The 70,611-nt window shown below is 37.9% G+C and overlaps 6 protein-coding genes across 12 annotated transcripts; 3 read left to right on the top strand and 3 right to left on the bottom strand.

Moving 5' to 3' along the window:
- Positions 1-11,654: 11,654 nt before the first annotated feature.
- LOC103703216 (zinc-finger homeodomain protein 9) lies at positions 11,655-12,909 on the bottom strand. The gene has a single exon (XM_008786001.4). It carries the CDS (start codon positions 12,776-12,778, stop codon positions 11,855-11,857), a length of 924 nt encoding a protein of 307 aa, XP_008784223.2. The 5' UTR covers positions 12,779-12,909; the 3' UTR covers positions 11,655-11,854.
- Positions 12,910-25,507: 12,598 nt separating this feature from the next.
- Positions 25,508-26,839, top strand: LOC120107340 (gibberellin-regulated protein 6-like). Its single transcript, XM_039120577.1, has 4 exons — positions 25,508-25,649; positions 25,816-25,866; positions 25,977-26,010; positions 26,444-26,839. Exons 1-4 carry the CDS (start codon positions 25,575-25,577, stop codon positions 26,623-26,625), a joined length of 342 nt encoding a protein of 113 aa, XP_038976505.1. The 5' UTR covers positions 25,508-25,574; the 3' UTR covers positions 26,626-26,839.
- Positions 26,840-26,999: 160 nt separating this feature from the next.
- Positions 27,000-30,520, bottom strand: LOC120107339 (pentatricopeptide repeat-containing protein At3g26782, mitochondrial-like). The gene is made up of 2 exons (XM_039120576.1): positions 27,763-30,520; positions 27,000-27,641 (listed from the first exon to the last, which is right to left on the bottom strand). The coding sequence occupies exon 1, from the start codon at positions 30,487-30,489 to the stop codon at positions 28,360-28,362; it is 2,130 nt and encodes a 709-aa protein (XP_038976504.1). The 5' UTR covers positions 30,490-30,520; the 3' UTR covers positions 27,000-27,641; positions 27,763-28,359.
- Positions 30,521-35,757: 5,237 nt separating this feature from the next.
- Positions 35,758-38,470, top strand: LOC103703235 (probable arabinosyltransferase ARAD1). 2 transcript variants are annotated; one of them, XM_026803172.2, is made up of 3 exons: positions 35,758-35,962; positions 36,459-37,441; positions 37,753-38,470. In XM_026803172.2, the coding sequence occupies exons 2-3, from the start codon at positions 36,473-36,475 to the stop codon at positions 38,263-38,265; spliced, it is 1,482 nt and encodes a 493-aa protein (XP_026658973.2). In that variant the 5' UTR covers positions 35,758-35,962; positions 36,459-36,472; the 3' UTR covers positions 38,266-38,470. The 2 variants fall into 2 exon arrangements, with proteins under 2 accessions (XP_026658973.2, XP_008784241.2); XM_008786019.4 differs by having other exon boundaries at positions 35,758-37,441.
- Positions 38,471-41,545: 3,075 nt separating this feature from the next.
- LOC120107341 (protease Do-like 8, chloroplastic) lies at positions 41,546-58,887 on the bottom strand. Of its 3 annotated transcripts, XM_039120579.1 has the most exons (15): positions 58,553-58,887; positions 57,525-57,652; positions 56,706-56,788; positions 56,498-56,596; positions 56,201-56,267; positions 55,862-55,937; positions 55,714-55,780; positions 52,806-53,023; positions 51,104-51,171; positions 49,682-49,761; positions 47,017-47,103; positions 46,749-46,856; positions 46,435-46,623; positions 41,928-42,478; positions 41,546-41,834 (listed from the first exon to the last, which is right to left on the bottom strand). In XM_039120579.1, exons 1-13 carry the CDS (start codon positions 58,723-58,725, stop codon positions 46,492-46,494), a joined length of 1,386 nt encoding a protein of 461 aa, XP_038976507.1. In that variant the 5' UTR covers positions 58,726-58,887; the 3' UTR covers positions 41,546-41,834; positions 41,928-42,478; positions 46,435-46,491. The 3 variants fall into 3 exon arrangements, with proteins under 3 accessions (XP_038976507.1, XP_038976506.1, XP_038976508.1); XM_039120578.1 differs by lacking the exon at positions 41,928-42,478 and having other exon boundaries at positions 58,553-58,886; XM_039120580.1 differs by lacking the exon at positions 41,928-42,478 and having other exon boundaries at positions 57,525-57,647; positions 58,553-58,886.
- A 3,561-nt stretch (positions 58,888-62,448) lies between these two features.
- On the top strand, positions 62,449-68,996 carry LOC120107347 (probable methyltransferase PMT2). 4 transcript variants are annotated; one of them, XM_039120588.1, is made up of 7 exons: positions 62,449-62,619; positions 63,483-64,168; positions 64,368-64,578; positions 64,703-64,997; positions 66,433-66,822; positions 68,120-68,197; positions 68,382-68,996. In XM_039120588.1, the coding sequence occupies exons 2-7, from the start codon at positions 63,527-63,529 to the stop codon at positions 68,614-68,616; spliced, it is 1,851 nt and encodes a 616-aa protein (XP_038976516.1). In that variant the 5' UTR covers positions 62,449-62,619; positions 63,483-63,526; the 3' UTR covers positions 68,617-68,996. The 4 variants fall into 4 exon arrangements, with proteins under 4 accessions (XP_038976516.1, XP_038976514.1, XP_038976515.1 ...); XM_039120586.1 differs by having other exon boundaries at positions 62,450-62,619; positions 63,521-64,168; XM_039120587.1 differs by lacking the exon at positions 62,449-62,619 and having other exon boundaries at positions 63,475-64,168.
- The last annotated feature ends 1,615 nt before the right edge of the window (positions 68,997-70,611 follow it).

The following is a 70,611-nucleotide window of genomic DNA, read 5'->3' as shown; positions in this document are numbered from 1 at the left end:
CTTAGGACAGTAATTGGTCGGCGATAAGTTGGCAAAAAGAAATGCCATCAAATTGAAGATTTGACAAGCAAAGTTGCCATGGTAGAGGCACATCCTAATCAGGATACACAAAAGTGTTAGCTCTTTTTGTTAATAATGAAAAGGTTATCGAGAAGGGCATGAATGTTTAAAAAAGTCTTCCTTATTATGTAAATCGAAAGAAAAGCCCTCCTACCTTCGTCAAAGGCTCGAACCATCTTCTTGAACATAATAAAAGAAGGATAATCTCCACCTTTTTCCGCTCGAACTTAATCAGTCTGTAGAAAAACACATGCAAAGAGGATTAAAACACTACCACTTGGTAAGTACCCTCCGTGCAGCGAAGATACTGCAATCAAAATGAGTTGAATCAGAGTGTCAAACCTGCGGCGTGCAAGGCCAAGCAATAGCAAATGCTATTCTCAATGTGATGTTCTGATTACAACAATAGCAAGGCCGAGCACTGTTTGGTGCAACACAAAATTCAGGATGAATTGGCTTCCAATGAGGGCCGATGGTAATTGGATCCTTTTCTTCGTTCGAGAATCTCCTCCCTTCTTCCACTCCATCCTGAAGAGTAACAATTCAGTCACGTTTTCATGTTCCAATTGATCACTGGAATATTCTGAACCATTCATGAACATTACAGCAAATATGATTAAGACATTTATGGCTCCAACATAAATAAGGAGCTGCGCGGCAGCTACAAAATAGGAATTCGATAGAATATAGAATAAGGATATACAAACAAGAACCAATCCCAACGAAAAGGCAGAAAAATTGAAATTCTTTTCAAATCCATTTTTTTATTTTATTTCAAAATTACTTAAATATAATTTAATTGACCTCCCCTACAGTATCGTCACCGTAGTAGAGTTTAACCACCAAGTTCGGAATGGATTGGTGTGGTTCCTTTACGCCTAAAACACCAGAATATCAAACCATAAATGAAGAAACGTATGAGAGAAAAGCATATTGGCTAGTGATTGTGGGGCCCCAATTCTTGACTGGAAGGGACACCAAAGGCCTCTGCCCTTCCATCCCTTGGATAGATAAAGGGGGAGGGCAGAGCTTTTGGTTTTTTCATGTTGAAGAATTTTTGGAATGATGCTATCTTGTTTCTGGATTGGAATTGAAACAACATATATTGCACGTTTGGTTGCACTGAATTTTATTTGACCATACTTTATGAAAGGCAAGAATAGAAGGAATGATGGGCCTAATGGGCCTACGGCAGAGGTTGAGGATGAGATATCCTAATTCTATGATTGATTGATTTTCTTATAAGACCACAACATAAAACTTATACAGATCAGCGCGAGGACGACATTGACATAATGTTTTGTTATTAATTTATCAATTTCTTAATTTTAAGCATCGCGCATGGTCGTTAAACCTGTGGTTGGAGTAAATGATGATGTCCAGTGTTCCAATTGAAGAAGACTAATTAGTAGATTCCTTGGTGTCAAGACCATAGAACATTAAGTTGCAGGAAAAATTAGGGAGACCAAAGTTTATCTTATAGTTGGTTGTTTTCTTGTAACACCATGCCATGAAATTTATATAGACCAGTGGGAGGGTGACATTAACTTATTATATTTATTGTTCATTTTCTCAAGAACTTTTAGGCACCGCAATGGTCATTAAACTTGTTGTTGGAGTAAATGATGATGTCCCATGTTCTAGTTGAAGAATACTAAATAGATTTCTTGGTGTTAAGATCATGCGTGGAACATAAAATTATGGGGAAAGTTAGGGAGACTGAAATTTATCTTATAGTTGATTGCTTTCCTAGTGGGAGGGTGACATTAACTTATTACATTTATTGTTCATTTTCTCAAGGACTTTTAAGCACCGCAATGGTCATCAAACTTCTTGTTGGAGTAAATGATGATGTCCCATGTTCTAGTTGAAGAATACTAAATAGATTCCTTAATGTTAAGCTTGTGAAACATTAAATTATGGGGAAAGTTAGGGAGACTGAAATTTATCCAAGTATCACAGTGATCAAATCAAGGCAATCGAATTAAGGTCGTTGTTTAGTTGTGAATTAGGCCTTTTACTCAACAGAAATGACCTAGGGCTACTCAATGTAGTATGGTAACCAACAAAACATCATAGAATCCAATCCAGGAATTTCTTGTTCATCAACTTGCATGGGAAATAGATCTAGACACATGATGTAAAAATTTGTGAACTGAGCTATAATCCAAATGAGCGAAAAATGGACAGGACAAGCTACAGGTCCAGGCATGAAGTGACGTTAGGAGAGGCCTTAACCTAACCCTCTCAAGTCCCCACAGTTCTAACGGGCTTAACATTTAACTTAAGCAACAGGCTTAATGCACTAAAACTTTGAAGGTTTGCCAAACTTTAGAGTTCTCTAAGGTACAAAATACACGTCGATTTCAGAGCTTTCATGATTTCGATATTATCTTGACAAATGATCCATTGTGATATTTTCTTGGCATATCTGCAATCCTTGATAGCATGACCTATTAGGTTGCCGACAGAAACAGTGGGTAGCCGAAAAAATGGGCTTTATAGCCTTCAAAGAAAGATCTACTATGCCAGACAACTGTGGGTAAGTTCACAAACTATTAATTAATGCAATGACATGAATGAGATCTGTTGTTGTTAAGCATTAGATGTTGGAATTGACAGTGCTTCCTCCTAAAACTAAGAAATTTCAAGATATATGCTGCAAAGTGTTACAAGCAACCACTATTAGTTTCTTTAAGCTTACAAATCAAAATTTGATGTCTTCATATATACCAAAATTTGATCATTATATTAGTTCTTCAAAGCCAATATATTAACATCGGATTAGTTACACCCCAAAACTAACGTGTTGCAACTTCGAATTTTTGATGTCTTCGTAGGTACTAAAACTAGGCAGCTTCCTGAGGTCCATAGAACTATGAAGAAAATAGGATCTTATGATTGTTTCGTATGCTGAAGGATGAAAAGAAATAGATGAAAGCGAAGCAATCCGATCAACAATTGTGATTCCCTACCAATCATGCCATTAGCCGATGATGTCAAAACAGTAGGATGGAATTCCATTGCAGCCAACTGACAGTGACAAAGAAGAGATCGTGTCCAAATTATCAATCCAGCATTGTCATCTTATGACCGATCTCTCTAAGGGATAAGGAGGAAAGGGATAGAAAGGTAAGTGCACAACCACTTTCGGCATACTTTGATTGGTTTAGGATAAGATCCTCTCACCTCTGCCAATCCTCAGCTCCAATCTCAACAGTCCTCACCATCCACCCTATAAGGAATCTTTGTGAAGAGTGTCGTTGCTTTAGGACAATGGGCATGAGTGCCACCAATCCATGACTGGAGGCATCAACAAGGAAGTGCACCACTTGGGTGGAATAGACTGTTTGAGATGGTTGTTTACTTGGTTTGATAGGCTGGCCACGGTATCATTGCCTTTCTCCTTCACAAAGTGGTACTGTACCCCCATGTGTATGAACACTAAAAATATTCTCTCAGACACTTGAAAGAATTCTCACATTATTCACGATTTTTCGCTTAACCAAATGACTCGAGGAATTAATTAATCATGCGGTTATCGATGAACCAAGAATTTCTAATGATTTATGAGCTTTACAGCATTTGTAAACTTATCATGATTTATATTAAAGACACTCATGGATTGCTTTCTTTTTTTTTTTCTCATTTCTTCTGAAAAAAGAGTATGTTGGCAGCCTCACATTCTTTAATTTGTTAGATATTTTCTCTAATTTTTAGCTCGATCCAACTTATTTCTGAAGTTGTACTTAGAGGGTTCTCCAAATTTCTGAACACCGAAATTGTGACTATGGTTATGAGGAGGAGCAGAAAAGGAGAGTGATAGATGTGATTACAAAGTATCAAACACAGATATTCTTTCTCAATGCCATGCGCGCGACAACCCTCTACCTTTTAGCGGTTCTCCTTGATTGACCATTTATAGCCTAATAATTGGACCATGTCTTTTTAACACTAAGCAAGGGAGCTTTTCATAGTTCACCAGGATGGAGATCTTCTTCGAAATGGAGGTCCACTACTTTTCTATTGCACCGCCGATGTTGATATGAATAAACACCGAACCTGGTAGCATTTAGTTCATTGCTTCTACACCAAATTTATTATGTTCGAACTTTCATCATCTGAGGATATGTCCTCACTTGTTACTGTTTGTTTGCATTGGATCCTTTTCCCATACAATGCTTTAAATTGGATTGTCACCGACCTAAACGCATCATTAAGTAGTAGAACAGTATACCATCTACACCACTTGTGAGGACCCGTGCGGGCGTGTATTTAGTCCCACATCGGTTATTCGCTGGGTAGATCTTGGGTACTTATACAGGATCAAGGAACCCAAATAATACCTTCCGGCTAGCCATTTTGGATGAAGTTCTGGATTGTTACAAATGGTATCAGAGTGGACCTGGCCCATAATCTATGTGAACTAGGGGACACTGCAACACGGATCCATTGGGGCTAACCATGAGCCGATCGTGGTGTTTGTGATTAGATTTGAATGGATTTGAACCTTTAGCCTGACGAGGACGTCAGGGCTTGAACGGGGGAGTATCTGAGGACCCGTGCGGGCGTGTGTTTAGTCCCACATCGGTTATTCGCTGGGTAGATCTTGGGTATTTATACAGGATCAAGGAACCCAAATAGTACCTTCCGGCTAGCCATTTTGGGTGAGGTCCTGGGTTGTTACACCACTCTCACGAGGAATGAGGACAATGTTAATCATAATAAAGTTAGAGCAATGAGAAACATAGACTAGGATATATGTTTGCTATCTATAATTTTCTATGGTTGGATAGAGACACATAAACTAGGACATATGTTTGCTTTGTATTGTGCAAAGAGAATAGATCTACAGATAGCAAAGCAAACAAAAAGAGAGGGAGAACACATGGATGATACAACAAAGCTTCGCTAATAATAGAGAAGGTATAAACAAGAGAGATGAAAACCCCCAACCAAAACTTCCAGGCACCTGAAAAGCCCTAAAATACAGGTGTAATCCAAGGATAGGCGAATCTTATTTGGGTATAGGCATCTCGAATATTCGGCCTGCTCCAACTCCCCCAAAACCCCTCCACAAGCCCTTAAGGGAAATAAATTAGCCGCTGCAAATACCAATCAAGTCGAAGCAATGCTTACACTTAGCTATAAAGACAAGCTTAATCATCATATCTTCCATATTCTCTACTTTAGAAATTTTCTTAACTGTTACATATCCATCTTATCTAGCATCAATATGCTTGGTTCTCTTATGATACATCTGATTTTTATAACTACATATTGTAACGACACCTTCTAACTGATAACAGAACCTAAGAGAGTGAAAAGATAGCCTGTTAAGGATATGCTATCAAGATCACAGAAAAATTTAAGCCTAAAAACCCATAACTGCATGACTACTATCATTGTTCCTAACATGTATCAAACATACATCTACAGGCCTATCGAATAGCAAAGACTATTCTTCAATGCATGCTAATGTGCCTTTTAGAGATGTTTCTTGTATCTACTAACTGCAATGACCACATGTAAATTGTTTGCACGTTGTAGCATACATAATGCTTCCAATTGCACTAGCAACCTATGGGTACGGAAATCTCTCCCTTCAACTGTTTAAAATTTAGGCTCGAATCGAGATCTCTGTAGATGATGAGGCTGTTGATGCGAAAAAGTAAGAAGACTCGCTAAACTAGTTAGAGACATACTCTATTATCTGTGGAGACTCAAGTGTCCAGAAGGTAGCTTTTAACTGTCTCAAACTTTCTAGTAATGCTCTTACCAGGTGGAATTTATACATGAGGAACAACGATATTTCAAATTTGACATGGAACAAATTCAAGAGCTTAATTAAGAAGCAGTTATACTCAATTGGCCACGAGAAGGATCGATGGATCAAGTAGCAGACTAGCAGTACTTATAGTGGAAATATAATCAATCTGTTCAGGACTATATCACCAAGTTCCACAAGCATGAAATCTCACTCAGAATCTTTATCGATAATCATGCAATTTTTATAAAGTATGTTGGACTTCTCCATAAGAGAACCCGAAAGAAGCTGAAACTCTTCAAAGTTGAAGGCATTAACAAAGCAAACGTGAAGGGCATGGGGATTGAGAGAAGAATCAGCCTGAGGAAGATAAAAAGGGCGACAAGTTTAAGAAAGGCAGTAGAAAATCAAGTCAGAAAAAGAAACAGGGCAAGAAGCAAGCTAACACGACTTAGAGAAATTATTGCAATCATTGTAACTTTTGTGGACACACTTAGGAGAAGTGTTGGAAACTTCACCTTGAGTTGTGACCGAAGAGGAAGACGTAGAAGGATGAGGATTCCAAAAAAAAGAAAAAAGTGATTCTCAATGCTGTAAAAGTTGACGAGCTGGCTGAGCTTGGGAGTCCATTCCTTTGGGTTCGTGATGCAAGTAACACTGACTTTGCAACTGCTTTCTAAGCAAAGCGACTTGTTAATGCATGCAATAAGTTTGTGATGATGGTATGAGAACCCGATACCACTTATGAGAGGCAAAGCTCTCATCTCTTGGTTCCACTGACCAATCTTCCAAGATTAAGACGAGGATCATCATAGTCATCATCAACGAGGAAAGATGCCAAGAAACGTTTCTACTACGAAATCCAGATGCAGAAGCAGAATAAGTGGTTCGCTAAGACTCGAGAGCAAAGAAGAGCCAGCCTAGAAACTATCTCCAAAAAGCTAGGTGGTTCAGCCATGAGACGGGGAAGCAGACATTTTTTCACCCTCAGTTCTAATTCAGTAGGAGCTAAATCTCCTAAACAGGAGGAGCCCTAATCTAGAAAGATCCTCAAACTTAATGTAGAACACTTTTAACACTTCAAGTATTCAGGAGGATCACTAGACTCAATATGAAATATTTTGGCCACTACGAGTATTTAGGAGGATCACTAGACTTGATGTGAAATACTTTGGCCACTACGAGTAGCGCTGGTCAAGGTCCAGGAGCAAGATCCACTACATTAGAAAGCCGAGTTGTATGCCAAACTTCTGAAGGCTATAACTTGGTCATATGATGCCCAATTGAGGCGATATTATTTTTGAGATCTACAACTAGAAGGTTAAATTGGGACAAAATTCCACCGTAAAATTTTAGTCAAACCGAAAATTTTCTTTTTTGGTAAAACTTTAATCGGGTGTACCTCTCTATCCGAAGAAATTAGGTAGAGTGACAGAAGGTGGAGTTGATGTAAAAGTCGAGATCTACCTCTTAAAAAATTTTAGTTTTTCCTAGAATATTTCTAAATTTTAGCTTTTTTAAAAATATTTTTATTAGTTATAATTGTTTTAGGATACCTAGTCCTATTCAAACTAAGAGAGGAGCCAATCCAAATTGTGAAAGTGAGGGCTTTGTTAGTATTATAAATAGGGGTCATGCACCTCAGTTTAAGAGATGTGGAGAATCATCAATGAAGGAAAAGAGGACTTAAACCCTACTTTCGCAATTCTTCCATTTTTCTTTTGAGAAATTCGAGTTGAAGAAAATTTTTCTTCTCTTCGATTGAATTAAATTCCGCATTATTGAACATGATCAATGGTTCCATTATCCCGCAACATTATGATATTTTGTGTTGGAAAATACATAAAAAGCCCTAAAATCAAGTTTTGTCGACCTTCAACCAATGTTGTGCGTTTGAACTACCAGGCTAAGGCCTAAGGGCTCGATTGAAGAGATTTTTTAAGTAGTCTATTGTCCCAAAACAAGATACCATAACACTTTACTTAGAAAAAGGATTATCAAACACTTCACACTGTTTGCAATCCGACAGGCTTTTGGTTCCTTCGATCTCAACTTGCAATCTTTTTGTTGAAACAAGATTCAGGAGCACCCGTGCTCTTAAAACACAACATAAACGTCAGGAATTAAAAAAAAAATGCTTGAGGTACATGATAAAACTTGAAATAATTGAGCCAAGTAAATGTCCGGTATCGGTAATAAGGGTAACAGTAGTCATATTATCACAACCTAGGACCTTGCCCAAAAAACTAGCTGAAAGTTATTATTTGGGTTCCTTGCCCCTATATAAGTACCCAAGATGTACTTAGTGCATAACCAATGTAAGACTAAATACATGCCCGCACATATCCTCATACACTCCCTCCGTTTAAGCCCCGTCGTCTTCACTAAGCTAAATGTTCAAATTTATTCAAATTTAATCACAAGTACCACAGTCGACCTGTGGTCCACCTCAATGGGTTTGTGCTGCAGTATCCCTTAGTCCACACAGGCCATATACCGAGTTTGCTTTGATACCATTTGCCACTTCTAGGATCTCGCTTAAAAAGGCTAACTGAAAGGTATTATTTAGGATCCTTAATCTGTATAAGTACCTAAGATCTATCCATTGTATAGCTAATATGGACTAAACATACGCCCACAAGGATCCTCACACATATGCATCCTTACCCATTATCCGACATGGTCTCTCAAACTACTGTGTTAGATTCTTTAATTAGGAACCTATGAGGACATGAACAAGTTTTACAAGGTGCCCTGATATATCAATTGACACCAACCCCCATGAAGTGTGCAAGAAGAGTGCAATTTATTCAAATAAATTTGAAAAAAAAAATGAAAAGAAATTCCACTTTATAAAATGTTTACCTTATTCCAATTAATCCACTTAACCAGAGTGAAGAATTTTTGCTTATAATCTGGAGTACTTCAACAGAAAAAAACACATGGAAAATAATCAAAAGAATTATGCAACCTGCACCCAGAAAAAACTAAAAAAACATTTTGGGACATGCAATAATGCATATAATAACAATTACATATCCAACCAAAAAGAAAAGAAAACAATTTCATATATTATGTTTTCCATCATGCCATTTTCCAAAAAAATAAAAACGATTCATGGTCCCATGTCCCTTATGTTTCACACATCGATTACTGCCATACTAATTAAGCAGGATCACAAACACCAGGAACTTAATTGGATGGAGAAGCTGATGCTCAAACCCAAGAGCAAGAATGATATGGTTTGAGTCCAGAGTAGCTTCCTCCATCTAATCGTTTTATTTATTTTGCTTATTGGGCGTGGAGGGTTAAGACTTATGTTTTATTTTAGCTTTTTGCAAAGCGAATTGAGTACGTAGTAGATTGGCTTCATGAAGGTTTCCAACTAAGGCCATCATGTGTTGGTGCAAAATGCAACAATTGAAGCAAAAATACAATAGAAAATAAGAATTTTTCTTTCAGGTGGCAATACTAATCAAGTTGAGGTGCAGAAATCTTGCTTTTTTACACAAAATTCAAGTCCTCAACGGTTGGTAAAACCTACGAACCGATGTGGTAGACCTCTTTGGCTTGTCCCCTCCAAGATATAACAGCCCAACTACATTGTTGTATGTCTCAAGACGGACTCTGTAAAAAAGATTGAGCCCAAAGCTTTGGCAAAGCACAGCCCTAAGAGGATGATGAGCCAAATAAAACATTTTTCTTGCCTTCAGTTAGGCTACTAAAACTGTGCATGGCTATCACCATAACTAAACTCATCTTCTTCAAATATAGCCAAATTAGCTTGTTGTGGACTCCAAGCTTCGTATGTCATCTCCTACGTAAGATAGTTAAGGTAGTGCGTAACAACAAAGAATTCATGCACACAAATCCAGTTCCTCCCACTTTAAGGGAAAGGGTTTGGCATCATATAGGGATTGACATCACCTGCCAACCTCCTCATCCGAAACCCAAAGAAGATAAACTCAGAAACACCACCAGCAGTACAAAATAAGGATGGAGCTAGCAAAAAGGAACTTAAAGCCAAATGCCTTAAACAAACCCTGACCAAAGCAACCCAAACAGGTGGTCAAGGAAAAGAAGAGAAAAAAAGGGCAAGTAAATCAAGTTTTTTATTGATTTATCTGACAATCACTGGATAACCTTTCTAATTATAGAAAGTTCCTAAATAATACTTTATTCTTGTTGGTTTGTTGATTTGAGAAAGTGGCAAGATAAGCATCTATCTTTTCGAGGCTCTAATTAATAAACTTATCATGAGAGGAGATGTAATGAGAAAGGAGCAATTTTGAGGGTTAAGATATCACATGATCCCCACCAGCCCGACACAAAAATCTTAAAGATATATTTTTCCCACACACTATTGTGTACCAAAGAAATTAGGAGGACGGGAAGCAGCACAGTGAATGATGAAGCTCTAATAGGGAGCCAAAAGTAGCAGCTGAGCAAGGGGGCAGAAGGCATCATCACCAACACCTACGGAGGAAACAATGGAAAGCAATAAGCATGGTTTTTAACTCAATTAGCTTACTAGATTAAAAATTGAGCCACCATGACAAATGATATGTCATATCTCACAACCTCACCCAAAATGGGTGTATGGGTTCCTCCTATACTCTCTCCGTTTAACTTGTCAGATTAAAAATTCAAATTCATTCAAATCTAATCACAAACACCACGATCGATTCGTGGTCAACCCCAATAAATCAATACTGCAATGTCCCATATCCACATAAGTTATGAATCGAATCCGCTCTGTTACTATTTGTAACAATTTAAGATGTCAATCGAAAGATATTATTTGGATTTCTCCATCCAAAAAAGTATCCAAAATCTATCTATCAAATAATTGATATAGAGCTAAACGCAAGATTAGAAAGCCAGAACCACACAAAAGCATAAGGGATCAGAATTGCACGGCAGCATTGGCAAATAATTCAGGAAGGAACCACACATGCTGCTGCTGCCGCGTCACAACAATCCCAATATCAAAAGCTTCAGCGCATGATTCCAGAAATGTCTAGAATAAAGCAAAACCTGCATGAACTCACATGAGCTGCTCTGCCCTTTCAACATCATTTCAGGGATCCAAGGCAAAAAATACCCTGCCAAACTCTCCCCACAATCCAAACCCGAGACGCAAGACCCCAACCACATGCCTTCAGCATTATCAAAAAGTAAAAAAAAGGAAGAGAGAGAAAATCTAAGAAGGAATAAATAGCCCATAGAGTTCGCATTTTCTTTACTTCTTGCCTTCAGAACGTCTAAAACCACAAAGCCAAAATTCCGGTTCTGTAGCTTATTAGGTTCCATTCTAAGAAGTTTAAGCAAAATACCTATCAACAATAGTAATTATGCTGAATTAATTGATTGAGATGTCAAAAAAACGAAGAAAAAAAAGGGGCCGAAATATATAAAACCCAGTACCCCAAGAACTTAAAGCACCACAAAACTGGTGTCATTACAATAATTACGTACAATACCAAACGGCAAACAGATAACTTGATCATACTTAATTACTCGATGGATCGTTAAATATTCCAGAGACGACAAGCACTCCAAATTATGACTACATGTTTAAACTCGAAAGCCCCTCCGTGTCTACATATGTATATATCTCTATAAAGCTTTATTGGCAACGCAGCGTTGGTGTGTGCATGTGTGGTGACCTTAGGGTGTAAGCGAACTGCTCAAACTACAGTGCATCTATAGTAGCATTAGACTCGGCAAAGACTCATTAAAAGACCTTCGAAACTTTCGTGTCTAATCTCCGGATACTACGTCGCAATGGAACCATACTTTGGATTATGATCATAATCCAACCATATGCCAAAAACCAAGAATATTTTTTTAAGTCTCCTCCTAGGAAGTTCCCTTCCAGTTTCCATTGTTAAAAAAGCAGCAGCTTAAATCTAGTGGGTGCATTCATCTCCATCAGGATCAGGAGTTTAAGACCAAAAACACCAGATTAACCATCAACACCAACTGAGACAACTAACAACAACAAAGTAATTCTCCTCGACCTTCTCAAGGGGAAGGAGGAGGAGAACCATTCACCACTTGGTCGTTGCCAGCGCCGCCGCTGCCAGCGCTGCCATTGCCGGCCGCCTCAATCCCACCACCATCTCCACCACCGCCACTGCCATCGCCGCCGCCGCCGCCGCTTCCATTCCTAATTTCCGCCTGTCCTCTCCTTGCTGAACCCAAGAAGGTGTGCTTGTTGTTGTGCATCCACACCTTGAACACACCCTTTCCGACACCAATCTCCTTGCACCGTTCCTCCACCAAGCCTTCGTCCCTCTTCTGCATCCTCCACCCCAATCTCTCCGAGAGCTCGTGCATCCGCTTCTTCTGCTCCGGGCTGAACTTTGTCCGGAACCTCTTCCTTGGCAACACCGCCGCCGCCTGCGGCGCCGCCGCTGGCCTCCCCGGAGAGGGCGCCCCAGGGAGCCCGGAGCTGAGGGCGAGCAGCATGTGGGGGGCGGGGGAGAAGTAAGGCGGGGGAGAGGCGGAGCTCCGGCGGCGCCGATGGTAATCCGCGTTGCCGTTCTCCTCATCATCCCGGCCGTCGTTGTCCTCATCGCGGCTGCCGGCCATGTCGTCCTCGCCCTCCTGGCGGCCGGCGCCGTCGTCGAAGTGGTGGTGGAGGAGGAGGGGCTCCGGCAGGCGGCGGTGGAAGTTGCGGTGGCAGCCACAGGCGGCGCACTTGAGGGAGGTGGGGTCGGCCGGGTTAGCGGCCTGCGAGGGCATGAACTCCCCGCAACCGTCGAGGGCGTGGCCGCCGAGGCTGGCGGCGTGGTTCTTGAGGCATTCCCGGTACAGAAAGTCCGCCGCGTCGGCGGCCTCCGCCAGCGACGACAGCCCGCGGTGGTGGCGCTTCAGAGAGCCGTTGTGGAAGGAGAAGGGCTTGGGCTTGGCGTCCGGGTCTAAGATTTTTGTGGCGGGGTCCATTCTTTAGAGGGCCAGGGGAAGCGCTCTTAGGTTAAGGGTTTTGAGTTAGATTGAACCATAGAGAGAAGAGCAGTGGAGGGAGAGAGGGCTAGAAAAAAAAGAAGAGGTGGGCAAGTGAACAGGAGTGATGTTGGAGATAATAAGAGGGGGATAAAAATTAGAGAGAGAGAGAGGGTGGGGATTGGAATGACGGAATGATAAAAGCGAAAGGGCAAAGACGGTAAGGGAGTACAAGTGTCAAGGGCCCCAAACCACCCGTTTTGAACCAGGGGTTGGGTAATAGTTAGGGTTAGGGTTTGGGAGGAAAGATTAGAAAGAAAAGTGCAATAAATATTATCCGGTGCTCGTTACTGTGGCGAGCATGCGGTTGTTGGAGGGTAATTATTGGAGAGGGGAGGGTGGGAGGAAGCACACCAAAGCCAAAGCACAGTGGCTTCACTTGTAGCTTGGAAGAGAATTTCTATAGTAGTGACATTCCGAACTAGTCAATAATGCATGAAGGAGAATGGCATATTCGGCGGTCATCGTCGATGGATAGATGGGTATCAAATATACTCTGCAATGCAAATAGTGCATTGTAGAGAATTCTAGATGTAGAACCACAACTATTTTTGTTTTACTTTCTTTGCATGCAAACGGGGAAACTAATCTAACATTGCCATGTCACGGACGCTGCTGAAGTCGTCGTACCATGTCTGTTCGTGCTCGATTGGCAAACACCTGTTTACCATCGCTGCCATCCATATTTGATACGATCGTTATGATCGAGCTGATCCGCTATAGCACATGAATGGCAAATCGTGTACACATCGCTTATTCTCAATTATTACACCAAACAAAGATGATCGTGATTGATTAACTAGCTTTCTTTGTTCCCAATTTCAAAGACGGCCTTCACATGGTAACACCAAGGTAGCAAGATAACCATAAGGTTTGAAATAAAATTGTCATAAAACAACACTCTGATCTCACTCTCTCGATATTTTTAAGCTATGCTTAGAAATAGAACTGACTGTAAATAAAGGAAATAAAGTACTTCAACGGCAGCTGTTGAGAGCTTTGGTAATAAAGCAATATTATAGCATCAATCCTATCCGGCTAGTGCAAGTATTCAAATTTAAGAAGAGATTCATTTACAAGAAAGGATAATAAATCAGATATATGTGAGCACTAGCAAGCATAAGCAAACATTTACGTATAGTTATAGTCAGCTGGTACATATAAATTGGATACATAGAAACAAATGAGAATAACATACCTCTGATTGGGTGTTCAGGCATGGCATATGTTACAACTTAAGATGTAGAGGATGCATGCTATGAAAAAAAAAAGAGGATGCCATATGCAACCACACATTGCATTAACTTATTTTATTGTTTAACAAAGTGTCAAAAAAAAGGAAAAAAAAAAATCGGTTTCCTCCTTATGAAACATTCATAAAGTGACTTCATTGACACATTATAAAAATCATGCTTTATTTTCTACAATTCTTCTCCTCCTCTTTTTAAAAATATTTGCTCCAGATTCTCTCTTTTCAGGTTACATCAACTAAAGAATCTCTTTCCCCTTTCTCCTATTTCATATAGTTAACTGCAACTGTTCCCAAAACTTGAAACTTAGCTACTGCTAAGCTACAAGAATTGAGTTGGAGTGAATGAGTATTTCTTGAAGCCAAGTATAATTAAAGAACTTTTAATTCTGTAGCAAACTTAAAGCCAGGTACACCATATAATCTTTTCTCCATCATCTTGTGAGTCTTCATGATGTTTTTGCCTTCACAATCTTATGTATAACTTTTTCCTTTGCAAGTTCTACTAAAGAAATATATCAAAATATTAAAATTTACAATACTAAATGAAAAGTTTGGACTACAATGTCTAGCTCTTGATATTTTATTATGTGCTAATAGAATCGATTCAAGAAATATAAGGAACTATAAAATTATGGTTAAGCCATCCACTTATTCTTGTTCCGCCAAACAAATATTTTATAGAGTACTTTTGAAAATATCGTTAGCACAATTATACTTCAAGAACCTATCTATATTATTTATATAAAGATAATTAATTATAGAGAATATATAGTCGAAATATCTAGAAGACACTAACAGCTACCTTCTTGTATTAACATCCAAAGGAACATAAAATTATTACCTATGGACTTAGAGAAAAATGATGAGATTAAATATAGTTCTTGGGGATATTGCGAGTAAAGGATGCATATAAATAATCTACAAAAAATATGAAAATTGCTAATAAATGGCATGCATATATTACAAATAATGTTAAAAAATACTCCATGGGTGTTCTTAAAAAAATATATAATTATGGGACACTTTACGTATGCTAGGATACATCTCGATTACATACCAAGTCCACACTTATTATTTTATCATGACACAAAAGTTCTATGCACTTAACTTCTCAATCTTTTGGGTGATAGCCTACAGTTTTCGCTCTCATGACATATGCCCTAACCTACTGCTTCCAAGCATACACAAGAAGGCAGAAGCAAGAGACACTAGGGTGATCTTTTCTCCATCTTGTTAGTCTTCATGATCTTTTTACCTTTACAATCTTTTGTATAACTTTTTTCCTTACAAGTTCTACTAAAGAAATATATCAAAATATTAAAATTTACAATACTAAATGAAAAATTTGGAGTACAATGTGTAGCTCCAGATATTTTATTATGTAATAATAGAATCGATTCAAGAAATATAAGGAACTATATTATTATGGTTAGGCCATCCACTTATTCTTGTTCCACCAACCAAAAATTTTATAGAGTACTTTTAGAAATATTGTTAGCACAATTATACTTCAAGGACCTATCTGTATTATTTATATAAAGATAATTTAATTATAGAGAATATATAGTCGAAATATCTATGGAAGATACTAACAGCTATCTTCTTGTGTTAACATCCAACGGAACATAAAATTATTACCTATGGACTTAGAGAAAAATGATGAGATTAAATATAGTTCTTAGGGATATTGCAAGTAAAGGATGCATATAAAGAATCTACAAAAAATAAGAAAATTGCTAATAAATGGCATGCATATATTACAAATAATGTTAAAAAATACTCCATGGGTGTTCTTGAAAAAAAAATATAATTATGGGACACTTTACAAATGCTAGGATACATCTAGATTACATACCAAGTCCACACTTAATATTTTATCATGACACAAAAGTTCTATGTACTTAACTTCTCAATCTTTTGAGTGATAGCCTATAGTTTTCACTCTCATAAGAGATGCCCCAACCTACCGCTTCCAAGCATACACAAGAAGGTAGAGGCAAGGGACAGCAGGGGTATTCTCCTAACGTTACTATAATTAGTCCATTTCTTTCCTTCCCTTATGGCAAAGTGCTTTCTCTATCTACTAAAGCAATAAGCGCAGACCTATCTTAAGCTAGCGTAGGCTTTTGCTTTCGTAATAAGGGCAAGTCAGGACTAAGAGCCCCCATTCATGCAATCCGAACATTTGAGGATGTGTGCAGACTTATTCATCATCAAGTAGTTCTGTAGTTGCACCCAGCAGATCATCCGCTGTGCTTGATTTACTAACGCTATTAATTTAACTCAGTGCTATTAATTTCAACTTTTTATATAAAGTAAACAGTTTTACTAACGCTATTAATTTAACTCAGTGCAAGTGTAGATTTTACAAATTATTAAATATAAGTATAATAAATATAAATTTCAGAGAAAATTTATAATTAAACCTTGTCCAGATTTGACTTGGCCTATTTACACCTGATTTTTTCAATTACATATATCTATGAATAAAAATCCATACCATTGATTTTGATTCATAATCTATGAATAAGTATACCTGTTAAATTTAAGTATATTATGATGTCAGATTTTGTTTATATTTATTAAATGTCTATTGGTAGTTCTATGCGAGAAATGAAGATAGACTCATGCACTCTAAATTACTCAAGGCCAAAACACTTGAGAGGCACCAACAAAGACTGGTGCTAAAAAAATCTTCTGTTTGTAAGGGGAGTGCAAAACTAGCCGACTTCACCACTTTTGGAGATAAATTGATATGTATTTATCAAGATATAGAAGATAGATGACATAACACATTTTTTTAAGAGAGCTAGAACTGAACTACACGAGGTAATTTTCTACTATTTACGAATTAATTTAATATATATATATATATATAATTCCTTTCTTTTGAATTTTTAATTTACTTAGGGGTGCACCATGAGTCTAGTTAATTCAAGTTCCAGGTCAATCCAAAATCAAACTAATATCGGAGTTAGTTGTTAACTTTCGAATCCATCCCAAACTTATTAAGGTTAGAAGTGAAGTAAACCAAAGCAACTAAGACATGTTGGTTCAAGTTGACTCTTAGATTACCTAGAAATTCTTTTTTTTAAAAAAAAATTCAATATAACAATTTATTGATTTTATCCAAGAAAATATATTTAAAATAAATAATATAAAAACATAGATCAATAAATAAACTCTCGTGTAATATTTTAAAATAACAAATTCAGAAAATAAAATACAAATTTATTCATATCATGTCACAACAAGAAAAAATCCAACATTTTATATAACAAAGTAGAAGTTAAAATAGACTATTACTCTATGATAAAATAGCTGATATATACACTGTTTTATTGATCCATCTACAAGACTAAATAATATGCATTGGTTAGATTTAGTTTGAATTACCTAGTTCTTGATCTGCAAGCAAACTAATCAAAATTGGGTTTCTGAAGGGCCAAACCAATCAAAACAAATGAGGCTAATTTGGTTTAGTTTCAGGTTGACTTGAAATCATGTGTACCCCTAATACAACAATTCGTGATCGATCCATTTAAAACTCAAAGGTAATTAGAAAATATTGGCTCATAAAGTAGCTATATTATCCTGCATACAGATGGGACATGTGTGGATCTAACATATCCAAAAGCTGGGTACCTCAACACCCTAATAAGACCATAGAAACTTTATGCCTTCTTCATTGCTTTAAGATATTCCAATTCCACTTTTCAAGGGACACGTCGCAATTCCTCTAATGGCTTGAGATAAGAAAAATCACGGTATATAAAGCTCATGCCACTTTTGAGTCAGAGAAGGAACAAATGTACTAGCTTTCCTCCACATCCAAGAGATTGTTCCTATATTTTGAATCTATAGATTTTGATGGCTTACATATCTAAATTTCCAACTGATGGAAAAGTAGTTTTTTCAGATTCCTCATAGATTTTTTTTATAAAATATGAAAATCTTATTTTATGAAAATGCTACTCCCTTTTTTTTTTGTGAAAAACTCCAGCGAAATAAGAGGTCTTTCTTCCATTTTTTTTATTAACTATACTTTTCTCTCCTCTCTTCCAGCGAATCAAATGAGTCCTAAATGAATTTAATCTTCTTTTTTTTTTTTACAAAGAAGAGTATGAATATGTTACAGAGTCGGATAAATTCTTATTGATCGTGATTCTAGCCGACATCCAATTTACTAGGACAGAGTGGTTCTATGTGGAAAGCTAATCTCGTTTTTAGCCTTTCTTGGACTATAGAAAATCCCTTTTTCAGAAAAAGAGAAAAAAAGAAAAAAGCATGGTCCCTGTGATTTCTTTCTAAACTATACTCCCTAAATAATTATTACAGAGTATATAACTAATATGAAAAGCATATCTATTAAATCTTTGCAACCTAGGAGCATATCCATTGATCAAATGCCCCTTCATAATAAATAAGCCACATGATTCATGCTCGCCAAGAACTAGTAAAAGTGAAAGCTTATCCCAAACTTTTTTGAGTGGGCTGTACGAGATGCTTGTTCGTTGAACCTACCTCCTTTAGAATCTAGCAATATGATTTCAATGTATTCCCATCCATCACCATTAGCTTCCCAGTACAGCCACAATGTGGCAAACAGGTCAGGTTAGGCTGGATTGGATACGAGTTCAGTCGGATGCTGGTCAAATCAGAAAAAAATCTAACAACTCAAAGATCCACTTAATCCTTTCAAAACTCATTTAACCTATTGGAAATCTGCTTAACCTATTTAATACATCTAATCTAACTTGATCATTTTATCAAATAGGTTATAGAAATTGGGTCAGATTACTTATTTAATAAAAAGTTCGTGTTCGAGTCTAGATTTTTGACATGTTTAATAAATGAAGATCTAAACTTGTATCGGAATTTTTTAACAAAAAAGTTTTGGTAAGTCACCTCATTTATGCCTAACATGAACTTATTTAAAACTAGTCAGTTGTAGGTTGGGTTGGCAGGTTGCTAAGCCTGTACAATAAATTGCCACCCTTATATGGCACCCAAAGTAAAAAATTTTGAATCTCTCATCATTAATTCATGCATACACCACATGTTTCTTTTGTAAAGCCAATCAAATTCTTTGGGTGATTTTGAAGTTCAAGTTGTATAAAAACACCCATACTTCGATGTTTTACATCTTCAAATTCATCCTCTATTTCATGTTTAAATAAAAAATTTCAACAAAAACAACTACTAAAGTGCAGGTTGTTATTGGATAGAACCATTGGCCAGGAAACCAATAGTTGGATTCATAAAAAGATTGACTAATTATAATACAATCTTAAACTAAGTATCTCGTCTTAGTGGTAATTAAGAATAGTGTAATATATATATATATATATATATATATATATATATATATATATATATATATATATATATATATATGTTGCTCTTCCAACATAGTTGTTGATTTCAATGTCTCTTTTTAAATAATTAATTTTAGCTTATCCAAACTATAAGCATATCAGCTCTTATCATTGTTATAAGATGCAATCTTGTGATATCTAACAAAAAATTTCGAAAACATACAAAATATCTTGAATTATTGTTCACAAAGATGTTCCAAATAATAAGTTGTTTCGATGAAGCAATGAGGGTGTTGTGTTGCCCTAGTTATTATGGCTGGCATGAATTGTTTGAGGTCATAGGTTGACATGGAAGAGCTGGATATTATATATATCCGGTTGTGATTAGTGCTAATTGATACAATTCATACTAAATGCTTTGGCCTGCTTCTATATAAAGCCAATGGTGAAGGGAGGTTGCTTTGATGAACTCATGAAGAATTCTCAACCAAGTGTGGCTTACAAGCAAGCGAGGTGTCTTCCTGCTTCTCCTTCATCCCTCAATTTTATTTTTCTCCAACTAGACCCAAATCTAATCCAATCCATAACCAATCCAAGCCCAACCCATAACCAATTCATGTCCGGCCCATATAAGCAACTCAACCCATCAACCCCACCTAGCCCAATATAAAGCTCGATTAGATTTAGTATGATTTATTCTACGTCAATTGGCTCTTAGAAGAATAAACTAAACTACCCCAACCATTAGCCACACAAACCTATTTCATTTTTACTCATTTCTCTTCTTTGCAAACGACTCCCATAGTTTCAAGCTCATGCTAGCTCTCTAGATTAAATAGATTAAAATTTATTTGGGACCTTAATGGCCATTAGCTCATGCGAAGCCGAATTTGTGTAAAATAATCTCCATGTGTTAATCTCATGCTTCTGTTCAATTGTTTGAACTTACTAGGGGAATTAACAAACTCCCATTACCTCTTTTCCTTGGCCATTTCAATGAATTCTAGCCATTTGTCCCATTCCCTCCAATCCAATCTTGCCACTTGGAAAACACAAGCAATGCTTACCAAATCACACATGCTTTTCATGTAGTGAGATAAAATCTTAACCATGTATCCTGATCCTCATAACTAAGCCTTCACATAAGTGCTGACTCAATTATATATAAATCCCCCTATTCATGAAAAGAGCACCAAGCAAGAAAGCCACCAATTCAAGTCTTAACTCTTTCTCTTAGCCTCCTTCCTTTGTAGTTTTTAAAACCCTAAACTTTGTTCTCCAAAAAAATCTTAGCCTTAAACTAATCATCTAAATCTTAGAGTCTTCATATGCCCAACTTCTCCATCACCTCTTACAAACTAAAAGATCCCAATGCATCCGGAAAGCATCTGTGAAGGAGAAAGACGCGGTCCACCTATTAAAGTCTGGCATGCAGAAGGCTTTTAGCCTTAAGGCTTGGGCTTCCTTCCAAGCCTAAGAGGGATCCTACTTGCACACCATAAACAACAAGGAAAGAACAAGAACTCCAGCATCTCTTCCCTCTCTCTTCTCTGTTTCTCTTCTTTTTTCTCATTTACCCTTTCCTTTTACTTGCTTGCTTACTAACCTTGCCAACTAATTAACTCACTCACTTTTATTTACTTGTTGTTTTACTTCTTTATATTATTTTTATCTCATCACTTTATTTATTTGCTTGCTTTCGTTTTGTTTTTACTATTTGGCATCTCAGAAGAGTTAGCATCATGTATATCTATATATATTTTTAGTTTTATGTCTTTTACAAATAACTCTCATTGCTATGTTGGTAAATTTTAACATGTTAATATGCTTAGAAGTGACTCTAGTGATTGCAGAATTAATGAAGGACATGATCGCAGAATTAATGAAGCCACTATCGTGGCATCTCTAGATGAATATGAAGTTATAGCAGTCAAGATATAAGAGATAGGTGCTGTACATGTATAAAGAATTAAATGCTGAGGTGAATGGGTATAAATATCTTCTATTATTGATGTTTATACTAACAGATCTGGACATGTGTATGATGACAAGTTGTCCGAATGGTGAAGGAAGACTTTCTTCAGTAGGGTTTGATGGGGTATTAGAAGAACTTCAACTAAGCATGGCTGATGAGAGAGAAGCCCATCAAACCAGCAATGGGGAAGCTTGAAGGAAGCTCGTGCACCGACTTTTCCAATCCAATGTTTAAAAATTGTTGTTGAAACAGTTGAATGCAATGAAGCAGTACGTACAAGACCTAAATGGCTTTACCATTTTTTTATGATTGAAGAAAAGATTATTGCGAGTGTTTAATACACTTACAAGGGAAACAAGGATTGAAAGAAAAATGTCTCTAGTTACTATGCAAATTACAGTTTGTAAATATATAACATGTTATATGGTTAGCTTATTAATTAGTTAGCTTGCGGTAGTCGACTTCTATTAAATATTTTTACCATTTTTATTACGCAGGATTCATCGCCATGTTTCTGATTTTTCTTTCTTGTGTCCATCCAAAATGAGATGAGACATGCCTCTAAGCTATGCCTTCCATTGATTCATGAAAGCTCGCTTGCATTCGCAAAATATAGGAACTCTTGTGCCTCATCAAAATGCTTTGAGATACTTATTGCTCAATCCAATGGCCAGATTGTTTTAACTGTTTGACATACCTTTACCTCACCAAAAAAAAAAAAAAAAACTCCTTTTGACATACCTACATATTAATTAATTTGGATCCGAATGAAGTCATCAATTAAAAAGAGTTCAGACAAAAATAGGGCTGTTAATGAGCCGAGCTGCTCGGGCTCGGCTCGGGCTCGGCTCGGTAAAAGCCCGGCTCGGGCTTGGCTCGTTAGTCAAACGAGCCCGAGTCCGAGCCCAATATGAGGCTCGTTTACACCCGAGCCCGAGCCCGAGCTCGAGCCCGAGCAGCTCACGAGCCCAAACGAGCTCTAGTCTCCCACTGAAAAATTTTATTTCAGCACTATAATTCATAAAAATCTGACCACATAGAGAAAAATAGCCTGTTATCAAGCCCGATTACGAGCTCGAGCCCGATTACGAGCCCGAGTTCGAGCTCGTTCTGGAGCTTGTAATTGAAACGAGCTTTATGAGCTCAAGCCCGAGCCTTTGCTTTGCCAAGCGAGCCCGAGCTCGAGCCCAATATAGAGCTCGTTACCGAGCTCGAGCCCGAGCTTCTGTGAAACGAGCCGAGCCGAGCTCTTCCGAGCTCGGCTCGGCTCGTTAACAGCCCTAGACAAGAAGACATGAGTCATAATACCTACAACGTGAGCATGTTCTTGATGCATGTGGTGGTCTCAGCAGCTCCCATATGCTATCTGAGAGACTGAAAGCAGCACCTCATCTTTTTCGAGTAGTGTAGGCATCCTTGGACTCTTTTGATTCTGCCACATGGTAGCCCACAACCTTCACCACCTCATCCGATTGTAAAGGAAACCTACCTCGATCTCTTCATAAACAATACCATGTCACGCCTTGAATATATTCTCTTGTAGGGATAATATCCTACCAATCCTTAAGACCAGTTCACACTAAGATGCAACCAATGGCCTGGCCAGCTATAAGAGAACAAAAAAAGTTCTCTCAGATCCTTGTTTGTAAAGCTTGGATATAGGTTCATGTTTCTTTGATCCAATGTGATATATCAAGCTAATTGAATGAAGTCTAACTTGTATGATGACCCAAATTTGCTAGCTTGGTCTTGCCAGAGAGCCTACTTTGTTCTCGTCCTTAGGGAAGTAGAACGAGCATTTCGTTTCTTCGATTAATGGTTGTAAAGTCTTCACCCCCTCAAAAAAAAATTGAACAAACAAGTTTGTATTTCGACACCAATTCAGCTCACTAGGTTTCAATATTAAGCCGGGTTTGCCTCAGGTTATGGATTTGGACTAAATTGACTCATGCTAATCATAATCAGAATTTAAGGGAATGAGAGATTTATTATCTCATGCTTTCTCTTCATGTCGTTTTTAGAAAACAATGTTTTTTCCTTTAGACAACGTAGGGCTAACTCTTCGGTCGGATAATGTTTAGGATGATTCTCCTCTCCCACACGCTTCCACGCCAAAAGAATGGGTTTAATTATGATCTGAACCTACTTTTGATTCCTTGAGAAGGTGAGTTTTAGATCTAGCAAAAGTGGATTTAATGATGTTTAAACCTGACCCAACTTGTTAAAAGAAAAGCTCCAAGTTAACTCTATTTAATTTAGACTCAAAATTAATTTAAACTAAGTACTTAGCCCCCGCCCATTAGAACCCCTAATATATGATCCTACAGCTCATTACTAATCCAAATCTTGAATGGGTCCACCATCACCTTGGGTTCACCAACCCAATCAATGCAGTGTGAAATGGGTCCCACTCTTACAGGATGGTGATCAAAAGGTCATGTGGATTTGGGATCATCTTTATTGGTTAGGCCATGGCCCATGAATCCCTGTGAGATAGGATCTCTACCGCGTTGGGAAAGCAAACAAGGTGGAGTTTTTTTTATATAACGGGCAGGGTCCACCATATAAGGTTATCATGCAGCCGCACCGCAGGCTAGCTGTGTACTGCGTGATGGATTGAGAGCACATGCACCGGCCTGCCACCCTCTTCCATGGACCCACCTTGGGCCCACACGCATTAGCTAATCCCATGACTACAAATGCCCCTCAATTTTTTCAATAATTTTTATAATATACATATAAATATAAGATATGTCGAACCGGCTCGAACGAATAATGCAGGACATACTGTACCGCACCCATTCAGTATCGATATTCGGTACAGGAGGCTTCTCGACACTCATTACGCCACCGACACTGTACTAGTGTGATACTGATATGAAGTTTGGTATGAAAACAACGCATCTTGCATAAATACATTATGGGTACTTATATTATATGGATATAATTCAATATTGATACTGTGCTGACGGCGCTGGTATGATCACATTCTTAATTAAATATTGATATTGTTAAAATAGCCACTATATAACTTTATTGCTCTCAATTTTCACCTAGTTCAAGTGATAATTTTAGGCACGTCAATTCAACATATTTTTTTAATTCTAGAAACAATAATAATCAAAATGGCACTATTCTTTTGTCATTGTCAATGATTATTTCCATTACAACCTCTATATATGATGCAAAATGTTCTACAGTTGATTTGTATACCTAGTCTATAAGAAGTTCTGAATAAGACAACTTTCAATAGGTTTTCTGTACAAAAAGAGGTCAAATTCATATATCTTTTTCATTCTGGCTCTTGGCTCAAACCAAGATATTGTCGCATGCGCAATACTAGTAGTTGATAATGTTCATTATAATTAGAAAAATTTTATCTATTTAAAAATAAATAATATCTTGACTGGACATACACTGGCCACTATTTCATTGTATCATAAAATTACTTGAAAACGTATTTGTTATATATATATATATATATATATATATATATATATATATATATATATATATATATATATATATATATAAAGTGAGAACCTTGCTTTCTACCCAAGCCACCTCCATTTAGGTGCAAATAAGTTCAGTGGAGATAGATTTGGCTTGAGATTCGAAGATATATATCAGCAACTTGCTAATTTGTAGAAACTAGCTCCGATTTCTTTTTTTTCCAATTAACTCGAGTAGGTTTTATGTGATCTCGATGGTTGGGTTGGGTCAAGTTGGATTTAAATTTTACTAAAGCTTTAACCTACTTCAATTATACTTTCAGCAGAAGGTTCGAGGTCACTAGAACCACAGGTCCAATTTATCGATTTTGCTCAATTTGCAGCTATGATCCTAATTTATTTAGCCCATTAATCCTCGAAAAACCTATTTAACCCTCCCAGATAACTGTCTCCATTTGCTAGATTCTAGTCCTTGGTCCTTCCAATTTTGATGGAACAGTGTCACGGTTGAATCTGCTAACGGCTAATGGTGTAGTTTCACTGAAAGGCAAGGTTTAATGTTCGGAGATATTTTAACCATTTTTGCCATATTCTTTTACCTAGATTCTTCTTTTTACGGATTGCTGCCTGCCCATTCAGTCTATATATAAGCTCTGCTCTCCACCCCAACTCCCACCACTCGTACCATCCCCTTAGCCTGTCTCCTTCGTTCTCTCTTACCTTGAGCAGCATCGCAGCAATGGCCATGGCTAAGCTACTTGTTCTGTTAGCCATTGCCCTCCTTTCCATTTTGATGGCTGACTCCAACTCTAAGGTGAGGATCTCCGTAGAAAGAGACACCAAGCTAGTGTACCAACAAATGCTCAAGCTTGAACAAGGGTCCCCTGATCCATTATTGCTTCTATTTGTTTTAGTATATCTATCTGATGAATATATTGCAAGTATAGGTCTTGCTTAGCTTCTCTCCTTTTGTGCTGCAGGTATTGGCCAAAGGAACTGATCACGCTGGAGGAGAATACCTCTTGGACAAGGTGTGAATCTTGTTTCTTTCTCCTTAGCTTTCTAACTATATATGGACAAATACTTCCAAGATTTTTCTATTCCATCGTTCTTATTTTCTTGTAAAACTCTCTTATTTCAGGCTTCATACGGACCAGGAAGCCTCAAAAGCAACCGTAATTCTCCGCAACGCTTGTCTCATTTTGAGTTATTTGGTTAACAATAACATAACCATAAGGCACAACCACCAAAGCCTTGCCCCAACTATCAAGAACCAGCATTATGAGTCCCCATCCTCCAAACTTTCCTCTGAAAGGCTGCCTTTATGGATCCAGCAACCGTAACAAAATGAATAGTTATGTACAATAAAAGTTCACTTTGTGGGTCATATAAAGTAACGAAACCAGTTGCTGAGAACCACAAACACAAAAGATGAGTACTTTAAAGCACCAGAGGAGCCCATCAATTTCTTGGACCATACAAATTAGGCCATATGACTTAGGAGCAGTAAACTTTCCAAAATTTAGCTCTTGGATCAATTGTTTTGAAACTATTGTAGTTTTTTTTTTTTTTTTTTACCTTGTGTAACTTCTGAATTTCTGTAATCAGAATGCCCCTCTCAATGCTCAAGGAGATGCTCGAATACCCAATACCACAAGCCATGCATGTTCTTCTGCCAGAAATGCTGCATGAAGTGCCTCTGCGTGCCCCCAGGCTTCTATGGGAACAAAGGTGTCTGCCCCTGCTACAACAACTGGAAGACCAAGCGTGGAGGACCCAAGTGCCCCTGAATTTTAACCTTTCTTTACCATAACTTATTCACATTGATGCTTGTTTTGTTTTCTGTCACTAGATGTGGCATCTACTGCCCTTAATTACCCAACCAACCTTGAAATTGGCTGTACGGCTTGGTAGGAGGCACTCTATGATTTGTTTTCAATCATGTGGGTATTCCAATATATAATGTAGTTTATATTATGAACATATTTGGCATCTCAGCTACTTGAAATGCAATGCACATCACGAACTTTTAAGAGATTCTTCTGTGTGTAGACAAGCATGGATCCGGGCCCTTGTGCTCCAAGGTGCTCTCAGCTTGTAATTGAAGATAAGCATCAAATTCTCTGAAAACAAAAAAATAGCCAACAAATTTCAGGGATGACTCTCATCAGATGTCACCTAGTTGTCCTGATGCACTCCTTCATGGTGAGACCCTCGGTATATATTGCAATTAGTTACTTGATGGCAGTAGATCTTGCTGAACTCCCTGTTTGAGCTTGTATTTGCCATCTCCCTGGGGGTGCCTTGCACTTGAAGCAGATCAAGTTTGCTACTTGCTTTGGTTTGACATTGGATGTCATAGAGATTCAGAATTGCAACTCCTTTAAAATCGATTTCAATGGAATACACAAGTTATCCTGTGTCTTACTCGACAGCCGATCAACGATGAGAAATCGGCAACCAAGAAAATACCTTTATGATTCTTCCAGATTTACTGAAACAGTTTAGCTATGTCTCCCAATCTTTACTTTGAGGTTAGCTCCAGAGTTGGTAAGAATCGGCCAGATAATTCCAGCAGCTGCTGGACCAAAATGAAGTAGGACATAAATACTTTGTCCTTTCACCGAACCTTCTTCCATCTGCAATCATAAATACAGTGTTTCAGGTATTCAGTGTGTGCGCCATATGTTGAATAGTGGTAACTGGACCAAAGCATTTGCAGTAACGATAAACTCGCCTGATGAGCCAATTTCCACAAAAGCATTCACGAGCGACATGAGGAAGATGCTCGACAGATCTTCCTCCACTGAAACAATAACATACCGATGTAAAGCAATCACCCAGGAACACAATTTGTGAAATAGCCCAGCTGCAAATCCTAGGTTAGTAGGTTTCTACTGGATCACATTTTTAAAGAGAAGATATACCTGTTGTTGAGAGATGCATAGAATGTGATTCCAGATCGAGGCCCTTTACCCCATCGTTTACCGAAAAGATTCATCAGTCGCCACTTGACACACAAATTGGTATACTCAGGGATGGATGGAGGTTCAAAAACCATGGGCGCACACTGCAATTTAAATCACAACCTCCAATTGTATGAATTTGTGACCTTTCTTACCCTGCTCTCTACTTCAGGTGTGTCTCTCTTGCAGAGGCAGCTTACTTCAACATATAAGTCCCTTTGACCATTCATTGAACTTCTTAAGGACCTACTTGGAATTTCTTACAGAAATGGGCCAGTACAACCAGCAAGATCACAGGCTGCAGACTGGGCTAGGCAAAAATCCAAAGATAGCTTTGGAGTGGGCCAACCCAGACACAGGCCTAGCCCAGCCTGTAGCCTATGATCTTGCTGGTTGTATACTATAGGATTTTTAGCCCAATCCTGTAGAAAAATCCAAACAGGCCCTAAGTTGGAAAGGAAATTAGAATTCTGCATTCCGTCTCTTCACATCAAAATTTGATGCTGCAATATAGTTCTCCACCTAGGGCAAAGATAATTACAGCATATACAGGATTCTTTACCAATAATCCCCACAAGAACAAACCCCATCACTGAAATGATGAAATCTATGAGAATCTCTAACCACAATCTCCCTCCCTGTAATTTTAGAGATGAACTTGGTGGCAGTATGACAATCCCCACAAACCCTCAGATTCTTACGGATCTGAATCACACATCCAGGTCCTGAGTTCAAAAGTCCAAAAACAATTGCAAGTTTCTCACTGTGCACATATAGTGACTTCTCTTTTGTCTCTTCCTCCACACCATGCAATGCAAAGTTGGTATTCGGCACATAACCTATCATGCGAATCCTATCCATCAATCTTTCTAGCTCTTTATAAATCAAATGCGATTGTGGATTCATCCGATCTCCAACAAAGAACTTGTAAACCTTGTTCTTCACTTCTATAATAGTGTAGCCAGCTATTTTTCTCACTCCTCTCCGTCTCATCAGAGCTCTGATTCGGTGAGCTTCTTCAATCTTTCCCAATGAAGTGTAGATATTCGACAATAAAATGTAACGGCCTGAGTTCTCTGGCTCCAATTCAAAAAGAGATTTTGCTACCAATTCTGCAATTTCTGCATTTGGATGTATCCTACATGCACCAAGCAAGGATCCCCACACACTAGAATCTGGCTTTATTGGCATACGCTCTATAAACTCTCGAGCCTCTTTCAGCTGCCCAGCTCGGCCCAAGAGATCAACCATACATGCATAGTGCTCAGCTCGAGGAACGATGCCAAACTCTGCCACCATGGAATTAAAGCATTGCCATCCTTCATCAATTAATCCTGCATGGCTGCAAGCTGAGAGAACCGAGACAAACACAATATGGTCTGGTTTCACAGACCCCTTCATACAGATAAAGAGTTTGAGTGCATCCTCTCCCCTCCCATGCATTCCATACCCAGAGATCATTGTACTCCACGAAACCAAATTTTTCTGTTGCATCTGATCAAATATTCTACGAGCATTTCTTAGGCTCCCACGCTTCACATAGAGATCAATCAAAGCTGTTTGCACCATCAAATTTTGATCCAACAAGTTCCTGACAACAAATCCATGAATAAATCGAGCATGCTGAAGAGAAGCCAACAATGAATTCGAACAAGCACGAATGATGCCAAGAAGAATCACATGGTCCAGAAGAATTCCAGCTAGCTTCATTTTTCTAAATAGCTTCAAAGCTTCATCGAGCATATCAGCTCGAGCATAACCTTCAATCATTGAGCTCCATGATGCCAAATCTTTCTCAAGGATCCTGTCAAACAAATGCCGAGCAAATTCAATCTTTCCACACCTTGAATACATTCCAACCATTGCATTCTGAACAAACATATCAGAATCAAGACCCTGTCTAGCAATAAGCTTATACAAGTCATCAGCCTCTTCAGCTTTAAAGACACAGGGCATCACATTCAAGAACGTTGCTCTGTTGGGCCTAACTCTCCCATCCAGCATTGAATGAAATAAAGATAAAGCCTCCTCAGTATGCCCGTTTTGGGCTGACGCCCCGATCATGGCGGTCCAAGTGACGACATTTCTCTCGGACATTTCATCAAATACTCGTCTTGCGGTTTCTAAGGCGCCACCATTTCCATACATGGCGATGAGAGAGTTCCCAACAAAGACATCATAACAGTAGCCGAACTCAACGGTGTCGCGGTGGACCTTAGCCCCGGTCTGGAGGTCGCGGAGGTGGCCACAGGCCTTGAGGACGGGGGGAAAGGTGAAGCGGTCGGGGCGGGCGCCGCCGCCGCTCGGGTCGCGCATCCGGCGGTAGACGGCAAGGGTGTGTTCGGGGGCGCCGGCATCGGCGAAGGCGCGGAGGAGAATGTTCCATAGAAAGGGGTCGCTGGCGGAGGGAGGGGGAGGGGGCGCGGAGGAGAGGACGGAGAGGGCGTGGCGGGAAGAGCCGAGGAGGGCGTAGCGGGAGGCGAGGGTAGCGGAGAGGAAGAGGTCGTCGGGGTGGAGGCGAAGGACAGAGGCGTGGAGGGGTTTCAGGGCACGGAGGGAGGTGCAGCCATTGAGGAGGGAGGCGGAGGACCGGGGCTCCGACAACCGCGGGAGCGGCGGCGGCTCGTTTGGGATGGGGTGGACGGAGTGGAGGGCGCGCCGGAAGGCGGCGGCGTTCCGGAGGGTCATAGTAAAGTTGGCTGTCGGAGGCGGAGGTCGGGGCGACGTGGAACTGCCGACTTGGGAATACGTTGAGGTAAACTTATTACGACATTCCAAGATTGATATATTATTACTTATCGGTCCCTACCTACAGGTCACACTAAATAATTATTTATCTGCTACAGATCTTTCTGATTAATTTTTAAATTTTTTATTTTTTGATTTCCAGATCTACGTTTAAATGATTTAATTTATTCGGTTTACTAAAAATTTAATAAAAAATACAGAGATGCTGAACTGAGAAATATTTGCTTAGGGGCTCCTAATGAGATGGGAGAACTCGATTTCTCCTCTACTATTTCTCAAACAAAGAAGAAAAGAATAAGTTTGAGACACAGTATTGTTTAAAGGAAGTGGATGGCGTGATTTGCTCTCTATAGATCCTTTTCAACTAAAATATAATTATTATTTATGAAAAATTATTTTTCCATCCTTTAGACCCCACTGTAGCAGAAGATCCCTGTTGGCCTAAAAAAAAATTCCGATCCAACCCACTCGAGAAGAAAATTACTGAAAGGTCCCTAAATATGTGCAATATTTATTTAATAGTCCCTGGTTTGTAAATGATATATTCGTTGGTTTTTTTTTTTTTTTGCTGTAACACCTTAACAGCCAAAATCGGCAACTCTATTGCCGTCTCAACCTTTAAAGTGGATAACAGTCCGGGGAAGCTCCTATCAATTAAATCAACCACAAGAGATAATATTGCAATGCATGCTTGTGCTCTTTTTTTTTCTTTTTTTCTTTCTATGGGTAGCACCAAATGAGGAAAATTATGATTCTTTTATTTTTTCCTTTTACCTCATTATATAAAAGCTTAAGAATATTTTTGAAATGAAAAATTACCTCAAATTCCAATCTATGAAAAAGTGATTTTTTTCATATCCTATATAATTTTTTCTTTTTCATAAAATATAAAAATTTTATTCCTATAAAAAAAACTATTTTTTCATCTCCCTCATTTAAAAACTCTAATTAAATATGAAGTATTTCTTTATTTGACGTTTTTTTCACTTCTTTTTCTTAGAAAGCACTCACTAAGTTGCTTACTGAATGAATTGAAGAACCGAGGATATTTCCAATAATGATAGCCCGCACTTTCCTCCTCCTCTTCGTATGAACTAAACAAGTTCTTAATATTTTTAATTAAGATAAAGGCCTCCTTCAAACTTTGGTACGAAGTTATTCTCAAAATCTTTTTCATTATATATTAGCACGCTCCAAAGATAGATATCTAAAACAAGCCAATGCATGGCCCAATATGACTAAACCAATTAAAGATATAAAAGAAATCTATAAGAGACCCAGATTAGTGCAGGATTTCGACATCCACCACTCAAGATGGCACCAAAAAGTGCTTTATATTCCTTCTCCACTCCGTCAATCACTTTAGAAAGTATGAAAGATAATGCCGAAATCGTCACCATGAGCTGTAATCACGGAGCTTTTAAAAGAGAATCCCACCATGCCTCTCGCCAAGATCGGTCAAAGAATACTCATCTCGCCTCCATGAACGAGATAGAGACAGAAAGCATAATCTTCTTGACCGGACAGTCAAATCTAATTCCAAGTTGATGCTGCCCGTTGTCTTGGGAATGTGTTGAGAAAAGTTGGTACAAGTTTCCTAAAGATTATAATATCGAATCCGTCCCCTTGTTAAAAAAAAATAATTAATCATAATTCCTTGGGCTACTAGCTACAGGTCCTAAAAACTTTGGAATGGTTTATCTTACGAATCATAATTTATTCCACACTAAGGCAGCTTCCTTTCCCTACGTTGGGATCATGGTGAGAGAGAATTATTTATACGTGCGGTTGTAAGTGGATTTTTAGAAGTCTCTAATTCACACTTTTTATGTAAAATTAGTCAACCAACCAATGATAGAATATATTCTATACATACAGAGATTGGCCGGGATGCTTTTAAGAGTATTTAGCTCCATATCACTATCTCGATACCTATTAAATGGAAAGAAGAGAGGAAACTCAACCCATCTAAAAAATTAGACCCAAAAAATTATAAATTGGTTGTAATGTGCTCCAGCTATCCATCTCCATCAGGATCCGCAAGTATGTGATTGTCATATGAGATAAATTTAGACACAAAATACTAACAATATCGTCGTTGGCTAGATTAGAAGAAAAAATTGGTGTTTTGGCAGGAACAGAAGGAGATCATGTGGCGATCATCTGACTCTTTTCTTTCTTCTTTCTGAACAAGGGCTTCCCAATCCAGTTAAGTCTAGCTGAGAAGAAGAAGAGGAAAGGGCGAAGAAAGAAGAGAGAAAGAGAGAGCGGAGGGATAAGAGAGGAACCTAAAAATCGTCCATGGCTCCAAGCAGGAATAGTTATCTCCAAAGAGATCTCATTTTGTCGATGGCTATATTATCTGATCCGAAATTGACCACTCCCCTGATTTGTCAATCATACCAAGAGAATGATCTTCTTCTCATGGTCCGCTATAGAGTTTCGCTAAATTAAATCTTTGGAAAATCATCAATGTAGTAGATAAGCCAAGGTATTCTGGGATATATGAACTCTTTGGTCAAGTTGTACGAGTTTTGAATTTGTGGAAAAGAAAAGTTTTTCTTTCCTTCTAGCAGTAATCGAAGGCTGAAGCAATTAGACTGGCTGTGTTTAGAGGAATACACTAGTCTTGGTGTAGCGGGCATTCAACCATGGATCTTCCTCAACCCCCTTCGATTGCTGCCCACCCTCCACCTCCTCTCCAGGAACCCTCTGCTTTCATCTTCTCTGCTCGACCTTCTCCTCTAGCTCCGGCTTCTCTTCTTCTTAGCCCTCCACCTTCGACACTCTCTTCGCCAACTCCACCTTCACTCCCTCCGCCCCCTTCATCCCTCCCTCCGCTCCCACCTTCCTTTTCCCCCACCCACTCTAAGAGAGAGAACCTTTGAGGTTTAAACCAGCAAAATACTCTATTTGGAATTCTACGTTATTAGCTAGGATGTAGGCCCAGTATAGAAATTCCTATCAAAAGTCTCTTTTTGAGATGAAATCCCTATCAAAACTCAAAAACAAAAGAGAGGAAGAAGACAGTGATAACAAAGAGGAGAGAGCGAAGGGAGAAGAGAGGAGGAGAGAGCAGAGGGAGAAGAGAGGAACACGGAAATTATTCATAGATTCAAGCATGAATAGTTAATCTCTAAAAATTCTCTATTGAAGCCGGTTGGATGAATACGTCAAGCATGAATAGCTATCTCTAAAAATCCATCATCAACACCAACTTCCTCCCATAGCCCCTCCCCACCACGTACAGGTCGTAGCTTCTCCCCATCTCCTACAACGCCGCCACCATTTTCCGCCATTGCTGACCACCTTCTTCGTGAACACCACCAACTCATCACGCGCGAGCTGGACCCGGAACTCGTTCATCGACTCCTCATCCTGCTCCTCGTCCAACTCAGCGTCAGCACTTTCAAACGATAAGAACTTGAGATCAGTGGGTATTTGGCAGTTCTTCTCCCAGACTCGATTTTAAAATGAGAGGGTAAATTCATAATTTCATAGCCATCGTTAACGGTGTTAGAACTCTGGTAGGCACCTTGCAATCAATTGGTAATTTTTGGAGTCTAATTGAAATATATATATATATATATATATATATATATATATATAAAAGAACAAATAATGAAAAGTTAAAGAGGTATTTTATTTTTTTATTTTTTATATCATTTACGGGGTTCTTTGACATATATGTTTATTTTTTCTTACGCTGGCAGTTCATATCATTCGGATACGAACACATCCAATAAAATCAAAAAACAAAATGTTCCAAAGTATCTTAAGCAACTCTTCCTCAGTAGTCAACAATGTACCTCTCATGTGGTTGGCCGCATAAGCAGCAACTTAGTCCGCGGTCTTATTTATCTTTCTATATACATATTTGGCCTGGAAGGCAACCCCATCACTTCCTATCTCCCAAATATCTCGGGTGAGGAGTTGGTCCAACCCCATCCCGGTCAGGCTCCCTGGATCCAGACATGCATGTGTTTTCCCGAGTAAAGATTGTATGGGAGTTGGGGATGCACGTACGAACATGAGAAGCTGGTAAGTCATACATAGACATGTGAGGCTTTTTTTTTTATTGTACTTCCATGACTTTTTATCATCCAAACACTAATCTATTGTATACCGTGCAGCAGCACACAATCAAAAATATTGGAATTAGAACTTGGATATGTCAATTATGAAGTCCCACACCAGCCCGCTTGCATTGATGGAAGCTATAGACGCTATTATGAGTCTGATCAATTGAAGAATTAAGACACTCAACTGAAAAAAAAAACACTAATATAGTTTAATATATATTATTACATAGAGATAAAATTAAACTTGTCCCAACTTGTGACATCAGAAATAAGCTTAGTTCGAATGCTCTCTAGTCGAAAGGTTAAACTGGTGAGACCAAATCTCCCAATCACAGCGACCATAATTAAATCAGGCTAAGGGTGGCAAAATATGACCTAACCCGCCAACCCGATCCGTATTCGACCCGCCATAAATATGTTTGGGTTTGGCCTAAATAGGTTCGGATCGTAAATAGGTCGATCCGTTTAACCTGTTTATTAATTGGGTCGGATACGGATTTTAGATGTCTGACCCGTTTAAACCATTTAACCTGTTTAACTGTTGGGCAGATTTAACAGGTCTAAACGGGTTAAACAGGTTAAATAGGTCTAAACAGGTTAAACGGGTCTAAACAAGTCTAAACAGGTCGGGTTGGGCAAGTTAAACAGATTAGGTTGGGCAGATTAAACAGGTCTAAACAGGTTAAACGGATCGGGTTGGACAAACAGATTAAACAGGTCGAGTCGGGTTGGGCAAACAAGTTACCTATTTATTAAACAGGTTAAACGGGTCGGGTCGGGTTACCTGTTTATTAAACAGGTTAAACGGGTCGGGTTGGGTTATCTGTTTATTAAACATGACAAGTTTAGGTTGTAATTTCTGACCTATTTAATAAATATGTCGGGTTCAGATTTATGATTTTCTGATCTGACCTGCATATAATCCGACCTATTTATGACCCGACCTGATCCGATTGGTATCTCTAAATGAGGCTCATAGGTTAGTTTCCTGTAAAGCATAGTTTACGGTAAGTGCATGCCTTTCCATGTTGAGTAAAGAGTTGGAAATTTTTCGACCGGACAAATCGGACAGTGCCGGCGGTGGGACACCTAATCTTCCGAGATTCGCAGGGATCTACACTCCAAATGACCTTCCAAACTACCCCCTACCATGCCAAAGTCGCCTTCCCAAATTTCTCATTTCAAGCATTATTATTATTATATATTAAAACTATAATATCGATAAACGAAATGGAATAGACTGATCCAAGAGTCCAAGACCCTTTGGCGACGAATACTGCAGTCGTCCTCCTCTGCCAGCTTCGCCTTGGAAGCCCTGCTCCCTCCATCAGGTATTTATCACCCACCATCCCTTGCTGGCTCCATAGGAAGTGCCACCAAAGATCAGAATCACACCAACCTCCCAAGTTCACCATCAGTTCCTTAACCTCAAATATCTTATGTTCTAGAATTGGTTTTTTTCTCCCCTTGAAAGTATAATTAGAGATCTATCTTTTACTTAGGACTTTAATGTTTTGTATGTTTTTGTGTCTTTCTCAAGTGTTTTGGAGGATGAATGTTTTTTTTTTTTTTAGTATATCTAAAAATAACTGATTAGAACAAAAGGTTATGAAAAAGAGCTTATTTTAGTGGGAGATTTGAGGTTTTAGGGTCTTGTCCTCTATGGAATTCTAAGGGGTTTTGTTGCTTTCTACTTTGAAGTCAAATTTAGTAGTAGATGCTAGTTGCAAACGCTACTTGTTTTGGGCAGCGCTGCAACTCTGCAAGTGATTGATTCCCTAATAGATCTAGAACTCTTCTTTCATTAGTTCAATTATACCTCAATAGGGTGCTCTGTTTTGATGACGGAGAGGAAGATGCAGCCTTTGTCCTTTGTGACCAAGAGATTCCTCTTCTTTGTCGTCTCTCTGTCCATCTTCCTCTTGGTTTTCTCTTGCTCCACTCTTCTAAGGTCGAGCAGTGGGTACCTCATACCTGAATCAGTTCTTATGCTAGTGCTTGCCAATAAGACATCAGAGCTCAGCACCCGATTCAGGGATCATAGCTATCATCATCTTGAGTTATTGCCTCCTCCTCCTCCTCCTCCTATGAAATATCGAATCAGTGTTCGACGAAATTCCAATTCTAAGAAGGATGCGAGGGTCTCAGGTGAAGGAAAAAGGAAACGATGTGACTCGAATCAGGCTTTGCTCAAGGTTTATATGTACGACTTACCTCCTGAGTTTCATTTTGGACTGTTGGGTTGGAAGGGGAGAAAAGATCAGATATGGCCGGAAGTTCGTAATCGCATCCCGACCTACCCGGGTGGCTTAAATTTGCAGCACAGTGTAGAATACTGGCTTACATTGGATCTTCTCTCTTCGAATTCTCCGGGTGTCGTCAGGCCTTGCTCGGCAATTAGAGTGATGGATTCGAGCCATGCAGATGCGATCTTTGTGCCATTCTTCTCATCATTGAGCTACAACAGGCATTCTAAGCTCCATGGGAAGGGAAAGGTTGGTCAGAATAAGCTTTTGCAGAAGAAATTGGTGGACTACTTGATGAGCCGTGAGGAGTGGAGGAGAGCGGGTGGAAAGGATCATGTGATTGTAGCCCATCATCCGAACAGCATGTTGGAGGCTCGGAGGAAGCTTGGGTCGGCTATGTTTCTGCTCGCAGATTTTGGGAGATACCCGGTTGAGATTGCGAATCTCAAGAAGGATGTCATTGCTCCTTACATGCATGTAGTGCCTTCAGTTGGCAATGATTCAGCCCCATTTGAAGACCGCCCTATATTGGCCTATTTCCAGGGAGCAATCCTCAGGAAGGATGTAAGTTTCTTTGGAAATAAATTACCTTCTGATCTATTAAGTTTTTTAGAGGCTGTTTTGAACTCTGCCACTGCTCTTTGTTGGTGTTCAATTAGGAGCGTGAGCTTTTTTGATTGATATATAGTAAGAGTAATATAAGATTACTGATTGAAATGATAAGTTGGGTTTGCTAGCCTAGCCCCTTTTGTAACCACAATATAACTGCAACACCATTGATTTTTTTTCATGCTTATTATGTTTGGTTGTCCGCTTTTGTTTATTTCTATCCATTGCTGATCGTGTAAATAATTTCATTTGGATGGGTGTTGCAGGGTGGCATGATCCGCCAGAAACTCTACAAACTTTTAAAGGATGAGAAAGATGTCCACTTTGCCTACGGAAGTGTTCGGGAGAATGGAATCAGACATGCAGGTCGGGGAATGGCTTCATCAAGATTCTGTCTTAATATAGCAGGAGACACCCCTTCGTCGAATCGCCTCTTTGATGCAATTGTGAGTCAGTGTGTCCCCGTGGTTATAAGCGATGACATCGAGCTGCCTTTTGAGGATGTCCTAGACTATTCGGAGTTCTGCGTCTTTGTACGGGCTTCAGATGCTGTCCAGAAAGGTTTTCTGTTGAATCTACTTAGGGGAATCAAACGAGATGAATGGACTAAAATGTGGGAAAGATTAAAGCAAATTGCACATCATTTTGAGTATCAGTATCCATCCAAGCAGGGAGATGCTGTTCAGATGATCTGGGAGGCACTTGCTCGCAAGATCTCATATGTTCATTTGGAACTTCACAAGGAGAACAGACTCCATCGAGCAGAGCTCATGAACTAAGGAAAATTGGATGAAATTCAGAAGTCCTATACCGCAGCCTTAGGATTAGTCTTTAGAAGGAAAATATACTGATTGGAACCCTTTTGCTGCAGAACTTTCTCTTAGTTAGTCGATAAAGACCTGTAAGAATTTGTGAATAGGTCATAGATTTTCTGTTATAAATTTCAATGCATACCATTGGAACTTACCAAGTAGATTTTTTTCAGCCTCCTGGTGAAAATATCCCTTAGATGATAAAAAATGGAATAGTAAGAAATGTAGCTTGATGGGACAGTGTAATTCTTATCTAGGCGATTAGTTAAAGAATCTTTGGTAGTGAGAATTTCAGTTACCTCAACAGAGCTAACTGGAAAACAAAAAGCAGCTAGCTGAAAAACTTGCAAAAGGTTAATCAATCACTAAACAAACACCCTATAATGACGAACTTCAATTCACATTTAATATATAAACCAAATAAACATTTATGTAAGATAACTACAGATGAGCAGAATAATAAATCATCATGCTATCAAATTCTTTCAAGGCCAACTCTGAAACTGATTGACATCTAGTTTTAGCATTGTATGTCCAAAGAAAATCAGAGAAGATGCATGACAAGATTTTCAGAATTTCACTATGATTTGCAAAAGTAAAGCTGTAATTGTTTGACATACTAAAAGTAATTTTTCATGTTTGTTTCTAAAGAAAATAATCCTTTGGATGAGTAGGATCCAATGTCATCGCTCGCAACCTTCTTCTCATTAATTTGCTTGGACCTCAATAACAAAACATAGATGTTGGCTTATGTGGTCCTTGAAGCATCCTTTCCTTTAATAGCTCTGTACAAATATCTCTATAATAAAACCATTGAATTATGAAACAAGATAGCAAAGACCGACCGACCCACATGAGAAAAGAAAGCAAACTCTGAATGCAATAAAACCTAGCAGATTCTTCACATCATGGATACTTCCAAGTTGTCGTTGCTTTGTCCATGGAACTCATGACAAGAAGGAGCTCTGTCAACACCTATTGTGGATGGGATCAGATCCTCTTCGAACTCTTCTTTTGCTGGTTCGATTAGGATCGAAAGTAAAAGGTGGCGTTGCAGATTTCTTCTTGGCATCATGGCTAACAACATCAATGTTGGCAAGGATGCGTGGCTTCTTTCCTGCTAGCCAATGTTCTTCCTTCCACCTGAGGAAAAGATCTATGTTTCTCATACCGTAGACCTTCTCTACTTGGAAAGCTAAGAAACCAATACAAATAAGGAGAATAAGAAGCTTTGGAGTGTGAAGGCCCATTGTTCCACCACCTGACCAGAGAGATGAAGTATTTCTTCTTAAACTTGGAAAAATATACACCGCTCTGGGACTCTGATCCTTGTCTTGATATGCTCCATTCCCTGTAGATATAGGCCTAGTGTTTATCACCTGTTGGGTTCTAAGTCTAAAAGCATAAAGCTAAGTGACTTAAAAACACCTAGAGAATTTTGATTCACTTCAATCATATGCCTGCAAGCCAAGCAAAATTTAAGGCTGTTTTAGAAGGTTCTGACAGGTATGAATAAAGAGATTGGAACACAAATCTTGGGAAGCTAAGTATCTTTCCACTGGTTCCCTAATCTCCCTCCCTCCCTCTCTCCCTCTCTCAGAAAAGCCTTAAAGGAGAGATGTGGGGAATAGGACCCCAGCATACGAAACACTTGCTTTATGCCCCCCTTCCCTTTGATCTTCCTATGCTTTAGAAAATTCCTCTTTGAACCAAGAAGCACTCGTATCCATGCAGCAAAAAACAATAGTACTTAGTTTCTTGTGCTAAATGAGTTTCTTTATGCTTTTCTTTGTTAATCCTGCAACCAAACCTACCTCTTTTTCCTTGTGTTTGTTGGCTCTCAGGCCCCCATTCAAAGTTTCAAAGAGAACCACAGCAAGCTTTCCTGTAATTCTTCCATGTAATTCCCTTGCCCTTTAATTTTCTCCTTTCTCTATGCAGATCATATTCCCCTTTAACTGTTTCTTTATATTTATATTTGTTGCACGTAATCGCATGCAGCTTGAAGGATTCCTAAAGCGCAAGTTCTCTAACTTTATCAGAAACTAAGGAGCTTCCATTGAGCTAAGATGGCTGACTGGTCATGGTCCGAACCAACAGGTAGGTTTGTACTTTTTTAACTTTGTATCAAAGCAAAAGAGCAACAGCGGCTGTTGCTGCTTTCCAAGGCTTGCTCTGTGCCACTAAACCTTATCTGGGAAGGTATACTTGTACCATTGGAAATATATGGAGTAGAGAATGCCAAAAAAAAAAACCTACTGAAAATTTATCACCTCAATAAAAACTTAGGCTTGCACCAAAAAACTTTGAAGGCTTGACAGAAATTTTATACATTGTGCATTTTTAAGTAAAATGTATGTCTGTGCTAAATTTTCGAATACAAGCTTGATGTCATGCATCAGGTCTAATTGAGTTGGAGATGAGTAAGACTATCTGCAAAGAGAGTAATTGAAATTACCATATGTACAAAATTTGCATCAACACTCGATATTCAGTATGCACAACTCATATGCACTTCATAAATTCTTTGATAGAAGGAAAGAGGTGGGTCTATCATGTACGATAACATTCTCTACGTACTTATTAGACAAGCATGCAGATTTCCAGAAATTAAATAGAATGAGTGTGCAAATCCAAATCCTGCAGTGCACATGTGTGTGTGTGAGAGAGAGAGTTTAAGAAAACAGGTGACTGCATACGGCTGCTTTACTTTTTATGTGTTTTGGTACTTGACATTTACTTCTATTAAGGTTCAAGGAAGCCCAGAAGATTGTGATCATTGTAGGAGGGTTAGCAAAATAAAGATGGATGAAGGAACAAAATAAAACAGAGGGGCTACCAAGGAATTTTCATGATTCGGCCTTCTCTTTGGAGCAGTTCTTTTTGAATTAGGAGGAATTTTTCTAACACTTCTTCAAAGCAATCTCCTTCCCCTTTGGACCAGACTAGCAAAGAACTTTAGGGCTCCAGTTCGATATTTTTGAATTAAAACCTGGAGGAAAAGAAGTGAGCAACCCAAGTTAAGTTGATATCAGCTAAGCCAGTCTAGAGGTGGTTAAAACTTTGGGAACAGAATAAAGTTCATACAGACAGGAAGCTGGCATTGGAATTCAGTCTAGGGTTTTAGAAAACATACAACATCCAAAAGGCTCCATGCATGCCTTGAGGTGTTGCCTGTACGTAAATCACCATAATCTCATCTTTGAATTTCCAAAACTTGTAAGGTTTGCAATAAAAGAATATATAATAAAGTCTAAATATTATCCTCCGAACTATGGATTACTTTCAATGAATCAACTCATCCAGAAAAAAAAGCCCTTAAAAAGCCATTTTTCTGAAACTACAAGGGCAACTCATAAGAGCCATATTTATTTGAATCTGTGAAGCCATGCAATTTGCCAAGATTACATTGAACCATGCAATTTCCCTAGAATAATGTCATATATTACAACTGTTTGTCCAATCTGTTGTGCAAAGTTGGGAAGTTCCTTCTGCAGAAATATGTGCACCTCTCCCTTTTCACCAATTTGATCCATCTGCCACGAGGCACATAAGCATATGTTACAATAGAAAATATTGAAAGATCAAAAATACTCATAAAATGGCATTCAAATGCCATGGTATTCCACCTGTAAACTCTACTTATAAATTGTCATCCATACAAGTAATCAATCACCCAAATCATGAAGACAGTGAGTAATAATAATTCATGAAGAGAAGGACATGATTGATTTAGAGCACAAGAATTGAGCTTTTTTTCTCCTTGCATCGTAAGATTTGGCGCTGCAGAAAAAGACAGAAGGTGAAGAACAGTTTAAGAAGCCGATGCATTTGTTAATTACTCAAGTTACAGTGTTATCAACAGATTCACTTCTCAATAGCATCAGGCATTTCCTTACAACAAATGAAGTTCTTAATGAATAAATAAATTAAAGGAAAACAGAGATAATAGCAACAAAAATTTCTGTGAATTTTTTGAGAGAATCTCAAGAGCAACTTCCATAATAACGAAGATCACAAATCCAGGCGACTCCAGATCAAATTTAATGCTGCAACTTCTCGAGGATAAAATACACAGATGGAATGCAAGTGCTGCCCTATTTCTTTTAAGTAATATCTCCCGTTCCATTTAGAACTTTGAGAATGCATAACTGCAGCTTCCCACCATGTGTCATGACACCTGTGCCCAAGGAATGTTTACTTTCAGAATTCAGAGCTGAAGCATTGCTCATCAGAGCCATTGCAAGATTTAATTTCACAATAGAGCTCTATATCCCCTGCTATGAGTATCTCAAATATCCAAGAGGATGCAATGGAGACTAATTGAACACATGTTCGTGCATCTTGCCTAAAAAGCTAATGTGACAGATCTTTGCAGATTACTTTTTTTTCTGGAAAGTTTGTCGCCCATAATAGGATGTTCTCATGTTAATGCTATGTGCTCCAAACCAAAAAAAAAAAAAAAATCTTACCCTAAAAGAATTTCATTTTTAATCAAGTTGGAACTCCCGCATCAACAAAGATCAACCCTGCTTATCGGCATTTTTTAACACTGAGAAGTACAGAAAAGAAAAGCTGACATGCAAAAACAAGATTCTTATCATTTTGTGGTGCAATAGAAATTGAACTTTTCAGTATACTTGTTGTCCCCCCTTATTTTGCTCCATCAGCCTTCCCACCAGCAACATATCATCCTAATTCCTACTTCCCTGCTACAGCAAGATATCCTAAATGAATGCTTCCACGTGTAATATTTCAGATTTCTGTCCTGCTAAACAGAAACAGGCTCTTTTTTGGCCTGTTAAGGACAAAAGAGGTTGATGAAGTTTGTTTTAGATAAAAGTTATGTATATGAAGTTTGCTTTACATAAAAGTTATGTATATGGAGTGTACAAGATCAAATCAATAGTTACAGGTGAGATATTATAACATGGTAGGTTTTTAAGTTAAACATCAATTCTAAATCTATGCATTATCATCTGTTATTTTCTTTTAGCCTATTGTTAAATTTCAGCAGATATTAATGTAGATTATAAGAAATCTTTGGTGTATTGTTAGGAATAAACTAAATATTCGTAAATGCATACACGTTACAACTTACGTTGAAAATTTTCTTGTGTATCCCATATTTTTGTATTCATTATGAAACATTTTCTTGATAGCCTCTCCTTTTCTATCATTAAATCTAAATTATTATTTTTCAGAATTTAACCGAACCAGCCAACAATATGAAACAAAACAGCCAGAAAAGTCGATTTGTGACTATCTGAAGTAAACATATTAAACTCGGTTGGAGTTGGAAGACAAAAAGCTTCAAGATCACAAAGACTCCTCTGGCTCCATATACCTAACCAGAAAACTGACTTAAAGACCGATCCTCCCTTGAACTCTACAAGCAACCATAAGCATCCTCCAAACCACTAGACTGGGTTTTAAAGGCATTTTATACATAAAGGCCTTTCTCTGGCAAAACTTCATATGTGGAAATAGCACTTTAGATTTAATATGCACAATCTCCCGATTGATGATATAATTGCACTGCATGATTCCATACAGTGTCTACCCACATCAAATAAACTAGTTAAACAAAATATGATCTAGTCCAGCACAAAAGAAGGCGAATCCACAAGATTTCTAGAGCTTACCTTCCCTGATAACTAACGGCATGCCCAAAAATCACTGGATTTCAAACACAGCGCCTCCTTTACACATTTCAAATATGCTTTTGCTCTATCCAAACACCTAGTTCCACATATATATATCTACATAAGAACATCGGACAGCAAATATTCCAAGGCTTTTATTCGAATGCTGGCATGGCACTGGCATACAAAATTGTAATTAAAGGTCATATTCCTACTAACGTCCTCTAAAACGATCCAGGCTACATTTTAGGGAAATTTGGATGCCCATTTTGCTACACACAGACAGAATGCTGGGTCAGAGGCTTCTAAGTAAATTCAAAAACAATGACTGGTGAACTCACAAGGTTTGAGAGAAGGATATAACAGTGGGATAAAACAGAGAGATCAGGGACGCCAAAAATACAAAAATCCCAAAAATAAATGAATACAATAAGACCGTTTCTGATAATCAGCGTAAGTCACCTTTCAAGTTGATCATGGCATCAGAATGGTTGTTCCATTTAGCCTAAACGATTTACCACCCCAGCCAACAACTTTACTGTATTATCAGATACCCTGAGAATATCATCCTCATACAGCATAACAGGTATATCCAAATAATATCGTATCCAGATTCTTTATCTAGCTCGAAACAAGTTGATCAGATCGCTTTGTCAGTCTCAGAATTTCTGCTTTTTAAATGACTTTATGCTGTTGCACATAGAAAGGGTAAGAGAAAGAAGACCCCTGTGCATCCCAAACAACTTACAGATATTGCTTCAAGATGCACATCCATAAAACAAGAACAAAATACATGGAGATAACTAATTGCTCAATACTATCAAACATCAGAGTTAAATGGTCCAGCAGGGATATTTTGAAAAAGAAATGGCAGATTTTTAGGACTAGTTATTTGTCATCACAGAATCTAGCCATAATAAGCTGCAAGCTTAGTAGCAGGAATCTTCTGCTTAGCTAGTGCATCTGCTTCTGAATCTCCCCAGAAACTTGTTCCCACACCTGCAACCTAAGTGTTTTCTTACTAAAAATATTCTCAAGAGGCCCACTTCCCCATATCTGCACCAGCACCAGCACTTACTCCTGGTAAATAAGGATACAAGTGGTTCAGAGGTGTTACTGTATAAGAAGAAGCATCCTTATGGAGAACATCAACTAATCTCTATTTTAAGGATGAATAATCAAGTTCACTGATACAATTGATTCTAACAATCTCTCCCTTGAACTGAAGTAAATGAAAGGACTTCTTTTGAGAAGACAAGTTTGACGAGGTCCAACTCACATTCATAAAGTAAATGAAAAGCAAGTACAAAGAGAAGCCCAAGGCCAAGAAAAAACAAAAAAAAAATAGAAACTAAGGAGAGCACTAATAAGGAGAATGCAGGGAGAAGTTGAGCAAATAAAGTCTAGCCAAAAATGCAAAACCTAACATTATCAACACCTGAGAACATAACATCCTTTTCTTGGAAAGGACTAGATTTCTAAGCCTGGTGATCAAAGAGACCACCACCAGGGCAATGTGCAAAACTGAAAGCCAGTCTTTTATGACATACAACAGTCTCGAAGAAGCCCAAGATTCACCGAAGAGCTTGGGAGAGGCAGGAGTTTAAGAGGAAGACAATGTTTCCAGACTGACTGAAAAAGGACAAGGAACAAATGGTTGGTGGTCTCATCTTGGAGAGAAAAGCAGGCAAGATGAAGGTTTCTTTTCTGCAGGTAGCAGTGCGGATCTTGTTATTGATGGGTAGCCACAATATGACCTTTGTTTCCTCAGGGGTGATGCAGCCCACAGAGCCTTGACAAAGAGTTAAAAAACACCAACGGAACAGAACCTTATAAAAAGCAGTTAACAAACAAGCCGGAACAAATAAGGAATTTATATTGCATGATCCTACAAACTATTTGAACATATTTGTTTCCATGCTATAGTGTTTTTGTTTGAAATATCATTCTAAATATCTACACATCATTTCTTAGAACCATTGTATTCAATTGTTTGCAATGTGTGACAAAGAACAAGGGATTATATATGATGTTTGGACAGCTGCACAAAAAGAATCACAAGGGTTACGTCAATGCATTTCATTAGCGTCATAAGGTTCATTGATCTTACCCTCCCAATAAAAAATTTCAATGGGGAACAGATATCCAGCAATCTGCTGGACAGAACGGTCTCAAATTTTTCCCCTACAGAAACTATGTTGTGCTGGTTGGTGTCATCTAAACTGTAACTATTGTCTATTAAGAACCATCATAAGTATAATAGACAAGAGAAGATAAAACAGTTTATAATCAAGTCCTTAGGAGAGGAAAAGAAAAAGACTGAAGAATAATAACAATATGAATCAATGTGGAAATATTAAAAGCTGATAGCCAATGTCTGTTAATATAAACCGAGCAATTTGGTTGCCCTATTTGGCACATTTTATTCTTTTCCCTTTTCAAAGGGAACAAATAGTGAAAGAATGGAGAAAATAGTGAAAGAATGAATCACCTTTTAATTTCACAAGCTTGGATATGCACAAATAGACAGATGGAGGATTTTGGGTGCTCATCGAATGCTTGTCTCCTCTAAGACCAAAGGCAGCTCCAAGCTCTGATTACCTCTTTGGACCTTCAGCACAACTTTATCTCCAACATTATAGTCATCCAGAATCTTTGATAGATCTGCTTTACTTCTAATCTGCCCGGGTAAATGTTGTTAAATTTTTGTCAGAAAGTTATATCCCATCTTTTCTAATATCTGAAAAACAGTACTACTGCCATAAATTCCCTGAAAAAAGCTGATCTGGAAGAACAAATACTTACAGGCTTATCATCTACTGCAACGATGACATCCCCGAGAATTATGTTACCAGCAAAACCTCTTGTAGTAGGAAGCAAACCTGCTTTGGCTGCAACACTGTTCCCCATAACCTAGCATACAGTATTGAAATGGTGCAACAGAATGACTATCTAATTTGACAAAGTAGATTGATTATCTAATTAAGAAACCTGTTAATTTCTCCTTTCAGATTATTAATGGTGTCTCAGGATACGTCAGTGAAACAGCATAGAGCCATTCAGCTCACTATACCTGCAGTACAAGGGCTCCTTTCTGAACATTTAGTTGATTAGCGACCAGATTTGAAGCTATTTCCACATTCAAACCAGCACGCACAACCTTAAAAGAAGAGGAAGCAAAGAGAGCATAAGAAAATAATAAATCAAAATGTCCTTGATATCAGATTTGATACAATAGATTATAAACCCCAAAAAACCAGGATGTTAGTTAAGTGAATGGTGCTTCTGGGGAGATAGTCCTATCCTTCTCAGGTAAGTCTTACTTCATAACTGGTTCTTAAACAAAAATAATAATTATGAACTGGAAAGCATCTTTGAGATCTTTAACTATATCTCTATCCAAGTATCCTTCAGTTTCCTCCCACCTCTTTTCCAGCTTCAATCTGAATCCAAGACCCCATCACTAGGTTGATCCCTCAACTAGTTAAACCTTACAAAAACTTCCTCTTTCTTATCATCAACCACTGCCACTCTTGCACTTCTTCCAACATAATCATATTCTTAGACAGTTATACAACACTTCAAAGTTCAAACAAATGGTATCAAAAAAAAGAAGAATGAGTGAATAAATGAAAGAAACATATGCTTGTAAATCTGAGCCTGAAAGGATCAGAAGTTGTATAGTAACAATAAAAGGTTCAAGATTTAAACTAAATTTCCCCACATAAAGTCAGCTTGAATTTTCAAACTGACTGCTCAAAACAGAGTACCGAGCATGTATAAGCAACTGATATGAAATTTATGTTTTGCTAAAAACCTTGTTTGATTTCTAAATTCTCTGAGCCATTCAAGTTGGCAAATCCCAATATTCTGTCAAATCAAATTGATCCTCAGTAGTTTGATGTTTCTTAGTTGGATGAATTTTGCCATATGTATGACTATATTCCTCTAAGAAAGAAAGGGCATCTACTCAAGTCCAAAATCAATAATAGGGCATCCAAATCAAAAATCCACACCATTGATCATAACCTATACTAAATCATAGAAGTCAAATATTACATGTTTTGATAGTCTCTAACGGACCAAGGTCCGCTGTACCGACCATACCGACATACCGGAGGGCACCGGTATCGGTACCATACCGAACCGAACCGGTACTGTACCGGTTCGGCTGGTTCGGGCCAAAAGCCAAAAAAAATTTGAGGTCGATATAAGCCGGTCGGTACGGCCGGTATCGGTTCGGTACGGGCCGGTACTAGGCCGGTACGGACCGGTACTAGGCTGATACGGGCCGGTACCGATCAGTACGAGTTGCAAATAGTCGGAACCGAAAAATATAGCTGTACCGTACCGGCCCATACTGATCCATACCGATCGGTACGGCAGACCATGCTTTAACCTATGTATCATGTGGATACAAAAATGGACAGTTTTCATTGTGCTACAGTGCTAAAATACATAATATAAACATTTAAATTGGCAATCCATCTTATGGATATGATCTGCACATGATAAAATATATAGATTGAAAATCAATATATTTTAATGCTTAGATCACAGAGAAATAGGATCTCACATCATTTTAACCATTCATGTTTGCACCCATTTGATGCGGAGATTAGAGATTATCAAAACACGCGATTTTTTGCCTCTAGGCATTTTTAAAGATGTAGATCATGATCAACAGAGTAGATCTTTCATTTAGATGCCCCACTATTGATTTTGTACTCGAGAGAAGTGGACACCCTCTCTTCCAAAGAGGAGCATAGTCCATCTCTCTCTATCTATATATTCATATATATACGCATACATTATAATATATATACATACACATATACATACATAGAGAGAGAGAGAGAGAGAATTAGTCCAGGATACAATCAAGTGCATTTGGCCCCAAATGCTTCCAGACGATTGACCTTTCAAAATAAAAATCAACATCACTGAACATGATCTATGGTGCATAAAATGCCTAGAAACAAAAGAAACACAGTTTTGGTATCTTTTACCTATTTATCAAATCGATGAATAATGAACAATTTTAATGGTATATGATGCCATGCTTTATTTGATCTATAGTCTAAAAACATCCAAATCAGCTGAAATTGACCTGCATATATTTTAAAGTATTTAGATTAAGATCAATGGTTTAGATTCGTAAATAGTGTATAACATACTTCAGTTCACTAGCTATATTGCTGCCATTCATTTGTGCTTGCTTGATTCATAGGCAAGAGACCTCCAAAATAAATATTTTTAAACCCTAGGAAAAATTATACCATGTACCATGATCAACGATGTCGATTGTTATTTTGAGAGGTGCTTATTGATTTCTACTAGGAAACATTAGAGCCCACATACACTCAAGTACATCCTAGTCTAACTCCATACTACATACATATACATATACAGATATATATGCACATATATGCATAAACATATAAATACATATATGTCCATATCTAAGGATGTTGCAAGAAACCAAGGTTTCAAATTCTCCCTATACTCATGCACTATTCACATACATGTATGTTATGAGACATTGTACGCCCCCCCATAACTACTCATCGTTTGCCAAGCTAGTTAATACACCCAAGCTGATATGGGTTGATAGCATGTGATACAAGGTCAGTATGGTATGGTCGAAATTTGATAGCTTGTGAGATGTTAATCAGTAGAAACACAAGGACAGGAAATCAATTGAGAAAAAAATGATAAGATACATAAGTTAAACATACTTTGCCAAACTGAATTAACTGAGGTACTATCTTAAGTACAGTTGAAGATGGGATGGCAAAGCCAACACCAGCAGATGTGCCTGTAACAATAAAGTAATTTTATTATAATGATCTTTAGCAAGTTGACAAGATAATGGTTAGAGGAAAACTGTAAATGTATGACAAATAGTATTTTACGCAAATAAGATCAAGCATGCACCATATTAGAATATTTTTGCTTCAAACTCCTCATATATCATTATATTACATATAAAGCTTTTATGCTAACAAACCAGACACGAGCTCTAAACCTTGAAAATGAAGAGATCAGGATTCAATCAAGTACTTGGAAATAAAAAAATAAGGAGAATGAACATACACATGGAAAACTATATAGCAGGCGAAGTTCTAAACTGTACTCTTTCCATCAGATATGCAGGCAAACTACCTTTATCTCTGATCTTTTTTTGGAAGAAAAAAAAATAAATATTCAATCAACCGGGACCAGTTGCACCCAAGTGCAAACCTTAACTTGATGTCTACAATTGTTCAAAGTGGTTACAAAGTGCTTACATCTGATGACAACTGCTGAAAGTTTCAAGGAGAAAAGACAGTGATCCTGGCAAAAAACATCAAAATACAGGGTGCAGCAAGCTATGGATGTGACTGATTACTTTAAGATGAAAAGAAAATACTACACCAAACCTAATAAAAAACAACAATGGGGGCTAATGTTCTATCGACAATACATATCTGAGAGCAAATACATTTTCATGTAATTCACTGTGAACAAAAAAGTGAAAGAATAACTTTGTCACTTAACTAGCACATCTGATGGTGGAATAGTTTGTAGTTTGCTTTTCTGGATGCATTTAATGCACTAATAAATGACAAAAGTACTCTTTAGCCTTTTCCATACTATGTGGACAAGGTCGAAACTGCTCTGATCATTCACCTCCATGTGTGGAACTCAAAATACACCAAATGTGCATGTGTGCTTACATGCATGTGCATCATATGCAGGTGTATGTGCCCGCACATCTGTGTGAGAAAAAGAAAGTTGCTTAGGTTTCTCCATGGAACTCCATAAAAGGCATTTGGGACTTCAGACAACATAAGAAGATAGTCAGATCTGTGAAAACATTGCACCAGCCATCTGACAGTTCTGCACAGGTTCGTACTACTAATATCTTCAGGAGAACTTTTTCCTTACCATACAGATTGCAAGCAATGAATTTTCTGTTCGAAAACTTCCATTTTATGTAAACTGAGAATTTTCAAAGGTACATTTACAATTGCTTATAAGGACAATATGCTTAATCATATAGTTCTCACAGCTTAAAATGAACAGCAAGAAATACATAATCTTAAATGCAGGATGCACTGTTTGCCTTTTTATAATTGAAACCATACAGAAATGATGCAAAAAATAATGAAGTTTACCTGTCTGCGTAAATATTGCTGTGTTAATTCCAATCAGATTTCCTTTGGAGTCTAGCAAAGGACCACCGCTGCCAAATGTCCAATTCAATATAAGAAAGTGTCTTTGATGGCATAATATTTCCTTTTCTACATGCTAGCATGGGATCTATTTTTCTCCTTCAAAATATAATGATCAATGTCTTCAAAATATAACGGTATCTGGTCTTCTTCAAAATATCTGATCTTTCCAATCCATCTATTTTTGTTAGTGTTGCAATACCTTTATCATGCCTCCTACAGATGTTTCCTTTTTCCAAAAAAAAAAAGACATAGATGTCTTTTCTAGAAAGGACAAAAATGGCACATTTCTTTTTTAGAAAGTCTGTAATCAGAAAATAGTTTGACATCAAGCATCTCACCATGACTATGAGGGTCATAGAAAGCACTCATGTCACACTTTTTAACACAACATGCAGTCTGGTTAGCATGTCCATGGAGATACCACTGATTTTTAAAAACAAATAAAATGGCATGATTTTTTATTTTTCAAAGGAGGAGTTTCTGAATGGACTAAAGTGAATATTAAAAGAGTTGTTCACTGGATATATAAATTCATTGGCATTATGATTCTTCAGAGGTTAATCATGATTGGCACCATTACTCAGTGCGCTTATTCAGAAGGTTTTTATGACGACACAACAATAGGTCCATAGTAACACTTCATTTTTCCCGAGTGAAAATAGTAACACATTGTTAGTCCATGTAGTACATGCATAACGGGCCACCTCAGTTATTTATTTCACTAAATAATGGTCACGAGTTTCTGATAATATTTTTTAAGATAGAACATCTAATAATGATAATGACACAGTGTGGGAATTATACTTATGAAACCAGATGGTAAATTAAGCTAGATTTGCACAACACTTAAATGGAAAGAAGCATTTGAATTCTAATTCACACATTCAGTCATTCACTCATGTAAAACAATTACACTAAAATTGTCATAAAAAAAAGGAACATTTTAAGGCACCACATCATATCATTTGCTTAAAACTCCTTTCCTAGGTTTAACAGTCGCATGGTGATTTAAAAATCCAAGATGGTCACATGGTAGCTATTTGAAAACTCACTCCATAATGAAGCCAGATCTCACAAAAATAAATAAATAAATAGTAAACTGCCGTTAAAATCTTAAAAGGCCATTGCTGGAATTGATGGATAGTAGCACACTTTGATGATCATTCCATGATTCAATGGAAAATTAGCAGCTTAGTTTCCTAAGATATTTTCGACAAATGCATAACCATTGAACAGTGCAAATCGGTACAACACTCCAATTTAGTACAATACTCATTCAATTCAAACCACTGAACCTTTAATCCAATCCTGGATACCTACTACGACGATGACAGATCTATGACCTTATCAATGGCAAACAAACTGATATTTTTCCTAAATACAGAACCAGACATGTAAAAAGTGGATCAAGTCGAGCAACATCAACAATCAGATTTCACAAACATAAAAGAAGCAATTGACAATTAATCAGCAGTATGAACTAAAAAGTTGCAAAAGAGTAGTTTTGTCTCAGTATTTTAACTAATAAGGATCAGAAATCTAAGTAAAAATCTAGAGAATCTTTCTTGGCAATAAATCCTTTTAAATGTAATCTACAATAAGACAACTTTACTACAAGGACTGAGAAAGCTGGTGAACAAACCTATTCCCAGGATTAATGGCTGCATCAGTCTGAATACCACCTCCAATTGTTACTCCAGTTTGACTGAAAATATCTCGATTTAATCCACTAATAACCCCAACAGTTAAAGTATGATCAAAGCCAAAGGGATTTCCAATTGCTAAACATTGCTGGCCAACTTTTAGAGCAGATGATTGCCCCACTTTAATTGACTTCAGAAGGTCTGCAGAAGCTTCCACCTATTACATAATTATGGCATCACATGATAGACAAATTATGTCAATCAAAGATGTTACTCTTATTGCCGAAGCAGGAAATGGGAAAAAAAGACTGGATTCTACTTAGATGATTACAAAGTAACCCAGTAAAACGTCATAAGAATCATCAATTTTAATAGTAAGAAGAATAGGAATTTACATTGAAGCCTGCAAAGCATATTGGTCATCTTGTAACTACTAAATAAAAATTGTTTAATTCCCACCAAATGATATGGATAAGTGTGGAGTGATTGATTAAAACCCCATTTGATTTTGATGAGCTCAAAGCATTTGAGTATATCTTTTAATTACTAATGAATTCAATTGAGTGTTTCAGTGAAAATCCTGTCTAAGTGTCCCAAGACTTGGTTCATAATTGTTGGATAAGTTAAGGAGTCTGTTTGAACCAATGTCTGAGACTCGAGTCGACTCCCGAGTATCACGAGTCGACTCCAAGCGTATCAAGTTCACTGGCACGAGCTCGAGTCGACTCCAGATGAGTACGAGTCGACTCCGACTGAGAACAGACAGAAGAACAGAAAGGATCAACTCAGAACCTGTCAACGAGTCGACTCCTGAAGTGCGCGAGTCGACTCCAATGTTCACCAAGTCGACTCCAGGGAAGTAAGAGTCGACTCCAAGCAGTCACAGGCAGAAAAGTCAGAGAGCAGTTTTCGGGTCTGAGATTCGAGTCGACTCCAGTGGAACGCGAGTCGACTCCGATGGTTGACAGGTCGACTCCAAAGAAAGCAAGAGTCGACTCTCAGCGGTACACAAAGAAAGTCAGAGACCATTCTATGGACTCTGAGATTCGAGTCGACTCCCGCAATACGCGAGTCGACTCCAAGACACCGCGACCCCAAGACAGACAGAAAACCAAGTTACTGCCTCTGAGATTCGAGTCGACTCCCAGACAGCTCGAGTCGACTCCAAGACAGCTTCACGTCAAAAGGCAGAAGACCATCTTTCGGAAACTGAGAGCCGAGTCGACTCCAAGGAAGTTCGAGTCGACTCCAAGACTGGACGAGCCAAAAGACAGAGGATCGGGAGTTCGGGCTCTGAGATTCGAGTCGACTCCCAGGACAGTCGAGTCGACTCGAGTGGACAAAATTCAAAATTGGATCCACGGACTTCAGTGGATGAGCCGACTCCAAAATTGCCAAGTCAGCTCCAGAAGTTGACGAGTCGACTCCAGCTCAAGACGAGTCGACTCCCAGTCGTGAAGGCAACTTTAATTCAAATTTGGAACAGTTGCCGAGTCGACTCCGGAAAAGCTTGAGTCGACTCCCGCTACAGCCGAGTCGACTCCTGATCGCGCGAGTCGACTCCAACCCACCAACGGTCATATTGTCAGGCTGCGCAGAGTGTTCAGAACGGGCAGAAAAAGCACTCTAACGGCTAGTTTCCGTGGGGGTTGGCTTAAATAGCCACAGAGGACTGTAGCAAGGGAGAGAACAACTATTTCACTCTAACTAATCAAGCATTCAAGCTCCGCAACGTGCTCTTCAACGAAAAAGAGGAAGATCTGCATTTACTGCTTCCAACTACATCTTCCCAGCAATTAAAGCCTCCTTCTCCTGCATTCAAGTCGACTACTCTTTCAAGAGGAGACCAGAAGTTTAAGAAGCCATTCCTCATCTCCAATCTAAAAGCGTTTGAGGCTTCTTAACTTCATTTATTGTTCATATTGTTTTCATCTGCTTTTTGAGAAGCTCATTTTCTGTTTTCTTTTTACAACTTGTATTTACTTGGTTCAATCGGGGATTGAATCAAGGGGATTGAGGTTGGTTGGTGAGCCGAGTTAAAACCAACGTGTGTAAGGGTTCGATTGTGATCCCGGAAAAACAATCGGGGGTGGTTCTAGTCGGTGAGCCTGGGAAAACCGACCGAGTTCGTTGTGAGCTCGTAAAACAACAAGTTTGGTTGTGAGCTTGGAAAACAACCGGCTGTAATCCAAGGGGATTATAGTGAATTTCCAAGTGAGACTTGGGGAGTGGACGTAGGAGCAAGGGTTAGCTCCGAACCACTATAAAACTTGTGTTTGTGATTGATTGTCTCTCCTTCTTCTCATTTCATATTACTCACAGCACATAGTAATTAATTAAATAACTTGCAATAGTTTTTAATTAATCATCCATAACGTTTTAAATTATCTAAATTATTTTAAAACCCAATTCACCCCCCCCTCTTGGGTTGTCTATCTGGGCAACAATAAGTACTATTGCACTGTTGAGCATACAGATGCGCAAGTCATACTTAATTATTTTAGAAAATTGTTTATATCTTTTCAAGTGATATGAATGAATAAAAAAATCGTTATTGAACATAATGCATAAGTCATACAGAATCTTGCAATATATTTTACATCCTATCAAGTGGTATGAACGAATAACAATTTCATTATTGAACATATAGAAGAGTATAGTTCACCACCAGCAAAGATAGCATCCGCAAAGACAAAGCGAAATAAATTATTACAATAGTATGGAAGGTAAAAATTTGGTTAAAACACACGAGCAAGAATTGTGCAGGAAGCTGGCTTTGTTTGGATGAATCAATACACTAGGATATTTGCAATCCTGAAGTATTGATAATAGACAAAGCCTACAGAACTTGGATTAGCATAGAATTGTGAGGAAAAAAAAAGAAGGATGACTAGGAAAAAAATCTACCTTCAACACAGCAAGATCCTTAGCACGGTCTGCACCGATCAACTTACCCTCAAAATTTTTTTGTACCCTTTCAAATATCATAAACCATGAGAAAACAGATGTCAAATTTTAATATTACATGCATACAATAACTTGAGATGATAATCACCCATCAGAAGCCAGGATGTTCACACGTGCAACAACTTGACCAGGGCTTGGATTCTTCGAAAGAGCATTTCCAACCACTAGAAAGAAAAATGATAACAAGCAGAATTAAACTAACAGATCAAATAAAAAGACATCCAATTTTTTTGGAAAAAAGTTATAGTAAAATTAACCATTTGACATAATATAAGATGTCAATTCGAAAATAACCCACTCATCCACACACATCAAATGCAAGTAGCAGCTTAAAAAAGAAATATGGAATCGCTCAGATAGAGATATATGGTGTCAAGTTAGATATATTTCATATGGCCAAACACACACTTAACCTGTCAGCTCTTACCATGGTAATTTGTCACAATGTGTCCATCATTATCCCAAACTACACCAGAACCATTTCCTTCAGGAACCTGTGTATTATATGTTCAGAGAATAATTTCCATCATAGAAGGCACTGAACATAAGAATATGGAAAATTATGTCTCCACTTGATGATGAAACATGTTTTCAAGGGTCAACACTGTTAATGAAGCCCTAAGCATCTATCAATTTATAGTAACTTTATATTTATTCTGGTGATGCATTTTTTGATAGTTCATTAAATATTCAACAAGTAATATGAGAAAATCGTATCGCATACCTCGACAACACCAGTTACGTTAAGCTGAGGGCGTAATGTTACATCAAAGATGTTGACAACAGAGTAAGTGTTTCTCTCAAAAAGTTCTACAATCCTTTCCTGCCAAGTGGACATTGAGCAATATTTTTGCTAAATAGATACAAAGCAAGAACATAGCGAACTGCTCATCGAACACAAAACAACCTAGGGAGATACGAATGATACAAACCTCAGAAGGAAAGAGTGGCCCTGAGGGCAAAATGCGAGGAGTTACATCTTGGACTGTGACAGATGGGTCACCCAAAGCAACAGCTGTAAATGCAAAATTTTTGAAAATGATCAAAAACAGTGTTGCAAGCACTGAATGCGTTGAACTTCAGTGTGCAATGCACATGGCTTCAAACTCGTGCATGTTCCATGAAACTACATGGTCAGGTTTTTAACATTAGGTGGATTCGCGTGCAAAGGTAAAATCAAATATTGAGACAACAATACAAAAAAGAAGAATTTGAGCATTAAGTTTACCATAACCTAAATAATCTAGAGTACCATACTTAATAAACAAAAGTATGATCCATCAAAATATAATAACTTAAGTAATGATGTACTTTAGAAAGGAAGATTTTTAATAATGAAGTTGCTGAAGTTAAAGAAATGCAACTCATAAGTATATTATCCCTTACAACCCCACAGCACCAATTACCCAACCACTCCAGAAAGGTGGAAAAGTCATCAAAAAACAGGAAAGGCAAATGCTGGATAATAACTTGAAAGAAGATATATTTGACACTCTCGTTACAAAAAGGAGTTAATGTGACAAATAGGAAGATGAATGAAGAGATTCCCACTTTAATTGAGACTGCACTGGAACTTAATAAAACACAAGTGCACATGCATGTGCATACATGCAACTTCTTTTCTCCTTTTTTTTTTTTTTTTTGGTGGGGGGGGTGGGGTGTAGTTTTTTAAGACATTGAACCAGTAAAATCAGTTTCTAGCCTACAAAAATTTCATTGGTTAAAGAAAAAAAGTGCCAAACAGTCCGAACCTGTGAAGTACCTTGAAGAATGGAAGCAGAGACATATGGCTGGACTAGCAAACAGCATACGCCTTGTTGTCCAAGGAATGATCTGGCTCAGCATTTTTCCTAAGTTAATAGTCTGGTTACCAACTGGCCTAGCACATACAAAAAATTTTATATAACAAAATATATCAGTGAGGACATAGAATGGATAAAAAATAGAATACTCTTACCTATGGAAATCCCAACCAGGCACAAACAATTAAACAGACTTTGATATGTGCATAAACATGCTTGCATTTGTGAAATTTTAACTGCTTGCTCATGTACTTACTTACATGAGTAACCATATATCAATATTAGATGGCATAATGAGAAGGTTGTTTAAATTGTAATTATGTTGTATATTTATGATGTTATTGCACGGTACTGCATTTTGACATGATAAGATTGTGATAGATTTCTAATAACCCACTGGCTTATTTGCTCTTAGCTGACCCAAGTCAAACAAGATAAACCTTGTTGGTTGTGGATTTTATTTATCTTAAATACTGTTGGTGAGTGAAAGTTGAACCCATGAACAATAGAAGAGACTGAAAATCTATATGAGCAATCCAGAGCCTTAATTTATCAACCAACAAGACTCATGTGAGTATCCAGTATCTGAGAACAGGCGCATTTGTGAACAAATCAACCAACTGAAATGAGAGGTGCATCATGGTAAAATAATCAATTTAGCACCTTATTTTCTAAGATGAACTCAATTTTTGAAACAATTTATACCTTATATTTACTAATGTATCATCTACTTCTTGTCTAATCTAAGAGAAAGATGACATTTGCACCAAATGGTGAGCACTAACAGGAGGGAATAACAACTGATAAAAAATTCGAATCGCCTTTAAGTTAATCCGGAACAGAACTCAAGCCAAAAGATTAAAAGCTCTTTTTTTTTGACTGAAAGGGAAGCAAAAGCCACCCGCTTTTATTGCCTTAGGAAAAATTGATTAAAAGCAAATTCAAATCTAATCTCTAAAACTTTGAAAAGAGATGACCTTGGAAGTGATTGGGAGTCGCAAGAAGTTTCATCGACGCTAGAATCAAAGGAAGTGCTTCTCTGAGAGCAGATTGACGAGATGCTATCCGAGAAGATCTTTCGGCGGCCGAAATGGCTCGGAGCTCGGCGGCCCTGAGGTTGCGGCGAAGGATTACAAGCCAAGACGTGCATTTCTTGAGGAAATCCAGCTCGGTTACAGGAGCGGAGAGAAAAGGAAGAATCGGAGATAAGGGTTAGGGTTTCGAGAGGATCCGGTGAGTGATTGGAGGGGAAGCTCTCGGCGCGGGAGAGTAGAGCGTGCGTGTGGCCTCGGAGAGGCTGGTGGGGAATAAGATATGTTGAGGGCTTCTTCGTATAATTAAACTATCGAGGGAGGTTTGTTAATTTTTTCACTCATACTCGTGGAGGGAAATATATATTGTTAAGGGCTTTTTCGTATAAATCAATTAAGGAGGGCGAGACCCAAGGGAGAGTGGGGGGATTTTTTTTTTTTTTTCGCATTTAGCCTCCTGGAGGCAGCGGTTGGAAACAAACAAAAAAAAGGTTTTCTCGTCTACATAAACGAGAAAAGGATATACTTCTTTTTTTAATTTTATTTGGCGCACTCCCCCAATCCCTATAGTAATTGCAGCAAAGTTTTGCATACATTGTATATTTAGGAATAAATAATGGACTAAAAAAAATAATATATAATTAAGCCCTTATTTTGCATGTTTTGTGTAGAGAGTAGAGACGAGCGGCAGCCGCGGAGCATGAAGGCTGAATTGTTTGTATTTCTCTATTTATATTATTAATAATATATAGATTTATTAAACTAAAAAAATATTTATAAGTTCATCTACTCTGATAAATAAAAGTGTAGTTGTGGTCTTCCTGTGTGATTGAAATTTTTATGAGTCATATGATATGATGAATGCCCCACTAAATCCAAGGTGGAGAAAATTCATTCCTCTTATCTCTCACTGAAGTTTAAAAAAAAAAGATGTAGCATTTATATTTAAAGCAAATTGTGTGTAGTATGATAATATACCAGATTATTATTTTAAAATCAATATTTAAAAAAAAGGGCAAGGTCAGTTAAAACTCATTGAAATCATGATGTACAGTGAATATCAAATTCAAATAGAGGTTACTAGTTCTCAACCCTCCAATAATTTCACTAATTGAGTCTGCTAGTATTCTTGATCTTTTTAGCTTTTGTTCTTGGATTTTTATGTTAATGGAAAGCTAACAATTAAGTAAAACAAACCTGGATGGTTGTTACATGTATATTAATATATATTTTTAAACTAACATCCATAATGCCTCGAGAATTAGACGATGCTACAATTATCACATTTTTTTGCTTGGAGGAGGTTCTTCGATTTGATTTTTCGATGGCGCATCTCTAAGTATCTAGATTTGGTTGAGTTGCTCTTCCTTCATTATTTTTAATACCTAATTTTTGTATATAATAGAAAGTATAAAATGGCTATTGGCTTTGATTTTTCAATGATGCATCTCCAAGTATATTGGTTTAGTTGTTCTTACTTCCATGCTTTTAATACCTAAGTTTTGTGTATAATAGCAAGCATAAAGTGCTTCACTTGCTATAGTTGTGGCCTAAAGTGTCTTAGATTTACATTACAGACCTTAAGATAGACAGAAGCTAGATCATAGGATTTGCACGCACCACTAGTGGCATACATCTTGATATATATCAAACGGCATCCTAATGCAATGAAAGAACCAATCAGCCTTGTACATACTGAGTCCTAAATTTCTAGAAGCTATGCACATCTCCTAATGAATTGAATTTGTTGCCCAATATAAGTCTTCAGGTTTTCTTAATCAAGGATAAAAAGATAATTGTTAGTGTGACATAGATTTCTTGCTCATCTTTAGCAAAATCGAAACAATACTACTAGTAATAATTTGGAAATACAAACAAACCTAATACTTAACTGACAAGATATACAAAAATTATTGCTATATTGTGGCTTCATACATCAAATTAGATGAAACCAAGGCCTACAATATACTCAAATCTTGATACACTACACAATTCTTAAAAATATGCAGTGTTATTCACTTCATAAAATCAAACATTATGGGCACATTTGACATTGTTGTTGCTTTTGTATTTTATTTTTTCATGAGTTAGTGAAATATGACATGGAGATTGATGTTGAAATTGCATTTGCACAAAATTTATGCTATTCATTGTTTTTACTTTCTTTCATGTTTGAAAGTCAAAGTTTTTGCTTCCAACTCTCAAAATTTTTAAGAATAATGAAAAACAAAAGTTAGCCTCATTCACTCTTCTTCTTAAGTTTTTCACAAAAAAAGAAAAAAGAAGAAGCAAGGGCAACACTGATCGGGTCTTATGTCCAAAGCAAATTTTATTTTCATAGTTTGTACTTTAAAACAAAAGTTGAAAAAGAAAAAAAAATTGCATATATTTGGATCACTTAATTGTGGTATTTTACAATACTAGCCAAGTGAAAAAGTATTTTTTATTGAGCAAAACTTTATAATAAATCATTTGAACAAAAATCACCTAACATATAACCAAAGCTGTAAATGGGTTGAGTCTGCCTATGAACCAACCTCATCCTAAACCAATTACATCCAACCCGATTTGTATTTGAAGATCTATAGGTTGGATCGAGTTGACAATTTTAACATTACCTAAATTATACATTAGGTATGGATTTTATATTTTTCAACCCATCTCGACCCAACCTATATATCGTTCAAGTCTAATTTGGATTAACAAAGATGCACTGGACCTAAAGCGAGCATGATCCAACCCAAGCCAAAAATGAGGATTATATAAATCCTTTTCTCCTTCATTTAAAATATATTTTTAATTCATCGAATGAACTCTCATTGAGACTAATTCTTCTTTTCCATCTCAACTATCACATCTCCTCTTATCTATTTTCACTCATTTTATAATTAAAAAACATTCATGTCTCATTGTTTGTTTTGGAGAATTCTTATTTATAATACCTTTAAGTACATAAATAAATATAGTTTAAAAGGTAGTTTATAGACTTAAGAACGATCATTATTTGGATAATTTTTCTAAAAAAATTGAATTAAAATTCAATTTAAATTAGCTACTTTCAGCTTTGTTTAACTTTTAAATAATTTTATAATTAATAATTATTATATTTTATCTATGAAAAATAATAGCTAGATGCTCGATTCGAACCGTAAGTTGGATTTGATGCCATTGGGCCACCCGAATGGTCTGTTGGGTCAGAATCATTTTCATGAATCCAACTCGACCTAACTCAGTCAGTTAAGTCAGGTCCAAAATCACGATTTAACTGTAAAATCGGGTGGCATTGGGATCAAGTATGCTCCGATTCCGGCCCATTTGGAGCCACATCGAATTATCGATTTTCGGATGACGGTTGAGATTTTTCCTCTTTCCGTTGCCGCCAAACCGCACCCGCCCCATCTCCCAGCATCATCGCATCATCCAGCCCCAAAATTATACCCTTGGCCATGGTCCCCTAATCAACCGAGGAAGCGGATAACTGATTATTATATCTTGATCCAATAAACCAACGACACGCTTCCAAATCCATAACCCGGCAACCTACACGACGTGCGCGTGCCACCTAATTTGTGGCAAAGCACCGTCTTTCCTGTTCCACATCCTCTTCACGATCAACCCCTTTTTCTCCACCGGAGTCCACAATTTGACCACCAATTGAACGAGATCAGAACACCTTGCAATCACGAGCCCTCCGTACCTCATCGGACGGTTGATGGAGAACTTTACCTTTGATTCATCGCTTTGTTAAATGAGATTTTATTCGCTGTTCCCGATTTGGCCGTACATAGATCGCCGTAGCGAGACGCGTTGCTTAAAGAAAGAGAAGAATTCGGCAATTGAGAATCCGATAAAAGGGCCCGACTCCTTTCCCAATCGCCACAGTCCCTTTCTCCCTCGCTTAGATCCAGGGCTTGTTGCTACTGTTGGAGTAGAAGAAGAGGTCTCGACGGAGCTCGCGGGATCTGAGATCCGCTCTGCTAATCTTTTCCACATTTACTTCCACAATTTTTAAGGTTCCAATACTCCAACTTTGTTTAAATCTCTGTGTTCTCTCTTTTCTTCCTCAATTTTTCTCATATTTTTTCAGCTAAATCGGGTTATTTTCTTGGAATAGTTGCTTCTAGCAGTTTTCTCCCTCTATTTGGTTTGAACCGATCGGTTATGTATCAATTTGTTAGACGTTAGGACCTTGGGGAAATCAGATATTTATTTATTTTTCGCCTAACTATATGTTTTTTCTGCTATTCTGATGTGGACGACTGGATTTGTCGCGTGCACCCTTGTGAAGTACTTGGATTTGACCTGGAAATTGGTAAGAGCCTCTTAAAGACACTGTTTTTTACGGTGGATCTGGGGCTTTCGCCATGGAGGTTGTGGTTCGCAGGTTAATGTAAGCTTGCTTTTGGTGGGAACTGTAAGGGAAAGTGGTTTGATCTTCTGTTTTACACTAATAATAAATTGGAAGTTTAATTCGTTAGGTATGACCTTGCATGGCCCTGCCACTGTAAAACTGACTATGAAGGTAAACAATAAAACAAAGGGGGGACTTTGCAGCAAATTTATCATTTCCAGGTTTCAATATCCTGGCTTATCAGTAGACATAATTGAAGTAAATAATTTGGTGACTTATCGGTTGGAAATTAACCTGTAAATAGGCCAGATTCCATTTGTTTCTCGTTGTTTTTGTAGTACATCTGTTTCGACTATATATTGTTTTTTGAATTTGTGTTTTGCAAATGAGGTGCATGTACAGTTGTAAGAAATAATCTTTTGGTTACTTGTGTCATTTCTTTTTATTTGGTACTTACAATGTAAGTTTTGCTAGGGAAAAAAATCAGTATAAAGTTTTTTTCTCCCAACCTGTTTAATATTGAAGCTGCAGTATACTAAAGCAATTGTTGATATGTTATCAAGTGCATCATGGCTATGAAAGGGAATGCAGCAGATAATAGAACCCGGAGCTCGATATCTATATTTATTGTAATTGGCATGTGTGGCTTCTTCTATGTTCTCGGAGCATGGCAAAGGAGTGGTTTTGGAAAGGGGGACAGCATAGCTGTTGAGATCACTAAGCAAACAGATTGCACCGTCTTGCCCAATCTTAGTTACGATACTCATCATGATCGAGCAAGCAATCTTGAAGAACTTGGTTCAAAAGCTGAGAATTTTGAGCCATGTGATGATCGCTACATTGATTACACTCCCTGCCAAGATCAAAAACGGGCTATGACCTTTCCAAGAGCAAACATGAAATACCGAGAGAGACATTGTCCGCCGGAAGAAGAAAAGTTGCACTGCCTTATACCAGCACCCAAAGGATATGTTGCGCCGTTCCCATGGCCAAAAAGCCGTGACTATGTCCCCTATGCAAATGTCCCCTATAAGAGTTTGACAGTTGAGAAGGCTATTCAGAACTGGGTTCAATATGAGGGCAATGTGTTCAGATTCCCTGGTGGAGGAACACAGTTTCCTCAAGGCGCAGATGCATATATCGGCCAACTTGCTTCTGTTATCCCGATTGCTAATGGGACAGTCAGAACTGCTCTGGATACTGGCTGCGGGGTATGCCAAATTTCTCTCTAATTCCTACAATACATATTGTACCATCACACATGCTCCTCAAACATCTCCAACATCGTTTTTTCAGTTAACAGGCATCAATTTATGTCTGGTATGGTTGTACATTTTTAGGAGATGTTGGATTGTCCTCAGATGTTGATCACTTTATTTGCAACTTACCGCTGTTGTGGAATTATTTCAGGTTGCAAGCTGGGGAGCTTACCTGTTCAAAAGGAATGTGCTGGCCATGTCATTTGCACCAAGGGACTCACATGAAGCACAGGTTCAGTTTGCTCTGGAAAGAGGTGTGCCTGCGGTTATTGGTGTCCTTGGGACTATAAGGCTCCCATATCCATCTAGAGCCTTTGATATGGCCCATTGTTCAAGGTGCTTGATTCCATGGGGATCAAATGGTAAGGTTCAATAATGAAGCTGCTCTTTGTTTTGTTCATTGACCTGGCAGTCCTGGCTTTCATTGCCAGTTCTTAGACTCTGGCAAATCTTTCTCATGATATTCCTTTGATTCTTTCTTTGCAGATGGAATGTACATGATGGAGGTGGATCGGGTTCTTAGGCCTGGTGGGTACTGGGTGCTTTCAGGCCCTCCAATCAATTGGAAGATGAATTATAGGGCATGGCAACGTACAAAGGAGGATCTTGAGGAGGAACAAAGAAAGATCGAAGAAATTGCTGAACTTCTTTGTTGGGAAAAGGTCTCTGAGGAGGGTGAAATTGCTGTCTGGAGGAAGAGAATAAATACTGATTCTTGTCCTGTGAGGCAAGATGAACCCCGTGTTAAAATTTGTGAATCAACAAATGCAGATGATGTCTGGTATTATTCTATACTTACATTTGCTTATCTAAAATTTCCGAAAATAAAGGCATGATTCATGACATGTTCACAGTTATTAGGACACATATAATGAGCATCAGAAGTTAAATATTCTTCTATGTAGCTGTCTCGGCACTATATTAAAATTTGATGGGAAAATCAGGGTGCAAAGTCCAGACAAAATAAATTTGTCAGTCTCGCTCTCTCTTTCTCTCTTAAAGTCTTGTCAGCAACTGTAACTATCTGATTCACCCATTCTACCCAATCTAGTCTATTGTGACAGGATGCCTCTCTTTCATCTTTTGCATGCGTATATTTTCACATACAATTAAAGGCTTAGTAGTCTAAGAGAAAGCACATACACTCACTGTGCTCACTCCTACTGAAGCTCCTGCAAGGTCCATGTTGTCAAGTTGCTTGTCTGTCTTGACAACAAGATATGTTGTATGCCACTAAACTATTTGCATGCCTATATGGAGCCTCAGTTATGAACATGACATGTCATTTTTTATTGTTCAAAACCACACTGGGACATATGTGGTATTATGTTAAGCTCATTTTATGCTCATACTTGTATTTTTGTATGCAGGCACGTCTGCTCACTATATATAGCCATGCCCTCGAATCAGTCATTGATATCCATATTTCAATATCTTAAACAGTATCTGACATGAATGTTCGTATGGGTATCCCCTTAATGCATGCAGCAATCAGTGTATCATACAAGGAGATATGCTTATATATTAATATATTAGTAAAGTACTGTGGCATATGAACTAAGTTTTGGCATTTAAAACACTTAACCTTACAGAGCTAAGGTGGCGGAAATTTGCTGGTCCTATTCACTGCTCTTAACTAGGGCATCAGCTTGACTACTGGCTGCTCTAAGTGTGTGGATAGAATTAATTGTGACAATAGTAGTCCGATCTGCTACTTAATCAGAAAGGTCACTAACTCCAAGGCCAATATCTATGATACCACCTTATGACATTTGCCAGTTCCTAGTGTAATCTATCTGTGCAACTTCCCTTATCCTTAGACTAGTTCACAGTGACACTGGTCGACACTTCCTCTCCCCCTCTTTATTGAGTTTGAATTTCAGGATTAAAACAAAGAACACAGTTTCTTTGTAGCACCAGCAGTGCAGCATCAGATTATCAGAACCTTCTGATCAGTTTTTATCTATATATGCATCTATATGAACTTGATAGACCAAATATTGCATTCTAATCTCTATATAATCAAATGTTTCGTGATATTATTCTGGTACTAAAATAATCAAACGCCAATTTACATATCCTGATGATGGTATCTAACTTTTTATGGTGATTTTGGCACAATTACATTCAAATGCCTGCACGTCTTTCTCATCTATTATAGTTTTCATTTCTAATTTATTTTCTGATTATCCTTTACCCTGTCTTGGTGACACTAGGTACAAGAAGATGGAGGCATGCGTAACCCCTTTTCCTGAGGTTAACAGTCCTGAAGAGGTTGCCGGAGGAGAACTGAAGACATTTCCAGACAGGCTAAATGCTGTTCCCCCTAGAATAACTAGTGGTTCAGTTCCTGGATTCTCAGTCCAGAAATATCAGGAAGACGACAAATTGTGGAAGAAACATGTTAAATCTTATAAAAAGATCAATAGGTATCTTGACACAGGACGATATCGCAATATAATGGACATGAATGCAGGTTTGGGCAGTTTTGCTGCAGCAATTGAATCTCCAAAATTATGGGTGATGAACGTAGTGCCTACTATAGCTGAGAAATCTACTTTGGGTGTCGTGTATGAACGGGGCTTGATTGGCATATATCATGACTGGTATGGGTTTTTTCTTTTTATATTTTGAGATTTAGTTCAATCTCTTACTGTTGACAAAGTTTGTTGGGTCCTCCTTTACCAGTAAGTCTTTATTTCATTATACGTTTATCACATAATAATATCTGATCCATGAAATGGTGCAAAATGTTTGTACCAGTGAACTTGTTTGTATAGCCTAATTATCATCTTTAACATTTTGCTATAACATTCTTAAGTGAGTCAAGTATTCTACATATCTACTTATTCGTTTTCTGGATGTTTGAATTATAGTGATCCCTTAGCTAGCATTTATTTTGGGATAGCTGTCACGATAAGTCTGGATATTTTTTTTACTTGCTCATGATTGGGCAGGTGTTTTAATCTGATACATGGTTACACCTGATATAAAATGGAAAATGAATCACTGGAGTTACTTTTAGATTAGTGTAATTTGAGCGGACAGGAGGTTCAAAAGCATTTCTTAATAATGCTTCTTTCACTGATTTTAGATTATATCTCAGAAGAGATTTCTCCTGTATATAATTGGATCATTAAGGTTTTTACCTAGTTTTTTTTAATTATGGAGATTTCTTATTATTGCAATGTGATGATATGGATGCTGGACAAGCCTTCGTTTGATGCTGTCTGCTATGTTTCATTCCACTGGCTAGGACATGGTCTTGGCTGTATAAGAGAGTTTGGTCATTCATTGGCTGTGATTGCCACCATTACGCTGTTTGTATTACATTTCTGTGTTCTAGGGTATCTGAATTTACCACTTGTCTAATTTGGATTCTAAGAAAACTCTGATTTGGTCAACTATTCATCAAGAGTGGGACTTCTCTTCGTACTTCTTGTCACATATATCTCATGGAAACCTATGAAGTCTGTGGCAATTTCAGAACAATTTACTTTTGAAGCTTTATTGTCTCTCTTGTCAAGATATCAGATTTGCTTTTACCGGGCATGATGTGAAATTGTGAAATGTATCTTTGGAAGCTTTCATGTTTCACAATTTGTTGATATGTAATGTTGTTTCATCATGCGTAGCCATAAGATATGAATAATATGTAGTATTGAAGATCTTTTCCTCACTCGACTTCTTCTTGGTCTCTTTTTGTTTCTTGGTGTGCATTTTAAATAGAAATTGGGTTGTAGTACCACTGTTTTTCCTCAAAAATAAAAATCTACTTGTTTTTTGTGGTTTAAATATCATGGGTGAGATTACATTTGTATGTCTTTTTTAAATAATTCCACATCATTTTTATGTGCCATCTTCCATCATTGTTTAACATGCTTTTTTTTTGACATGGTTCAGGTGTGAAGCTTTCTCCACTTATCCAAGGACATATGACCTTATTCATGCCAATGGTGTTTTCAGTTTGTACCAGGACAGGTAAGCTACTGCAATGTTAAAGGCTCCTATACCATATTTGACATGATATGTTCTATGGCAGCAATAGATATTAAGACATGAACTTAGAAAACATTTCATGAGATGGGATTGAAGATTTTGAAGAATTTCTGAACTAACTATCTTATTTACCATAAATTCTAATATGCTTATGAAATTGAAGCAGGTGCAAAATGGAGGACATCCTTTTAGAGATGGACCGTATCTTAAGGCCAGAAGGTGCAGTAATATTCCGTGACCAAGTTGGTGTCCTGACAAAGGTGAAGCAGATGGTTAGTGGCATGAGATGGAATACTAAGATGGCAGATCATGAGGATGGCCCTCTTGTGCCTGAAAAAATATTGGTTGCTGTGAAACAGTATTGGGTTAGTGGCGACAACAACCAAACAGCTGTTGCATGAAAAAGGATACCATTTTGATGAACCGAGTCACCATCTGCACATGGTAGTGAATTTCTGGAACCAGTTGGACAGGATTGACCAGTTAGGCTTTGCCCACTTTTGATAGGGAAAGCTCAAAAGCATTCACTAATTGAAATTCAAGCTCGTTTTGGTTGTTGGATGGTCGTAGTATTTATTTTTCTTGCGTGATTTTGCTTCATAATCCCTTGTATTATCTTAATTTAACCTTTCCTGCCAATGTTCCTGAAAGATTATAGGCATTGAATTTTGGGATTGTAAATCAAGGCCTGCTAAAGATGTAATCTAAATTTACAAGAGATGAATGTTTGAAATCCCAACCTCCAGTTGAATGAATATTGGCATATCACTTGGTGCAGACACTTCCATCAGCAGTACTTACCATTCTAATAATGAGCTTTTTACCAGTGATTATGATTTTTTTTTCAAATTTTTTAAAAAAGAGGTATTCAATGCACAAATTCCTCGCAAAACAATGCCCTTTGGGAGCTTGTATGTTTTAACAGATCTTGAAAGAGTAGATGCCCTATAAGCCAATCATTTGATGGGTTTCTCTTTGTAATCCTCCAAATCATGTACTTTGACACTCGATATATATCAATAAAGGCATTGTGTTTCATCATTTGCTGCTTATCTATTTTATTATTGGATGATGAACCCCATAAATTAGGATATTGGTTTTAGGGTTATGATGAGATCATACCAGTGAGACCTAAAATCCTAAAATCCTAATTTAGAATATTCCCAGTCAAATTGGTCTATTGAGTCGGGGATCAATATTACCGGAAAGACTGGCACATCTTATGTATGCTCAATGTAGAGGGTGATTGATCTCACAATCACTTGTGTGAGACACTAATACAAAGATGTGGGTGCTCATTAGAGGAATGAGTTCACTGAAATGACCAGCCATGAGAACATCTTATGGATTCTTACTTAATTATCAAAAGATGGTTCTCATAGTGGGAGTTGTGCAAGTGATCCTTAGACCTGAGATCACCATGGTACCTTGTGCACTTGAAGCTATGTTTTGGTTTACCCTCATTCACGACATTGCGTTGTGTACGGGGTATTCTGGATATGGTGGATTTTGTACGAAGGTTGTGAGTAGGTCAACAAGGAATCAGTCACTTCTAGTAAGAGAAGGTAACATCCTACTTACTCTAATCTTATGATGATTCAAGAAGCCTTTGATCAAAGCAAAATGAATATTAGAAAGAGTTTCTAATGTTTCATTGTTTGAATTATCATATAAAAGATTGAGAGAGACATGAATAAGTGATTGAGTTTGATATTGATCCATACTCGAGCACTTATTCAGGATGTAGTATGACTGAGGGATTGAATTGCACAGTAACTTTCCACTGAAGGGTATGTTTGGATTTGTCCAATACATTCCTCATCTTCCGGGTAAACATGATACGTTGCTAGACGTCAATCATGTCTTGTGGGTTGATCGGATCAAAGAGTTTGATTAGATCAAAGCATCAGAAAGGTTCTGATTGCTAAGTCAGGTTTAGCACTAAATTGAACCTAAATTGGATTAGAGGTATTCTAATCAGGTTAGGTCAACTTGCACCTGCACCTACTGCTGGCTAAGATAAGGAACCCAATGGGTCACACACAAGGGAATTGATTAAGGGTCTAATTGGATTAGATCATGTTTGCAAGATGAACATGCTAGCACGTGTTGCAAACCCTAGCTCCTGATTCGAATTAAATTCGAATATGATTCTTAGATTAGGTTGATCTAATATGATTAGATCATGACCTAATATGGGTTAGCCAAGAGTTGAAACCCATTTGGCTTTAATTAGACCTGATTTGATTAGGTTTAATGTTTTCTTTAAGTTGGTTAAACCCAATTGGATTGGGTTTGATAGGGCCTTCACTTCTGGACCATTGGATCGCTTCCTGGATGAAGGATCTGGTCCACTGGTTGGCGCCTTCATCTGGACCATTGGATGGCTTCCTGGA

Source organism: Phoenix dactylifera, unplaced genomic scaffold (genome assembly GCF_009389715.1).
Source record: "Phoenix dactylifera cultivar Barhee BC4 unplaced genomic scaffold, palm_55x_up_171113_PBpolish2nd_filt_p 000832F, whole genome shotgun sequence".
NCBI classification, from domain to species: Eukaryota; Viridiplantae; Streptophyta; class Magnoliopsida; order Arecales; family Arecaceae; genus Phoenix; species Phoenix dactylifera.
This window is presented reverse-complemented; position numbering and strand designations above follow the sequence as displayed.

What these genes read in the sequence shown, in the direction of transcription:
- LOC103703216 (XM_008786001.4), bottom strand. Translation starts at nt 12,778, where the DNA reads ATGGACCCCGCCACAAAAATCTTAGACCCGGACGCCAAGCCCAAGCCC.
- LOC120107340 (XM_039120577.1), top strand. Translation starts at nt 25,575, where the DNA reads ATGGCCATGGCTAAGCTACTTGTTCTGTTAGCCATTGCCCTCCTTTCC. An exon ending in TGGCTGACTCCAACTCTAAG is followed by an intron (nt 25,650 to 25,815) that starts GTGAGGATCTCC and finishes TTTGTGCTGCAG; the next exon opens with GTATTGGCCAAAGGAACTGA. An exon ending in GAGAATACCTCTTGGACAAG is followed by an intron (nt 25,867 to 25,976) that starts GTGTGAATCTTG and finishes CTCTTATTTCAG; the next exon opens with GCTTCATACGGACCAGGAAG.
- LOC120107339 (XM_039120576.1), bottom strand. Translation starts at nt 30,489, where the DNA reads ATGACCCTCCGGAACGCCGCCGCCTTCCGGCGCGCCCTCCACTCCGTC.
- LOC120107347 (XM_039120588.1), top strand. Translation starts at nt 63,527, where the DNA reads ATGGCTATGAAAGGGAATGCAGCAGATAATAGAACCCGGAGCTCGATA. An exon ending in ATTGGCATATATCATGACTG is followed by an intron (nt 66,823 to 68,119) that starts GTATGGGTTTTT and finishes GACATGGTTCAG; the next exon opens with GTGTGAAGCTTTCTCCACTT. An exon ending in TTCAGTTTGTACCAGGACAG is followed by an intron (nt 68,198 to 68,381) that starts GTAAGCTACTGC and finishes AAATTGAAGCAG; the next exon opens with GTGCAAAATGGAGGACATCC.
- LOC120107341 (XM_039120579.1), bottom strand. Translation starts at nt 58,725, where the DNA reads ATGCACGTCTTGGCTTGTAATCCTTCGCCGCAACCTCAGGGCCGCCGA. An exon ending in CATTGTGACAAATTACCATG is followed by an intron (nt 55,938 to 56,200) that starts GTAAGAGCTGAC and finishes TTTTCTTTCTAG; the next exon opens with TGGTTGGAAATGCTCTTTCG. An exon ending in AGCAATATTTACGCAGACAG is followed by an intron (nt 49,762 to 51,103) that starts GTAAACTTCATT and finishes TTATTGTTACAG; the next exon opens with GCACATCTGCTGGTGTTGGC.
- LOC103703235 (XM_026803172.2), top strand. Translation starts at nt 36,473, where the DNA reads ATGACGGAGAGGAAGATGCAGCCTTTGTCCTTTGTGACCAAGAGATTC. An exon ending in GAGCAATCCTCAGGAAGGAT is followed by an intron (nt 37,442 to 37,752) that starts GTAAGTTTCTTT and finishes TGGGTGTTGCAG; the next exon opens with GGTGGCATGATCCGCCAGAA.